Raw genomic sequence first — 72,089 nt, forward strand, 5'->3', positions numbered from 1 at the left:
AAAGCTTAGCAAATAATTGGTTATACCAACTTATTAAAGTGGAAATATTTATTATTCTGCAAGGATAATGTTGATTAATGTTTGTTAATGTGATGTTTTACCATCCTTAAAATTAAAAAGAATCAAATTTACAAGCAAATATAGAAAATACAAATGCATGCTTTTCTTATTAAACCCAGATTGGAGAATTGAACCAAGCAAGAAAATACCATTTATAATATCAAGATATATGCTTAATTAGATTGATTTTTGTTTTATGTAATTTATACATTGATTTTAAATGAAAATTGAATAAGAGCCAGGATTTTAAGAATAAGTTATGTTAGTGGGTATGTAATTTAAATCATTTTTAAAAATCTGTCAACCTGGGTGCATATAGATTTTATTTTCCATTTAAATGGTATCTTGATATTATTAAAGTTTGAGATATTATATGGCACATTGCAAAAATGTCCATAAAGTTATCCTACACTTCTATGCATACCCTCTGAAATATGACTTAGATCTTATTTCTTGACAGTAAGAATATCAATTTCCACACTTAGCTTACCTTAAGATTTGATTTGACCAACAGAATACCACAGAGGGTTGATATTGTATGACTTCTGAGAATAGTCCTCAAGAAGTCTTGCTTCTTTGACTCTCACCCACTTTGACTCTATTTTCATAGTCCTGAGAGGACTATGAAAATAAGTCCTGTGTAACCTCTATGAGGACAAGACCACATGCAGAGAGAGGCTTAGTGTACATATACGTGACTATTTTTCAGTCATGAGCAAGAAGAAAATCCTGCCAATAGTGACATGAATGGACCTTGAAACCATCATGCTAAATGAAATAAGTCAGAAAGAGGAAGACAAATGCTGTACGATCTCACTTATATGTGAAATATATGTGAAATATAAAAAGCCAAACTCATAGAAACAGAGTAAAATGGTTGTTAATAGGGATTGGGGAGTGGGGCATATCAGGAGATGTTGGTCAAAGACTACAAACTTCCAGTTAGAAGATGAATACTTGTTTTCAGTTTTGGTGTGGTGAGATACACAGCAATAGATAACTCACACACTCTGTTTTAGAAGTGAGATTTTTGTTGAAATTATTCTTTTAAAACAGTTATTTTGCAATAAACAGAAATAATGAAAGGTATAAAGGATACAAGATACAAAGTTTCTTAGTTTAGTCAGACAAAGTTTTATAATGCTGTTTGTAAATTATTATGATTAACAAACAACTACATATGCATTTGGTATATTCATTTAAATTGATACTCTATTTTTATCTCTTACCTTCACCTGTTTAATATACTATTATAAAGTACTTAAGTTGATTTTCCTTTCATCCATCATTCTTTCATTTATATGTAATTATCAGCATATTTTCAACTATAAAGTGGAATATAAGTTTATTGAGTAATGACTGGCATAGCTTAAAATAAAACATGGGGATAAAAAAGAATGACAGTTTTAAATAGTAGGAAATAAGTGTGCAAATTAATTCCACAGCCTGATGAACTTGATTAATGTGTAGTTCCCTTTCAGTAGGTTTGCAAAAGGAAAGCTTATTGATGGGGTGGAAAAGTTGTAAGCAAATGTCTAAGATCCATTTGGCTTTAAGAATTAATTTGTGGTTAAAAATATTGTCTGGCTAATGAAAGTGATAGTTTTTAAGTTCTCAGCAAATCATACTATTTTTAAAAGGCATGGTCAGAGCCACAAATGTTGGTACTGAATAGAAAAAAATTGGCTGATAATGCAGGGACTATTTGGTACACTGAGACTCAATGTATTCTTTTAATGTTCCCACGAAGGTAAAAAATAGATTCTTTTCTTAATATAAGCAAATAATTACACATCTTAAACAATATTTCTCAAACCATGGGTCAGGAAATCATTTTAATGTTACAACCAGACGTTAAATAAATAAAATGGAATGGAGCAGAATAAAATGTATCTCAAACTATGCATATTTTCATCAAACTCTTCTTCTACATTTACTGTATATGCCTTAGTGTGTGTGTGCACATGCTTGTGTCATTTTAATATAAGATATTGTGGATTGCAATCAAAAGTAAAACACATTGAGGCACATGTTTTCTCATTTCCATTAAAACAACACAAAAACAATTTTTATATTTGACTACACAGAAAATCACAATGAACTCCATAGAGTAGGACTTGCACAGCCATATTTTCTGAACATGAAGGTAGAAAGTAGCAACAAAATATAATCCCAATCTTATATTTATTCACATACAAATGTTTTTATAAAATAATCCAACGATTTCTAAATTTGAAAAAAAACTCTTAAAAGTGATCAGAGAAAAATAAATAACCATAAATTTACAACATTGAAATTTCAATCTATTAAAAAATTAGGATATCACTAAAGCCTAAATCAGATGAAATAAATAGCATAAAGTGTTTCATTGTCATCAAATATAAATTAAAATTTAATACAATTAATAAATTTATTAAAATTTAATAAATTAAAATGTAATAAAGCTTCATTAAAATTTAATAAATTTAACTCAAGTGGTGACAAAATGAAATACCAACTGGAGGAAAATGTATGAAGTAGTTAATGAAGCTAAAAACAGATCTTTTAAATCTAGAAAGACAATGGAAGAACTGATGTATTATATAGATTAAAAAAAAAAAACTGTAAATATCTCCTAGAATCAGTTGACCAGTGAGTATGTCAGGACCTCACTATGCCTCCCAAATGTTACTTCTGATCATTTAAAATGAGGATAATGAAAATAATGATTCCTTATATTTGTACAAGAATTGCACTGACTTCACTCACAGTGCCATTTTAGGAAGGCAAATCAAGAATTGTCATTCCCAGTTTACAGTGAGGAAAACAGAAGGTGGGCTTCAGCGATATTAGTGCTATCAAGAACCTCTACAAAGCTGCTTATAATCACTAGCAACATAAAATATTTAGTTTTAAGTATATTCATTCTAAAATTTCCATACAAAGAGGTTAATCATCATGATGATAATAATCTGTATGCCACTTTTAATTCATAGCCCATCCTTTTTGTTTGTAGTAAAAGTGTTATTTGGAACAGCTTCAAGGTGTTATGTATATAAAACAAATACAAAATCAAGCAAGCAAGATGTTATCAGTCTTTTGGCTATAATTTTAGTGCATCATTTTCTATTGTACTTTAAAAGCATGTTCCATGAAGAAAAAAAATACCTATTAAAAATATCTTTGAAAGGACTTCATTTTTAAATGAGGAATGACTTTTTAGTCCATATAAATAATAACTTGTAGATAGAACCTTATAGGTTACGAAAAGCACTTGCCCATATTATCATTTTTATTTCTCGATATAAATTCTGTGAGAGTGATAATATATTTACTTTAAAATAGGTAATACTCAGTTTTCTACAAGGTCATGGAGCTACAAAACTTCAAGACTCAGAATTCGAATACAGAGCTTCTAAATCTTACCTCAAAATACAATAATAATAGGACATGAATTCTTTACCATATTAGCAAAAATAGGAATCTTGTTTTTTTAATAACTAATACTTTTGAAGTATTTAAAAATATATGAAAAGCAAATGAATTTGAACTGTGGAAAAACAATAAAAATTAGAATCTCATCTGACAAGATAGCCAACTGAAAAAAAATTGGGTCACATTTAAATATCAAGAAAAGAGTTGCTTTAGTTTTTACTTAAGTAATGAGTTATAATTATTAAAAGAACCTCTTTATATCTCTTTAAAAATTTAATTCAGGCAACAAAAAATCCAAACTCCAATTGCAATCATAGTTAAAATTGTAAAAATATATATATATATAGATTAACTTAATGATCCATTTAGTAAAAATTGACAATAAGAAAAATCTCACATCCATACACCTGTGCAAAATATACTAATTGTGACATGATAACATTTAAGTAATCGAGCCTGGAATTATTTAGAAATGTTAAAATTTTTTTGAACATCTTGGAATTTTTTTACTTACATATATGTAAATAGGAGTTGATAATGGTGTTTCATTTGTAGAGTTATGTTACTTGTTAGAGAAAATGCTTTAGTTCATATCCATTTAGGTTTAGTCTATAAATGAAATAATCAGTGATGGATAAATATCTTGTTTAAATTCAGTGTTACTAGATTAAAGAATAAAGCTTAATTTTCTAATTTACTTCACTGTTAACTTCCTATAATTAGGAAACTTAATTTCATTATTGTTATTCTCACAGTAAATTATCAAATAGTTATATTTTTATTTTATTATTCTACAGTGTTGTTTTGCAATTTTAATTGCATTCCTTATGTCTTAATAACAAAAATAATTGTGCATGCTGAGAAAATAAACTACAGTCTAAAATCTATTAAATATTTTCTTATGAAAATGAATGGCCTGTAATTTCTTCCTTTTGAGAACTTGTTATCTTTTACCTAAAATAGGTCAGTAATTTTCTGCCTTTCTAAAATAAAAAAAACTTTTATCATTAGTTCTTACCAGATAACTTAGAATAGAATATTGGTATGTATTATGAAAGATTTGATTTTCTATATTTTATTAAATACATATGTTTTTTACAAAATTAAATTTTAGAGCAGATCAATATTTGACATATAAAGGTAATAGAAATTTAGTCAAAAGCAAATTTATTTAACATTCTATTTAATGTGTAAAACATTAGGTAAGAGTATAATTTCTACAGAATTGTATGTTTCCCTCCTCCATTATAACTTTATAAGACAGAAATTCTCAACTTTCAAATTGAGGTAGCTCTGCAGTAGGACTGATATGAATTTTTAACAAAGTCCCAGTTCCAAGCAACAGTTTGAGTAGCAGGTTTTAAGTTTCAACTCTTGAACACCAAAAAAAAAAAAAATCCTGTTGTTACAGTTTCCTAAGTTCCCTAATAGCTGAAAAATTTTGGAATAAATGTTTAAGCATTGGAAACTTTTATACTAAAGGATATAATTCTACAATCATCTAAATTAAAAGCCTATGACAATACTGCAGAGATATTTCTCCTGCCACAGATCAGGTTCTTAATTGTCATTTAGAATTGACAAGTAAATGCAAAATATTCACACAAGAAATCTTAAAATTCTAACTATTTTAAGAAAAAATTCAAATGTAACATGAAATCTAAAACTGGAATCTCCAGATATTTTTTTTTTCCAGATAAAGATTTATTTCACTTTGAAGAGGATAGTGGTAAACCTTGTGAAATCTATTCCTCTTTATTGAAAAGTAATACTTTTCCTTGAATAAGTATTATTTAGAGTGCATATATAACAACACTGTTTTTGCCTTAGAGTTTTCAAAAATCAAGTATATTCTATACTTTATAGTTTTTATTTTCAGAGAAAAATTAACATATACATACCTATAGCCATGTTCTTCTGATTTGATTTTCTGAATTAACCAAGAAGTTTCAGTGTTGACTAAACATCCTGAAGAATCTCAATAATTGAGGAATAGTCGTACAATAATGCTATACAGACACTTTCATTGGAATTCTGGATTAATTTAATAATTAATTTAATCTAAATAGTACATTTTATCAAAAAATTTAAGGATTGTATTTCAGGTGCTCACCCAACTGAAAATATAAACCCTTTCTTAGATTAGGATGTCATAATTTCTCACTTACTCTCATATTCCAAAAACAGGGTTATCAAATTAGAGCTACTAAATACAGGGAATATTTACTACCTTAAAAGAAGATTAGTTACTTTGGTTTTGACTATAGTAGAAAATAACATGATTTGAGACCTGCTGGTAATATTTGTCTACATTAGGATTTCAAAAATTCTCTAATACATTAATATCAGAAGTATTAAACTGTAGGGAGGCAGTTTTCTTTTCTCAGGAGAAAAAATCCTCTCTTTTTTAAAAAAACTCACAAAATAATAAAATATGATGCATAAGTTTCCTGTCATAATTTAAAACACAAACTAGTAAATAACGAAAATTGCATTAGGGATATTTTGTCGTTAACCTAGACTTGGCACTTCATGTGAAGTGTATTTGTGAGATGCACAATGAGCATTCTACAAGCTAGGAATGGATTTCCAAACATTTGAAATTCATTTTAGTTTTTAATAACACTAAAGAATAATGGCTATGTATTCTATTTATTCATGAAGCTTATGGAATTGCGGTACTCCAAGTTATTACATACATAGAAATATGAAGTTTAGATTGTTTTTCTTCATAACAGATGCTTTTCATAATTCACAAAATATGTTGATCAGATTAGTTCTCAAACCATCTGTCCTTTATGGACTTTATTAATAAAGTCCAAAAGGCTTTGGAAATAAACTATTTTAATAATAGACATTTTACAATACACATATTCATTCAATATATATATTTTTATTGATTTACCACTGTTAGTGGTATGCTGGTAAACTACACAGTCTCTCACAAAAAGCTCTGATTTGTAATGTTTGTCGATTTACATGGTGTAAATAATCCCATCATAGTGGATTTCAAGTTATTATCGTGACATCACTGAAAGAGGAGTTGGGAAGAGATGCACAGAATCCTCCCTCTCTTGGCTTTTCTTGGGCTGTGTCCTGCACATGCTCATGCAATTGTCTGAGACACAGTGGGGAACAAAAAAATTCATCACAGCCTCTACCCCCAGAGCTGCTTGAAAAGCTCCTTTTTTTCTGAACAAGGCAGTGTGAGTAACTAGTCTCTAACATTTAAGTTCATTAATGATTCTTACAAAAGTTATCATGATTTGAGAGTATTTTCATGTAATCATTTACACAAATATTCTTGATATGGTCCATACTTCAGGACATGAATATTTTCATATAATCTATTTTTAATTGAAATATATTTCACATACAACATTGTATAAATTTAAGGTATGCAACATGTTAATGTGTTACATTTATATATTATTATTGCCATTGTCGCTATAATTAGCACTTCTATCACATTACATAATTGTAAATTTTTTTTAGTAGTTGAAATAATTAAGTTCTAGTCTCTTAGCAAGTTGGTTGTAATGCAATATTGTTGTCTATATTTACTGTGCTTTAGATTTCTAGGATTATTTACTATTCCTCTTAAGTTTGTACCCTTAAACAACATCCGTCCTATCCCCCACTCCTCATGCCCTGGTAATCACCATTTTACTCTGTTTTTAGGAGTCTGGATTTTTTTTAGATTCCACGTGCAAGTGATATGATACAGTTCTTGTCTTTCTCTGTCTGACATCTCACTTAGCATAACATGCTCAAGGTCCATCTGTGTTGTTGCAAATGCAGGATGTCCTCCTTTCTCATAGCTGCCATATTTTTTATTCATCTATTATTGGTCACTTAGATTGTTTCCATTTCTTAGCTATTTTGAATAATGCTGTAGTCAACATGGGAGTATGTATATCTCCTTGAAATCCTGTTCTCCTTTTATTTTATCTTTTTTAGGCATAAGTGGAATTGCTTGACCATGTGGTATATCTATCTTTAATTTTTTGAGGAAACTCCATAATGTTTTTCACAGTGGTTGAACAAATTTGCATTAATGGTTCTGGGAAAACTGGATAAACACAGAACAATGAAATTTGACCCCTATTAGACACCACTCACAATATTAACTTGAAATGAATCAAAGACTTAAACATAAAACCTCATACTCTAAAACTCCTAGAAGAAAACACAGGGAAGAATCTCCTTGACATTAGCCTTGGCAATGATTTTTTGGATATGACTTTGGATATGATGCTAAAAGCACAAAAAACAAAAGCAAAAGCAACAAATGTGGCTACATCAAACTTAAAAGCCTCTGCACAGAAAAAGAAACAATTACCAAAATGAAAAGGCAACCTACAGAATGGGAGAAAACTTTTGCAAACCATATACTGGACAAGGGTTTAATATCCAAAATAATTATCTTTGAAATGTGAGAGTGCCTAGGCATTTATAAAAGAAATAAATGACCAGATACAGTGGGAACTGTAATGTTGAGCAGAAAAAAACACTCTAATCCTCTTTACTGAAGTCAACCGAATTTTTGTTCACATTCTTCTTTCAGTTTTTAAAGGAATTTGGTTGAGGTTAGTCTAAATAATTTTCATGCTGGAAGATATTTATAATGATAATAGCATGAATGGAAGTCACAGTTATCTAAGAGTGAGTGAACAGCATAAACAAATCTGATAGTGCATGATGAAATTTTGGTATGCCAAAGTCATTTTCTCTGAGTATTGCTCTTTGAAGGGAATAACAACAGAAGACACGTTTTGGATCCAAAAAGGATTCCTGCTGTTTTTCATTAACAAAACAATCTAAGCATTTGATTAAGTTTTCCCATGAATAACTGAAGAGTAAATATATAGGATTCATATAAATGTTATAAACTAATAAACATAAATTCCAAATTTTTATATTGATATCTTCATTTGTTCTTCATTAGCATGTAGTTCCTTAGCTGAGGAATAGTAAGTTAAGTGGTTACCATGGGACTAAACATGCTCACACAGTTGAAGGAGCAGTTTACGATGATCAGTCACCAGTGCTTAGCGTTACACCTGAGTTTGGAAAATTTTTCATTAGGAGAATATTTTCAGGAATTTCAAGCTCTACATAACTCAAGTGAATGGACAGAAAAATCTCTATTAGAAGAGTATTGTTTCAGAATGGATTTTACATAAGTTCATTAAAACCCTTCCTGGCTCATTTCCATGATTCAGTTTGATTTGTGTGCTCAACACCAGACACTTGAAATGGAGAGCTAGAGTTCTATTTAATGAGTGTTGTGGCAGAAAGAAGCACAGCACACATCATACCTCAATCCCCAGTCTGCCACTAGAATTTCTAGTATAAGCTAGTCAATGATCAGTGCTTATTTTAGCACTATTAAAAAGTTAAAACATAACCTTTTTTTTTTTTTTAACTGGTTCTGGGGATAAAGCAATGGAAAAGGAGAAAGAATTCTCCCTTTAATGAGACACAGAAGTAATATAAATATATTAGGTAATAATGTGTTAAAAAAAAAAAAAAAAGCAAGATAGGGGACTAGAGTATATAGGGATGACTCTTATGCTGGAAGGCCAAAAGAGGACATGAATGAAAGAGTAAGCCACATAGATATTTTGAGATGGATATTCCAGAGACAACAGCAGATATAAGGCTTTGTGTTGATTGTTTACATGGTGTGTATGAGGGTTGGAATGAATCAGAGTGGGAGGGAGTAACAGAAGATTAGAATGGAGAAGTAGTCGGTAGCCGGAATTAATTTAATTGTATTTTAAGTGGGATAGCAACAGAACCATTGAAGGTTCAAATAGGGAAGTGTCAAAATAAGATTTATGTTTTTTTTAAAATATCAGTCTGATGCTGAATAAGAGCAGAATTGGGGATGGGAAGCATGTAGTTAGAAACAGGAAATAATTCCAGTGGAGTAGGCAAGGGAGGATGGCAGTGATGGACATTATGAGTATAATTTGAAAGCAGAGTCATCAGGACTTGCATACGTTTTGGGATATGAGAAAGTAGAGGAGCCATGGTTTTGCCAAGTTTTTTTGGCCTGGGTATCTATGTGAGTTAGGGTGCATTTTAATGAAATGGAGAGCACAGAGGGAGCTGTGTTTTAGTCATAGGGTGAATAGTTTTCTTAGGTAGGATTGGACCAAAGAGAAATAGGATTTTAATTGCCTCTTAGTTATAATATGACGGGGCAGGGTACCCTGAAAATTTCTGGGCAAAGATAATGAAAGGTAGTTTCTGGCCAGGCATTATGTATCAAATCACAGTAGCTTTATGCAATATTCATAATAGGAATATGCATGCACACAAAAATATCAAGTCGACCTCTCACTGGACCCTCTGTGAGGTATCTTTGGTCACTTACGCCTAACATCTATGTGGAGGAATGAAGGACTTAATCACTACAGCTATGTGTGATTTAACTCTTTAGAAAGAAACATATTACAATAAATTCCAATAATCAAAATATTTCTATGGTTATCTGCGATTGGCCAGCTTAGTGCTACCTCTGATTCACTCCATACTCTTAGAATACATAGATGCTCTTATGCGTTCTTAAAGAAAAGGACAGTTTGTTCTGTAAACATAGCAACTTGTAACCACTAAAGCTAGTTTTAAACCTGTCATAATTAATGACAACTTTCCAGGAGTAATTGTAATACAGAATATCGGTCAATCAGTAGCAACCCCACTCTTCTGAAAGGCTCCCAGCACTTGAGCTCTACACTTCATACAACGCTGATAGGACAAACAGTGTGCTTTGTTCAGATAGACATTGTATTACAGAACAGATCTTCCTTCTTTGACTAACAATAAACTCAGGTTTTTGTTCTGATACCAAACGGTAGCCTCTTTCTTTGATAATTGAAGCTTCCATCAATATTATTTTAAAGACTATCATTTGGAAGCATTCCATACGAACTTTGGACAGGAAGACATTATGACTAGGCATCTTGGCCCAACTTCAGTTTTGTTTTTTTTGGTTTTTTTTCACTGCCAAGTAAATGTTTCTATATCCATCTCAGCTCTGAATTATTTAATTAAATAATTGTTGAACTTATTTTGTTACTTTAGGGTTTTTTAAATAGTCCTTCGCGTTGAGAGAGGGAAACCAATAAAGAAGAGTCAATGACCTACATAGATTGTTTCCGGAGTCTTTTCCTTGAGGATAGATTGGAAAAGCTTCAGAATTGTGGTGGAAGAAGATTAAAGGAAACTTCAAAAAATAGAATCCAGGGATATTTCAAACAATGTTCTAGGATAGATCCAATATTCAAAGTAAGAGAACATTGTTTTCTTTTTGTAAATGGGCTTAGATCTGAAAAGGAGACTTGGTTGAAAAATTAAGTTAGAATGGGTAATTTCTAAGTGAGAAGATGTTCATCAGGTAGCTAAATATTTTTAATAAGAGCTAAAAGGTAAAAAAGTATGAAAATCAAAACAGACTTATGACACTTCAAATAAATTCTGTCTCCTAAAAGAAAACAAGACTGATTTACCTGTTGTCCTCCAAGAACTGGAAATCTTCGGGTATGGATACCTGTAGAGATTACAAGCATAAAGGTCATTGAAAACAAACAAACAAAAAAAACTAATGTTCTCTCTTGATTAAGAATCAGGAGGACAGATGTTAAAAATGTATAAAATAATGTCACTCTGTGGGGGATTTTAGCCCCTAGCAGTGTTGTATCCTTCCTTTAAATTCTCAAAGGAAATTTTTAATACATATAGATGCACAAAATACAGCTTGCTTATTGACATGGGTGATATATCTAACCAACACTCTATAAATATCAGATCCCCTGAAGTGCTAAAATCACTAGTGAAATAGGAATGGTTGCCAGTACTAAGTTCTTTCACATGTCCCTAACTATAATCAATTGAGACCAGTATTAGAAAAATACTCCTTTATTCTCTGTGATACAACCTCTGTAAGTTTAATAGTAAACTAATTTACAAATGGAGCTACCAGATCAAATATCCTGTAGGAAGTCTATTAATAGAAGTTCAGATTTTTTGTCCTCACCACCAAATTCGTATTGATTTTGACATCCTGACATTAGTATACATACATTGAATGTCTCAAGAAATAACCCAATAATTAAATATGACTGTAGAATTCCCATTGGCAAAAGACTCTGCCCAATTATAAGCATAACATTTGGAGCAGAGCTTATCATATTTCAGATTTTCTCCCCCAATTACATATATCTATATTTTATGTGTATGAACATTTAGGTCATGCTTTACAGAGATTAACTCAACAACATAGCCCACCTCAAAAATCATCGCTTATCCTAGCCTATCTCTTGATCCAAGAGCCAAAACATATTCTTTTTGGATCAGAACAATTGCTTACTGGAATAAGTTAAGGAAATCATCTTCATATCTTATAGAATCATTTGTATATTTAATGGTAAACATCAAATCTTAATAAATAAAACCATCTGACATTTTGTGCCTTGAGCAGGTGAAAAATCTGCTGATCATCATGTTGAAGAGGCTGCTTTTACAAAAGTTCTTATGAAAGGACTTGTTAAAAAACCAGCAAAACAAATTCATAGATAAATTCAAATGTCTCAACATAGATGCCTGGAATCTTTCCCCAATTCTAAAAGATAGCACTGGAAATGATCATGTTGTAAAATCCACGGGGATACCTCCACAGGAAGCCTAGTGGCATCAGATAATTTCATGGATGTTTTCTAAAATTATCATGAGATAAACTTTAACAATAGGAGTAGATATAATACGATATTAAGAAATGTCACTAGGGAAATTTTTTTCTAAGTTAACAGATGATATGGCCAGTTCATGCATCAATTATATCCAATATAATTCTGAAATTGATGATAAGGTAGAAATGGAAGCTGCCCAAAGGAACACTTTCAGCATGTCCAAATGGATTTTATACATCTGCTTCCTCTGTTTGTTATGAATATGTAATACTGATAGTTTTTTATTTTATGGATTTGTTGAAGCAGTCTCAGCTATGTAAATCTAAATATAGTTCTTATGCTTTTTTTTTTGGTAAACATTATCTAAGAGTTGGTAAAGGCTTTCGGCAAATATTTTTCTCCATCAATATAAATTAACATGAATGTATACAAAAAATTACTGAGAAAGGTTATCAACTTTTGCTTTTTAGTAAATGAATGGGCAAATAACCAGTGTATATCAAGCAGGTAAAAAATAATTGGAAGATCACAGTTTAGGCCAGGAGAAATCTTTGTATGTCTTTCTGTGTCCTCCCTTTTGAATCTGAATTTCCCAGGTACAAAGAGCAGTTCTTCCCTGAATTATCCACCTAATTACAGAAGTCGAAGATAGAAAAAATGAGAAAGAAGGTGACCAAACTTGAATTAATTCCCAAGCTATTTATCTTAACACTTGGATTTAACACCCAACACTGTATTTTGCATACCACATTATCACAGGGTTAATCCCAGAACCAAACTTGATTCACTGGAACTTAGCTGTTCCATGGAAAGCAGAAGTCTTGGCTATTCCATTATTGCTCACAAACTTTTGAAATGGCAAGAAAAAATATACAGAATATGTATTTTTAAAATATTTAATAACTGTAGGAAATGCTCATCATATATATATTATGTGACACATGATATTATAGAAAATGCACGAATAGTATATATTAAATGTTAAGAGTGCATGTGTATGTGTGTAAGCCAGGAAAATAACCAATAACAAACATCAAAACTTCAATATTCAATATCCCTGGAAGATAGTAATATAGTTGACTTTTATTATATATTTCTGTGGTTTACAGTTCCTCCATGCCAAGCATATATTGTCTTTATAAGTAGGAAATATAAAATAAAGGTATTTAAATGTAAGTATAAAATTTGTCATAATGATTCTGATGTATTTTGGGTTTATAAATTAATACATTTCTTATTTTAACATTAATAAACTTATAAAATATTTAATACTTTACAGCACAAGCAATTCTCTGTTATAGCAAGTGCTTGTTTTATAGTGGAAAATAAAATAGAGAAAGATTTAGGCAGTTTTGTAGCCACTTAAATACTAAAAGAGCATGATGGAATATATTATCAGTTCCTAGTCAGCCAATATTTAAGCATACTGTTTAAAAGTTTCATTTACTTAATTTTGTTGTTGAACAGAAATATATATAAATATATATGTGTGTGTGTGTATATACATCTATATATATAGATAGATATATAGATATAGATATAGATTTTTTTTTTTTGGTGAGGGGTGTTTAAATGATAAATTGAAGAAATCTCACCAGAGTAAACATTGTCTTGTTAAAAAGAAAAAACAAACAAACAAAAACCTTAAGTTTAAAGTTCAGTTAATATTTTCTAATAAAAAATGATTGTTACCTTTTCATTAAAAATGATTATATGTGAACATTTTAATACTATTGGAATCTACAATTACATATAAAAATAAAACTTTAAAAATTGATCTGTATTTATGAATGGCATGGCATACAATTTAATAATTTCAAGTGTTATCAAATTAATGTAAGTTTATAGACTGCATAATAATCTGAAAGAGTTAACTCCAAACATTTTTCTAAAATATAAACATTTTTAGTTTTGTGAGAGGAGATTAAAAGTGATGTGAGTTTGGAGGTGTGAGTTTGGATGTCTATTTTAAGTTGTGTGGATGTAAGAGTGAGAGGGAGAAAGACAATGGGTGGGGACAGAGGGAGGGAGAGAGTGAGAAAGAGAAGGAAGTGGGGCAATACTCTGTGTGAATGTGTGTGTGTGTGTGTGTGTGTGTGTATGTGTGTATGTGTATATGTATGGGGAGCAGTAGTGATTCATGTCCAATAAGCATGAATGTGTCTAAGGGTGAATGAACATGAGGATGTGTGGGTGCACATGTGAGTGAGAGGATAGCTGTGGTTATGCATGTGTTATTCACTATACCATTCTGTAAAAATTAAATCTGTGGCTAAGTATGGAAAACACTTCCTCTTAAAGGTCCACAATGTATGTATATATGAGAGGGTCTTTTTAAATAAATGTATTTTTAAAGGTTTTATCCAAACTTACTTGAACAAGTGATATTTGTATTCATGCAAAGCATGTTGTCGGCCTACGGAACTGGAAAGAAACATACTTTGGTAAATAGGTGTATAGGTGTAGGACATTACATGCTGAGAATCCATGTGGGCCCTGTCTACCCTGCAGTGTGACTCCACAATAGGGCAGAAGTAGTGGAGGCTGGGGGGAGTGATTGGCTGTGAAGAACAAAGTGATTGGCTGTGAAGGCTGCATCTGAGCAGAGCAAGGGAAACAATTGTGGGTTCCTGCACAGGCAGTGCATTGGAAACAGCTGAGACCTCTGTCTGCAGCCAACATGAGCCAAGAGCCCTCATGGTCCCCCTTACTTCAGCATTCTCCGTCTCTGGGGCAAGGGTCCTGATGCTGGGAGAGGAGAAACCACATGCTTAAAGGGAACAGAGTCAGCTCAGGCATGAACCTCAGGACTTCTGCTCCAGCAACTTGGGATCAGACCCTGCCCTGATAGGGTAGTGATAGGCCCTGAACAGAGGGGAAGTCCCACCTCACACCCAGCTACAGCTCTAGCCCCTCCATCTCTAGCCCCACACCTACTAAGGTGATAGCTTCCAGCACACCCTGAGAAATGATGTGACTTGTGTCCACATCAAATCCAGGTCTCCAACCAAAGGTATTGGGAAAATGCAGTCTTTATAAGAATGCTTCCATATAAGAACACCCCTTCAAGACTGCAATAGGTAACTGTTTCAACTAAATTTATAGAGGCAGAGAAGCTAAGCAAAATGAAAAGGCAGAAACTCCTTTTCATTCAAGAGAAAGCCCCTGAAAAAATAATGAAACAAATAAATAACTTACCAGATAAAGAATTCAAAGCATTGGTATTAAAAATGTTAACTGAATTAGGGAGAAAAGAATAGATGAACACGGTGAGAATTTTAACATGGAGCTAGAAAATGTAAAAAAGACCCAATCAGAAGTGAAGAATTCAATAACTGAAAAAAAAATAATACCAGAAGGAATAAATAGCAGACTAAGTGATTAAGAAGAATGCATAAGTGATCTGCAATTCAGAATGATAGAAATCACCCAATCAGAACAGCAAAACAAACAAACAAAAACAACAACAAATCAAAGCTTAAGTGATCTCTGGGTTAACATTAAGCTTAGCAACATTCATATTATAGGGATCCAAGAAGAAGAGGGGGGTATAGAAAGTGTATTTGAGGAAATTATTGCTGAAATCTTTCCAAACCTGAAGAAGGAAACAAATATCTGTGTACAGGAAGCACAGAGGATCCCAAACAAGATGAACCAAACAGACCCACACCAAGACATAATTAAAATGACAAAAGTTAAAGAGAGAATCTAAAGGCAGTAAGAGAAAAACAGTCATATACAAAGGAACCCCTGTAAGGCTATCAGCTGATTTCACTGCAGAAACTTTGCAGGCCAGAGAGGAGTGGCATGATATATTCAAAGTGCAGAAGTGAAAAACCTACAACCTAGGATACACTACCCAGCAAGATTATCATTTAGAATTGAAGGAAAGATAAAGAACTGAGATAAGCAAAAACTAACAGAGTTCATGAATACTAAACCTATTTTAAAAGAAATGGTAAACAGTCTTCTCAAGTGGAAAAGAAATAAGAATCTATAGAAAAGGAATTGTCCCATTGGGACTTAGGAAAGGCAAATATGTAGTAAGGACTGAGGATCAACCACTTAAATGTGCCATTTCAAAGATTAAAAGACAAGAAATCATAAAAGCAACTATAACTACTAAAAACAGTTAAGGAATAAACATGAAGATGTAAAATATGACATCAAAAAACCCAAAATGTTGGGTAGGGGAGTAAAACAAGTAGGTCTTTTAGAGTGTTTTTGAACTTAAATGACTACCAGTTTCAAACAAGCAGATATAGGTCAATATATGAACCGTATGTTAAGCATAAATCAAAAACCTGCAATAGATACACAGAAACTAAAAAGAAAGGAACACAAACATCCTACTAAAGAAAATCATGGAACCACAAGGGAAGAAACAGAAGAAATGAACAGAAAAACTACAAAAATAACCAGAAAACATAATAAAATGACAAAAAGTATATAGCTATCAATAATTTATTTAAATGTCAATGGAATAAGTGTTCCAGTTATAAGACAAAGGGTGTCTAATTGGGGAAAACAAAACAAAAAAACGAAACAGGAACCTTCTATATGTTGCCTACAAAAAGTCACTTCAGAGCTAAAGACACAGATTGAAACTGAGGGCGTGGAAAACAATATTTCATGCAAACAGAAATGCCAAGAAAGCAGAGGTAGCAAAATTCATATCAGACAAAATAGACTTTAAAACAAAGGCTATAACAAAAAACAGAAAAGGCCATTATATAATGATAAAGGGATCAAAACAAAAAGAGGATATTACACTCAACATATATATACCCAACATAGGAGAACTGAAATATATAAAGAAAATAACAGACATAAAGGGAGAAAGGGACAACAGTACAATAATAGTAGGGGACTTAAACACCACACTTTTATCAATGGACAGATCATGCAGACAGAAAATCAGTAAGACAGCAGTGATCTTAAATGTCACAATAGACTAGTTGCACTTATTAGATATCTACAGGACATTATATCCAAAAACAGATTACACATTATTTTCAAGTACACATGGAGATTTCTCCAGGATAGATCACAGGCTAGGCCACAAAACAACTGTCAACAAATTTAAGAGGACTGAAATTATATCAAGAATTTCCTCTGATCACAACAGTGTAAAAGTAAAAATAAATTACATAAAGAAAAATGGGAAAAGAAAAAACACGTGGAGACTAACCAACATGCTACTAAAAAACCAAGAGGTCAATGAAGTAATCAAAGAGGAAGCCAGAAAATACCTTAAGACAAACAAAAATAGAAACACAACTTTCCAAAATCCGTGAGATGCAGCAAAACAGCTCTAAGAGGAAAGTTTACAATGATTCACACCTTCCTTAACAAACAAAAAAAATCTCAAACAACCTAACTTACCACCTAAAAGAATTATAAAAAGAAGAAACCAGGCCCAAAGTCAGCAGAAGGAAGGAAATGCTGAAGATCAGAGAGGAAATAAATAGAGAACAACAACAACAAAAACAATATAAAATATTAATGAAATCAAAACCTGGTTTTTGGAAAAAAAACATTTAGCTATGTTCCCCAAGAAGAAAAAGAGAGGGGACTGAAATAAAAGAAGAAATGAAAGAGGAGAAATAACAACTGATACCACAGAGATACAAAAAAAAATCATTAAAAAATACTATGAAAAATTTTACGTCAACAAATTGGACAGGGCTTCCCTGGTGGCACAGTGGTTGAGAGTCCGCCTGCCGATGCAGGGGACACGGGTTCGTGCCCCAGTCCGCGAAGATCCCACATGCCGCAGAGCGGCTGGGCCCGTGAGCCACGGCCGCTGAGCCTGCGCATCCGGAGCCTGTGCTCCGCAACGGGAGAGGCCACAGCAGTGAGAGGCCCGCGCACCGCAAAAAAAAAAAAAAAAAAAAAAAAAAAACAAATTGGACAACGTAAAAGAAATGGACAAATTTCTAGAAACATAAACCTGACAAGACTGAGTCAAGAAGAAATGGATGTGAACAGATTAATCACTAGTAGTAAAATTGAATTAATAATTTAAAAAAACTCCCAGAAAACAAAAAGTCCAAACCAGATGGCTCCACAGAGGAACTCTACTAAAAATATTAAGAAAAACTAATACTTATCCTTCTCAAGCTATTCCAAAAAACTGAAGGGACAGAACACTCCCAAATTCATTCTACAAGGCCACCATGACCCTGATGCCAAAGCCAGACAAAGACACTATCAAAAAAAGTTACAGGCCAATGTCTTTGATGAATATAGATGCAAAAGTCCTCAACAAAATATTAGAAAGCGAAATTGAACAATATGTAAAAAGGTTCATACTCCATGGTCAGTTTGGATTTATTCCAGGGTCATAAGGATGGTTTCAATATTTGCAAATAAGTCAGCATAAAACATCACATTAACAAAAGGATGGGTAAAAATCACATGATCATCTCAATAGAAGCAAAAAAGCATTTGACAAAATTCAACATACATTCAACGTAAAAACTTTCATCAAAGTGGGTATAGAAGGCACATATCTCAACATAAAAAAGGCCATTTATGACAAACCCACAGCTAACGTCAACTCAATGGTGAAAAGCTAAAAACCTTCCCACTAGATTCAGGAGCAAGACAAAGATGTCCACTCTTGCCACTTCTATTTAACATACTTCTATTTAACATATGGAAGTCCTAGCCATAGCAATCACAAAAAAGAAATAAAATGCATCCAAATTCAAGGGAAGAAGTAAAACTGTCACAATTTGCAGATGATATCATACTTCATATAGAAAACCCTAAAGTATCAACCAAAACACTATTAGTACTAATAAATGAATTCAGCAAAGTTGCAAGATACAAGATTATATATACAAAAATCTGTTGCTTTTCTATACACGAATAATAAACTGTCAGAAAAAGAAAGTTTAAAAAATCCTATTTAAAATTACACCAAAGAGAATAAAACAACAAGGAATAAACTTAACCAAGGAGGTGAAAATACTATACTCTGAAAACTATAAAGCATTAATGAAGGAAATTGAAGATGATACAAAGAAATGGAAAGATATCACATGCTCTTGGACTGGAAGAATTAATATTGTTGAAATGTACTTCTCAAAATAATCTACAGATTGAATGCAATCCCTATCAAAATACCCATGACATTTTCACAGAACTAGAATAATCCAAAAATTTATATGGAGCCACAACAGACCCCAAACTGACAAAGCAATCTTGAGAAAAAAAAGAACAAAGCTGGAGGTGTCACCCTCCCTCACTTCAGACTATTTTACAAAGCTACAGTAATCAAAACAGCACAGTAATGGCACAAAAACAGACATATAGAGCAATATATCAGAATAGAGAATTCAAAAATAAACCCTCATACCTATGGCTGATTAATCTTCAACAAAGGAGGCAAGAATATACAATGAAGCAAAGACTGTGCACTGGGAAAAGTGGACAGTTACATGTAAAACGATGAGATTTAGAACATTTCCTTACACGACATACAAAACTAAACTAAAATGGTTTAAAGGCCTGCATATAAGACCTGAAACCATAAAGCTCCTAGAAGAGACAATTGGCAGAACACTCTTTGACATAAATCTTAACATTTTTTTTGATCTGTCTTCCAATACAAAAGAAATAAAAGCAAAAATAAACAAATGGGACCTGATTAAACTTAAAAGCTTTTGCATAGCAAAGGAAACCATCAACAGAACAAAAGGACAACCTATGGAATCAGAGAACTTATTTGCAAATGATATAACTGATAAGGGGTTAATATCAAAAAATATATAAACAACTAATAAAACTCAATATCAGTAAAACAACCCAGTCAAAAAATGGTCAGAAGACCTAAATGAAGACATTTTTCCAAAGAAGACATACAGATGGCTAACAGGCACATGAAAAGATGCTCAACATTGCTAATTATTAGAGCAGTGCAAATCAAAACAAGGAGATATTAAATCACACATGTCAGAATGACTGTCATCAAAATGTCTAGAAAAGCAAATGTTGGAGAGGACGTGGAGAAAAGGGAACCCTCATACACTGTTGTTGGAAATGTAAATTGGTACAGCTACTATTAAAAAAAATGCAGAATTTCCTCAAAAAACTATAAATAGATCTACCACATGATCCAGCAATTCCACTCCTGGGTATATATCTGGAAAAAACAAAAACACTGTTAGTAGCAGCACTATTTACAATAGCCAAGATATGAAAGTAACCCAAGTGTCCATCAAAGGACGAATGGATAAAGGTATATATATATATGTATATATATATATATACGTATATGTATATAATGTATCCATGCACACACACAAAATGGAATATTGCTCAGCCATAAAAGAATGAAATTCTGCCATTTGCAACAACATGGATGGACCTAGAGAATATTATGCTTAGTGAAATAAGTCAGAGAAAGACAAATACTGTATTATATCACTTATATTTGGAATGTAAAAAATAATTGATTGTATATAGCAAAACAAAAACAGACTCACAGATGTAGAAAAGGAACTGTTAAAAGGAGGGACATTATATCCATTAGCTGCAAAATATTACCTTGAAGCACTCTGTTCTTAACAATTTTGTTGAATCAAGGTAAAGAAGTATGTGTGGTTCTCAGAATATATGACTCCCTTTCAGAGTGTAGTATGTATATATTGCATGCATCAACTGGAATTTCTGTACTTCTCTGAGAGGTACATTGATATATTTCCTGCAAGTCTCACATCTACTTTATAGAACATCTAATATCTCTGATATCTGTAGGCATTCTTGTATATCACCTCTCCTGTGATCCCACAGTGTCCAGTATAATTTGCTATTATATTTTCTAATATATACTGGCATTATTTAGTTATAAAATTCCACACACATTTATATAATTGTATAGGTATTAGAAATTAATTTCATCAAAGCAGGAACTCTCTCTCATCATCTTTGTATTCCCAGTCATTGAGCCTACTACCCGGCAAACAGAAAGCATTCAAAAATGTTTTTTGAGTGAATGATGAATGTCTGAACTTCCACAAAACTACTCCCATGGAAAAAGACTAGTAGACATTTCATTTTTCACTAAAGTTTCCAAAAAATGAAACTCTGAGTGTTAATAATTTCAAAACCAAAAAGCGACTAGTTATCACAATCTATAAATCAAGTGTCAACATTCAATCATAAACTTGGGATAGTAGGTATAATCTGAGATAGAATCAAACAAGGAAGACAAACAATGATTTTTAAGATGTCTGGTGGATTGTATTCCTTTTAACCAAAGACCATGCAGTCATAGAAAGGGCAGTTAATTTTTTTAAAAAAAGACTTGAGTTCTATTAATGAATTATTAACTTATTTGCTCTAAATTCTGGACAAATCTTTCTCTCTCACACCTTCATTTTTCTCATCTTTTAAAAAAGTAAAATATTAATGTCTACTAAGTTTAATTTGTATAAAATGTATTAAGAAATATGTATTTTATTTTTTATAGTTGTGTTGAATATTAACCTCATTTCTTGTATGATTTTAATTGTGTTTTATTTTATGCCTATTATGTACACCAAACTGTGTGGGTCAATATGAAAATTACAGAAATATTCAAGATATATTCTGTTTTCACAAGCTTAAAATCTAGGATATATAAATGGATTTTTCAGAAAGGAAAATAAAGTTCAGATTGTTTTAAATTAAAACATTGAGGTCAATGGTACATCTTCTATAAACAATATTAGGTTTTTAAAACTATTTATTGTGTCAAAAATTTCCTGGCAGGAAGTTTTTAAAGGAAGTAAACTTACATGGCCCTAATTATTATTAGAAGAAATTATATCAAATTCTCTTGGCAGTGCATCATTTTTCAACATAAATTCTAAGAACAGAAAAACATTGTTGGGTGTTTTTATAAAGGATTGAATGGATGATATTTAGACAGTGTCCTCAGTATCTTGGTTTGAGTATAAAGGCAGATGTAAATCTCATACTGTTTAGATTTGTGATGATTTAGTAGAAACTTTCCAGAATATCTGTAGATAGAACATTGAAATTCAACCCAGTGAAAATTTGTGCTACACATACATAAAGAAATGGTACGGTTGTGTAGCCTTATAGTGAACCAAATTTATTCCCCAAATGGAAGTTGAAGTACCATATGTCTAAAGTCAGCTTACTTAAGTATCACTTGTGGTTGGTATTTTGTAAAGTTTTGCCTGTAACAAAGAAGCGCTGAAAGATTGAATGATTTATATATGACATAAAGACAGTAGTAGGTTATATACAATTATATTTTTGAATGGTTAAAATGATAATACTTATTTTTTAATTGAAAATAGGGGAAAATGTATGTATGCAACTTGACGATAACTAAACATGTGGTAATATTTCCATATCTTTTTTAAAAAATTTTTTTATTGAAGTATTGTTGATTTACAGTGTTGTGTTAGCTTCAGGTGTACAGAAAAGTGATTCAGTTATACAAACATATACATAATATAATATATATATTCTTTATCAGGTTCTTTTCCCTTGTAGGTTATTACAAAATATTGAGTCTAGTTCCCTGTGTTATACAGCAGGGCCTTGTTGGTTATCTATTTTATATGCAGTAGTGTGTATATGTTAATCTTAAACTCCTAATTTATCCCTCTCTCTGCTTTCCCCTTTGGTGGACTGTATTCCTTTTAACCAAAGACCGTAAGTTTGTTTTCTATGTCTGTGGATCCATTCCTGTTTTGTATATAAACTCAATTGTATCATTTATTTAGATTCCACATATAAGTGATATCCTATGATAAAATTTGTCTTCATCTGTCTTACTTCACTTAGTATGATAATTTCTAGGTCCATCCATGTTTCTGCAAATGGAATTATTTCTTTTTGTTTTTGTGGCTGAGTAATATTCCCTTGTATACATATATCACATTTTCTTTATCCATTCATCTGTCAATGGACATTTAGGTTGCTTTGATGTCTTGGCTATTGTAAATAGTGCTTCTATGAACATTGAGGTGCACATATCTTTTTTTACCATGTCCTGGTAAAATTTAGAAACTTCTTTAAGCTGTCAGAAAAAAATACATTTGAGAGTCTTTCCACTTATCCATCTTAAATACATGATATAAGAAGAAAGTTTTGAAACATTCAGAATAGAATGTAAATAATAATAAAATTTATCACCTAGAGTGAGAACAGAAATTTTCTTTGCACTAGAAATGAAGCAAAAAATTTAAATCACCAGGCAAATATGAGAGACAGCCCTGAGTGAATATATTCCCTGAGTGAAGCCAGATGACTTGACTTTAGGCTCTTGAACATGCTAACAAATTTTTACCACACTGCATGGGTAATTGGGGGAAACTAGTCCTCCAGTTAACCAGGAAAGAGACTGTCATATTTTGATCCAGACATGAAAATTGTAAAGTATACATAGGCCAAGCTCTCAGAACAATTAATATGTGTTTAAGTAGTAATCTATAAACTCTGAGTCAACTGATGGGTTGAGTTACTGCAAAGCTATCCATCAGTGAGTATCCAGCCTATTAAGAGAGTAAGAAAAACAATAAATTCACTCATTCACAATGAGCAATCAAACAAAAATTTGCAAAACTATGAAAGTCCTAGAAACTTAAGGGAAAACCTATATTACCTTCAGAATGGTGATTACTTTTTAGGGACAACACCAGAAAAAATGATCCATGAAAGAAATAAGTGACAAGTTTGATTTCATGAAAATTGAAAATGTTTATACTGTGAAAGGTTATGTCAGGAAAATTGGAAGACAAATCACAGACTTGGAGAAAATATTTGCAAAAGATACATCTAAAAAAGACTATATCTAAAATATGCAAAGAATTCTTAAAACTCAACGATAAGAAACACCTAGATTAAAAATGGGCTAGCGACCTCAACATACATTTCACCAAAGAAGATATACAGATGGCAAAAAAAAAGCATATGACAAAATGCTGCAACTCATAAGTTACCAAGGAAAAATGAATTAAAAAAGCAATGAGATACCACTGTACACCTAGAATGACCAAATCTGGAACACTGACAACACCAAATATAAAGCAACAGGAACTCTCATTTATTGTTGTTGGGAGTACAAAATGGTACAGCTACTTTGCAAAACAGTTTGGTAATTTCTTATAAAACTAAACATAGGATCCAACAATTGTACGCCTTGGTATTTACCCAATAACAACTTATGTCCACATAAAAACCTACATACAAATATTTATAGAAGCCTCATAATTGCCAAAACTGGGAAGCACTAGATGAATGGATAAACAAACTGGTATACCCAGATGATAGTATACTATTCAGCACTAAAAGGAGATGAGCTATCAAGCCATGAAAAGATATTGAGAAAGCTTGAATGCATACTACTAAGTGAAATAATCCAGTATGAACAAAGCTATATACTTTATGATTCCAACTATTTGATATTCTGCATGAGGGAAAACTATGGAGACAGTATAAATTTCAGTTGTTGCCAGTGTTGGGTTGTGGGAATGAGGATTGTTGAATAGGGTAAGAACAGAGGATTTTTAGGGTATTAAGAATTTCTGTATGATACCATAAGATGGATACATGTCATCATACATTTGTTCAAACCCATAAAATGTACAACATCAAGAGTGAATAGTAACATAAACTATGGTCTTTGAGTATATTGTGTCATTTTAGTTTCATTAATTCTAACAAATGTACTATGATGTTCAATGATTTGATGATGGAGAAGTCTATGGAGAAAGGGATATATAGAAAATCTCTGAACTTCCCCTCAATTTTACTATGAACCTGCTCTAAAAAATAATATCACAAATATACGGTGGTGTTTTTCAATTTCCAGATATGATTTATAGGCTCAATGATATAGGACCAACTGTATTGGTGACCATTGTATCTTTACAGTCTCTAAACACCAATTAATACTTAGCATCATTAAAAGTGTGAGGGTAGAAAACAAAACTTCTCCTTTACCACTGTGTGCCAATTTAGCTTTGAGTAAGAACATATTTATAAAAGCAAATTCATGAAAACTCTGAAGTTTGGAGACATTTTTGGAAACATAAATTCATTTTACTCTAATTCCAGTTTTGGTATTTATCACAGATAATCTCAATAATCCAAGAGTAGTAAAAAGGAGTTACTAATATTTACCTCACAGTGATAATTTAGGCCCAAAATAAAAAATTATTTTGTGAAACTTCTTTGTAAGGTATATAGTGCTATATTTACAGATTTGTTAATGCCAATTACAAAAGGTGTGGGATAGTTATATGAAGTCTGACTAAAAATAAGGATTTTCCTATCTGAGAGGAAAAAAAGTGTGTGTTTGGAATCTATACAAACATACACTATATACACATATTCTAGAATATTAGATGCAACTATAATAGCGTGTTATATAACACTCTATATGGAAACCTTATGACTATGACTGTATGATTCAAGGAGACATAATGAGTTAAACTATAAGTTTATATAGTTTGGCCATATGAAGATTTTGCTGATCCGTATTGCATTATTCAGATATTCAGACAAAGCAGTATGTTTTGCTCTTTGCTCCTAGCTTTAGGTATTGAAATCTTGAATATAAAGCACACCCTTAGCCTTCTAATCTGATTATCCTATTACTTTTGTTTTTGTAACAAAGCATAAACTCACTAAGAAAATATATGTAGCTCAGTCTTGTGTAAACCAAAGCATTATGTCATATTCATCCAAGTTACCTGGAAATTAACAGAAACAAATTCTTCTTGAGCATTTCCAAAAATACTGCTTCCCATTTGTTTAGCATAAATTCCTCATGGTGTACAGTTGACTCTTGAACAACAGGAGTTTGAACTACAAGGGTTCACGTATATGCAGATTTTTTTTTTTCAGTAAATATACAGTTGGCCTACCATGTTTGTGGTTCTACATCCATGGATTAAACCAATAGTGGTTGTTGTACTATGTCTATGATCCTCAGTTGGTTGAATCCGAGGATGCAGAATCCACATATTCAGATGGTCAACTATGGGACATTAGCATCCATGGATTTTGATATGTACAGTGGGTCCTGGAAACAATCCCCCATGGATACCAAGAAACAACGGTAGTACGCTATTCTACTCATTTTGAAATGATTCCACTAGCCTGATGACATCAAGAGCCTCATGGTGTTGCCACTTTACCGATAACAAACAGGACAGACTGGACTGCAGAAGGATGACACTCTGTGCTACTTTGCTACAGTTGGGTTTTAAATCCTTCCTAAATTCTCCTTTGTTCAACTGAGACTAAGTTATTAAATTTAGTAGCAATTTAAACAAAGGTTTTGGGAAAATTAAAAGAAATAAATCCCTGGTTGTATCTGTTTCTTGTTTCCTTTAGTTTGAATATACTTTTCAAAATGGTTATGATGAAAGACTTCTAATTGCAATGATGAAAAATCAAAACTAAAATCAGTAAATCCTTTTATGTAAAACATTTTCCTTATGGATTTGCTACATATACCTAATTAAATTATTGATTCTTCAAAAACTTAACTAAAATGTTTGAACATTATTCTGCACATGTCCTGCAGAAACTAGTTTTTTTTCTTTTCATTTCCTATAAAAAAGTCAAAGCATCTGTATTTTGGACTCTCTGCAACACCTCCTCCACACGCACACACATGCATTCACAAACACAGCATACACAGCTCGGAAAACACTTGGGATGGAGGGATAGTGTGGTACAGCTGGAAGTTAGTTTGTTGAAGCTGTGTATTGAGGCCAAAGGAACCTCTTTTTGCTTGAAAGAGTGCATTGGTTATGCAAAAGGAAATTAGAACTACGAAATATATTTGATGACAAGTTTCAACTTAGAATTTCTGCCTCTTGCAATTTCTGTCAGAGACAGAATTCTCATCAAAACAGGAAGCTTATTACAGAATGTACAGGACAACTAGATTGAATCAGGGCTTTAGCTCTGGCTTTTTAAGTAAATGTTATTATACCAACACTTTTCAGATATAGACATTGATATGGATATGTATTGCTATAGTGATCTTGGAAGTGTAGGTATTGCCAGGGATATCTTGGTTTCAGATTCATAGGAGCAAAAATGTGTTACATGGAGAATGATTAAGAGGTAGATATAAAATCTTCAGCATTAAACTCCAGTGTTTATCCTTAAACCACTAATTAATGAGTGAATAAGACATATTCTTTCATTTTGGCACTCTATTCTTGGGAGTCTTCTCTCTTGATAGGTAAAAGACTTGTGATTGTGCATTAAAACTAGTATGGGACTCATTTCCTTGTAGAGGGCTATCAATTTTACCTTCTCTTTCTCATCCTCTTTGCTCTTTGAGAGTGGTTAGAAGTGAAAAGGGATTGTGCTAAATCAGGTCAAACCTACAGCTGAGAAAATCGCTGATTTGTTATTTTCCTAACCAGATCTCTGTCTCAGGCCATGCCAGTGCTCTTCTCTGTATTAATATTTCTGACCATGAATGCAAAACCTCTCACCTATCAGAAGCTCAGTGTCATATTTACTTGACAAATTCTCTTATCCTAAGCATGCCATAAAGTTGGTACTACAGTACTCATGCTCAAATAGTCCACCCAGATTGCTGCAATGCTGTATTACCTGAAAACCCAACAAACTGTAATGACTGAGCTGCTTTAATCAAAGCAGCAGGGTCAAGAGTTGCTTTTTTTTGGTCCTTGGATATAAGACAATTTTGCATAAGCTCAGTATGATATAGTCACCAAGATCAAATATCTTTCATCCTTGGAAGAATGGACTTCATAAAATATCTAGTTTCTGATTAGTCATCACTTCAGAGATGATAATGCCCTCAACATGTTCATATCTCCAGTGGTTTATCTAGACTCGTGCAGCCACTCATTATGCTCCTCCCATTATACATCCTCCCTCCTCAGGATATGATTTAGTTATTTTAATAACTCACCTCTAAAATGCCCAATGATGATGCCTTTTGAAAAAAGCAAACAAGCAAGCTTCTCTAAAAATTACATTTGAGTTAAATCTGAGAAGAAATCTTAATAAAAGCATATCAAGGAACTTATACAGTTGGGTAAAATTTGAGTTATTCCTTGATTATAGGAGTAGACTTATTGTTAACCATAACAAATAAAGAGAGTTGAAGTATTTTTTTTTTTGTTAAGTGGAAGATAGGCATGCTTAAAAGTATAACAAAAATGAAAGTACTTCGTGTTAATATTTAAGGTTAATATTCATTTTTTTCTTTTTCTAACCATTTTTTTAAAATTGAAGTATAGTTAATTTACAATGTTGTGTTAGTTTCAGGTGTACAGCAAAGTTATTCAGCCATGTATATATATATATATATATATATATAACTTTTTAGATTCTTTTCCATTATAGGTTATTACAAGATATTAAATACAGTTCCCTGTGCTATATAGTAGGTCCTTATTGTTTATTTTATATATAGTAGTGTGCATATATTAATCCCAAACTCCTAATTAAAAAGAATTCTGAATCAAGGTAATAGTAAAAATTGTTTTTACTGATTTTATAATTGTTTTACAGTGTGTAAATACTCATATAACTAAAAATAATAATCAGTTTTCTATTATTTGATCCCCAGGGCAGTAAGAAACAAATACTGTAAGGAAAGTGTCAACAATGTTAACTCTTCCATAAATCTAGGTCATCCAAGATTTAAAGTACTGTAGGGAAAAGCCACTACAAAATAAATTTAAAGGCTCAAGGGGAACAAATCCCAAGGGTTAATTCCCACCAGGAAGAATAAAAATTTGCGATGGGTTCTGGGAAGTCCAATTATAGGAACAGACAACAAGAGATTTTCAGCCAATTTGAAACTAATTCAGTATGTTCTGGAGGGAAAAGGCAGTTGCACAGATAACATCAGCTTGAAGCTGAAAGTTGTAACCTTAGGAGAGACACTAACAAATGGGCTTATAGTTTGAGCTCCAAGGAAAGAAAGAGGATAGTGATAAAGAGAGAAACAAAGAAAGGGACAAAATTATATTCTGTCATGCTCACACTCTACAGCTAATACAATAAGTTGGAAATACTTGGATAATTCAAGGAACACATGATATCTTTTGATTAAGAGGCAGTAAAAAATAAGGGCATAGAAAAGAATTGTAGGAATATGGCAAAAGCATAAAATCAGTAAAGTAAGATGGTATATATCCCAAAAGAATAAAACAAACGTCTGCTAGTCAGTGTTACAGCAGTCCATTGTTCATTTTTGTCTTTGTTCAAATGCCCTGTTTTGTGTTTCTCTTCTATATATCCTTTTACTAAAATTGATCCGGATATGTGATTGTAGACATACACGTTCCAAACTAATATGTGATAACATACATAACAATATTTTATAATATGTTTAAAAAGAAATAAGAAAAGTTACACCAGAGCATATATTTCCCCAAAAGTGGGACATGTAGAAAAATACTGAGATTTTTACATTTACAGTATAATATTGTCAGGTTCAGACAACTTCAACTATTCCAAACATGCTTTAAATAATATCAATATTATGACAGAAAATAACACTATTTTTATTCTTTTATTGAAGAACATTTTACTTTTTCAACCTGCAAAAAAGAAAGTTTCATAAGGTTTATCCTGATACACTTTTCTGCTATTCTAGTCTATGAGTAAGTACATACCAAAGTTTCCAATCTTTTATTCCTGATCTATTGTTTCACTGTTTTTTTAAAAAGTATAAATTTACTAGTATTCATGGAAAGCTCTAATACCTAGAAAAATCTTTAAAATTTTGTAAGATACACATATGTAAATTAATATTTTCCTTGATCTAAAAATATATTGTTATTGGAAATGTTCACCTGCTTGAAAAACTTAAAAGTTTCTGCATTTTCAAAGAAGTTATGACATGTTATATTTTCTGAGGAGTCACAGTATTCATAATCTGTTATTATTATAATAAAATGGTTTTATAATTATTAATAATATTTTTCACATTCAATATATATTTTAAATGTCCTGGCTCCCATGCCAACAAGGCTATATCATTTATTAAAAGTGGATTTTTATGAATTGTAACATAAAATAAATAAAATAATATTTATTAACAGGAGCAGAGAAAAATCACAGTTCAGTTTTCATGCCCCTGTCATGTAGAAAGTCCAGGGCAAGGTAACCTTCCTTACCATGTTACCCTTCTGAATGTATTACACTAGACAGTGATTAGAGAGTCTCATGTTGTTAGCTACTTTAAAGCAGAAACTTCTTAGAGTTAACCTCTGCTGCCTAGTATAGGAAGTTGTATTAGTTATTGGTAATTGTTTGTTGAGATAATAAAATAATGGGAATTTCCAGTGTCTGATGCAATAATTAGCTTGGATTTTCACCTTTATATGATGAAATATCAAAAATCTGTGCTTCAAGGAAGTTACATTCCCACATAGGATGTAGAAAACCATTGGGAATTATTGCTTCTTTATTAAATGAGAAAATCCAGATAATGTGCAATATCATAAATTAAACTGAACCTCAGCAATCTGAAGTCACAAGGAAAAAACTGAATTCCAAAATGACAGGTGCCTCAGAGGAGAGATGAAACATCTGGACTGCTTCATCTTTGGTAGAGCATTGGTGGGGGGGGGGGGAGCAAAATCAGTTAAGGAGAAACCAGCTAAAATTTTAATAAAGCCCTAAAGGTAAAGTATAATCACCTTAGGGCGGTGGTTCTCAATCTAGGGGAATTGTGCCCTTCGGGGACATTTGGCAATGTCTGTACACATTTTTGTTTGTCACAACTGTTGTAGGTGTTGTGGACACACCCTAAGGTCATTCCCAATGATCTACACCCTCATGTTATCACCTCCCACTTGCCCTTGGTGTGGGTGCAACTTTTGTCTCCTTTTTAACCAACAGTATGGCAAAGGTGAAGGGGTATCACTCCAGTGGCTGTGTTTCATCACATAAGACTACATCTTGGCCATGGAGTGAGGGTCTCTCTCTCTCTCTCCCCCCCTCCCTCGCTCTCTCACTGGCACTAAAGAAGCAAGTTGCTATGATGTGAACAACATATAGAGAGGGCCACATGGCAGGAAACTATAGGTTGTGTCTAAAAACTGAGGGTCTCAGTCTTACAACTGCAAGAAGCTGAATCTGTCAAATATCCATGTGAGCTTGGAAGAGAAGCCAAGCACCAGATGAAAACACAGCCCAGCCACATCTTGATTGCAGCCTTGTGAAACTCTGAGCAGAGGACCCAGCTAAGCCAGGTCTAGACTTTGGACCCAAAGAAACTGTGAGGTAGTAAATGTGCATGTTATTTTAAGCCTCTGCATTTGTGATGATTTGTTATGCAGTAATAGAAAAGTAATACAGAGTACTACTGGCATCTAGTGGGTAGAGATAAGGGACTTTGTCAGACATCCTAAAATGCACAGGAAGGCCCCCTACAACAAAGAACTGTTTGGCTCACTTGACAGTAATATGCAGATTTAGAAAATGTGGGCCAAGATAGGGGACCAAAGATAATCCCTGTCCCACAGCACCAACTCTGCCTTGGAGATGTACCCATAGTGGGAGGTGATGGCCTGTGACTATGGAAACAACTTCCCCTGTACCATTCTCTTACGTGAGTCAAAAATCTTCAGTTGATGGGAAAGGAGCAGCAAAAACCCCCTCCCCTATGTAGCCATGAAAAATCCTTTGTTTCAGGGGGAGGGGCAGAAACAAAATATATCTGCTGCTGTAAGAGATGTAGGAAATAATCCTCCCCCCAGGATCCAGGCACTGCTTTGGGAATAGCTTATAGTGAGAGAGAGAGGCACAAAACCCTTGGGCTCAAAATTCTGTGCCAATTCAAAGGAGAAGTCTTATAACACTGGGAAGGGACAGAAAACTCTTTCCTTCCCAAAACCCACCACACAAAGCAGGCAGAGTTTGGCTGCTGACAGGGAGATACAGGAATGGTAAGAAGGAAACATCCACAGGCCAAGGTTCTTAGAACCTGCCTAAGATTGAAGTTTGTGGTAGGGGAAATAACAGGCCCCCAGTGGTATCCACATCGTAATTCCAGGAACCAGTGAATATGTTACCTTACTGGCAAAAGGAACCTTGCACATGTAATTAAGGATCTTTTGATGGGAAGAGTATCACTGTGAGCTTAATGTAATGGTAAGTCTTTTTACAAGGGAGGTAGGAAGGTTGAAGCAGAGAAGGCAGTGTGATGATGGAAGCTGAGTCAGTGAAGAGCCTCCGAGTCAGTGAAGAGCCTCTGAGGCAGGAATGCAGATGGCCTCTAGATGCTGACAAAAGCAGTCTTTAGTCTTTCCTAAAGACTCCAGAAAGAACTAGCCCTGATGACACACCATGCCATTAGTTCAGTAATATGAAGTTTAAACTCGGACACACCAGGATTGTAATAAAAATGTGTGTTGTTTTAAGGCACTAAGTTTGTGATAATGTGTTACATTAGCAACAGGAAATTAATATAAGTTTGGACCAGAAGAACGAAGAAAACCCACCCCCTCATTGTGACACAAGTTCTGCTCATCAGCCTTAGAAGGCTACTAAAGCAGAGGGATGAGGGCAAGAATAGGAGAAAGATCTTTTCTATGACAAAAGTGCTTCAAACAGTGATGAGAGCTGAGGCTGTAGAAGGAACAATTAGTAAAACACTCTGGCACCCCAAGTACTACACTAAGCCTAAGGTAACAACAGGAAGTTAATGAGTATTAAGATTCCTACATCCTTGCATATCTAAACATCTTTTTCTGCATCCCTTGACTGAGGGTATGATAGTTAGGTTGTGGTTCTTTTAATCTAGTAACCCACAGATATTATTTGGGAGGTTCTAAATCTCTGTTTTATAGATAATAATTCTACATTTTAGTGACATATTCCTTCTCTTTTCAGGCCTGTAAGGCTTGATATGGACCCAATTCTAATCAAATTTACCCAGACTTCTCTACTGGTCTACAAAGGCTGAAAAGGTGGCAGAACTCAATATCTTTGGAATCCATAGATCTTCATAATCCTTATTCTGTTCCCAGGTTTGTAACTTGCCACAAGAGAAAAACAGAATCAAGAATGTCTTTCTTCTTCAAGATTCCAAAAGAGCCCAGGGCTCCCTCATTTCCTCCTAATCATACTTATTGCTTTGTCCAGAATAGATGTAGTTGTTCTTTGAATCTGGAAAATTAGAATGGTGGGGATAAAATCCAGCCCCTATCTTCCCAGAAGCTGCTCTTCATAAAAACACTAATTTATTTTGTTTTACTTATATGACTAATACACAAATATATCATAGAAGTTTTTATTTTAAGAAGAAAAGTAAGTCTGTAAGGATTGTGTATGCATTTATCTCTCCCTTCCTTCACTAAAGAGCTAATTAAAATGTCAGTAAAATAACTAAATGTTCTCCACAGAAATTTAAGAAGACAGCAGTAGATAAAAGGGTTCAACAAATCTTCAGAAGATAGTAAGCAATTGTACCTGAATTAACAGAGAGGAAGTGGCAGCATAAACCCTCCAGAAGGAAATGCTAATAGAAACAAGTCACAGGCAAATCAAAACCAAAACAGTAGCAAGCCATGAGTGAGTGACCATCAAACCCCCTTGGGAGTTTCAGGTTTTTGAGATTATCTACGGCAGAGTGCTAAAAACAGGGACATTGATTCAAATTTATTTTAGAAAATGATCATCACTGCAGTCATCATCACATGATTCTCTTCTCTCCCTAACACTTATACCCCAAAACATAATATAATATATAGAATTTTTATACTCCTTTTTGTTTATGTGTGGTTTTTTTTTATGGGAGATATTATGACTTTGTTGAAGCAGAGCAAAGGATGAGGATGAGTCAATCGATATAAAACATTGATAACATGAGGAGGATAACATGAGGGTTGGCTTTCTGATCTGTCTGAAGAGTCGTTGACTCTTCCCTAGCCCAAATCTCAGATCCATGCAAAATGCAAATAGATGCTGGTTTCTCCTTTTGCACAAAGGAAGTATCTGTGAAAAAAACAACTTAATTATATTAATAGATACATATGCAGACAGTTATATTGTTGGAAACTTTCTCCTCAAAAAGTTTTCACCATACTGTTTTGCTAAATTGTGCTAGTTAATAATCCCCCAACATACATGCACATCTACAATCACACAACCAGATTTCAATCAGAAACTTAATGCTTCACTGTTAAATATTTGTGTACTGGACAATAAAGTTTCCATTTGAAGAAATTTCTGACATGAAAGCCAAAATAAAAATGAATAAAGTAACAGAAGAAACAAATATGCCAATAAAAATAAATAGGTGAATAAACAAACAAAAAAGAATATGTATTTTTTGGTAGACTGTAGAATTAATTGCTTCCACAAAGCAAGAAAAGCATGTTTTTGAAAGAAACAGCAAGTAATAAAGAATGTCCCTAGAAACTAAATATATCAAAGTAGAAAAGGAAGGTTGAAATAAATTGGGTAATTTTCTAGAACAGTGGTCTGTAAATTCTGGTTTTTCTCTAAAGAGGCAACTAGTAAATATTTTAGGCTTTGCAGACCATACAATATCTGTGACCACTACCCAACTCTGCAATTTTAGAGGGAAAGCACCCATGGAAAATATTTAAACAAATGAGTAGGAGGCTGTGCTCCAGTAAAATTTTATAAAAACAGGCAGCAGACTGGAATTGGAATTGGTATTACTGACCCTGTCATAGAGAGGAGAATTTTTAAAAAGAAAATGACGGAAAAAGAAAGCCAAAATTGGAGCTCAAACCCTGATATCTTATATGTAACTAAAAAAAATTCGAGAAAGAAAATAGCAAAAGCCAAGAGGAGATTACCAAAAAAAAATAACAGAATTCACTAGAATTAAAACTCACATCTCAAGATTAGAAAGAAAATTCAAAGTGGACTCGTGGAATATTAAGCAGAAGTAAAAACAAAAAAGCATTAATTCTACATGCCAAAATGTAATGTTTGAAATATGTTCAAACTAAATAAAAAATAACATCTACAAAATATTATGTACTTTATAGTACTGCATATATAATATATATATATGTATGTACATTCAATACTTACTCCTTGAATTAAAAAAAAATTCCACTCACATATTTTCATATTCAGTTCTATTTTATCCTGTATTAATACTTTTTTTGATAATTTGTCTCCCATAATTTTACTCACGTATTTTTAAACATCCTGTGTTTATTTTGTTTTTATATATCCCTTTCAATATTATAAAGACAACATTTTTCAAGTTAGAAATATATGTGGAATTTCTCTTTCCTGTTAATGAGAAAGAAATGTTTTCACATATGCTGTAACTTATTGATATCTAATACTGATACATAATTACTACTTATTTTATGCTTCTGATTCATCTGTCTTTGGAAACTTTTATATTGTTTGATATTACATATTTCTGTTTTTAATGGATTATTTTAAAGTATTTAACCAACATATTTTAGGACAAGAAGTGTTTAGTAAACAAAATCTCTTTCTTTTCATTATTGAGTTAAAATATTTTTTAATGTTGAAATTAATCTTTCCACATCAATATTCATATTGAAATAATCTTGTATTTATTTTCAAATTTTAATGTGATATAATACTCTACCATAAGTATTGAGAATACCTATAAATTCTACGAAGTAATCAGATATTAGTAAGGTAAAAATAGGACTATTTTGAGAGACAAAATTATCCTTCTGAAGTGAGTGGAAAGCAAAAACATTTAAATATTTACTTTTTTCCTGTGAATTTTATAAACATCTTTATATTATATAAATTTTAAATTAATATTTCCCTTTAATACTGAATGTTTCATATATTTTGAAAAGAAATTCTTTTTTCATGTATTCATTTTTCTAGACTCAATGTAAAATTTCTTTAAAGTTTTAAAGACACTAAATCATCTGGCAAAAAGAAATCTCTCTGGGAAATTGATCTTTGAATTTATTGTTATATATTAGCTTATCTTGCCATTTTTCTTCATTTGTTTTGTTGATTTTCTTGTTAATTTGTAAGTAAAACAGCTTTCATTTTGCAGTTTTCACTATTGATATAATTTAGTGCAACTTTTTGTGCAGAAAATGAAAACTAGAGACTAAAGTAATAAAATGGGTTAACTTTTATCACACACCTGATCAGTATATGAATCTACATTTCTTGGCACACCGTCAACTTTTTCCGTAGCATCATGTTGCCTCTTTCAGATGTTATTTATTTATTTATTTTTAAATTTTTATTGGAGTATAGTTGCTTTACAGTGTTGTGTTAGTTTCTGCTGTACAGCAAAGTGAATCAGCTACAAGTATACATATATCCCCTATTTTTTGGATTTCCTTCTCATTTCAGTCACCAAAGAGCACTGAGTAGAGTTCCCTGTGCTATTCAGTAGGTTCTCATTAGTTATCAATTTTATACATAGTGTCAGTAGTGTATATATGTCAACCCCAATCTCCCAGTTCATCCCACGCCACCCCCCCCACTTTCCCCCACCACTACCCCCTTATCCCTTGGTATCCATACGTCTGTTCTCTACATCTGTGTCTCTATTTCTAAATTAGGTCATTTGTAGAGATGTGTATGGACCTAGAGACTGTCATACAGAGTGAAGTAAGTCAGAAAGAGAAAAACAAATATCGTATATTAATGCATATATGTGGAATCTGAAAAAATTGGTATAGATCTTATTTACAAAGCAGATGTAATTTAGAATTTTATTTTTTTAATTATAATGAAATCATTTTAGAAGTTAAAATTTCTTTTACCTAACATATTTTTAGGTTCTCTAATCCGTAATGAAGTACCTATTTAATGGTTATTCTATCTCTAGTTAACCGGATATTCTTTGGATTTATAGAAAATACACATGATCCGTAAACTTCAATGTTGTATCAATAGATGGAGAAAGTGAGCTTTAATTGAGAAGAAAATGTGTAGCAGAATGGTATGGAAAGGTAGAATGGGCCGCTTGTGATTTTATAAAACAGGAAATCATTCTATAAGTACATTTTCCCAGAAACACTTTTTAAAAAAACAATTTGGTTATTTATAGTGAGTGTTTAACAGAATCATTCTGTGAGAACATGAACTGTTGATATTATTTATAGTCATTCTGGCTATTCATGCTGTCTTATAATTAGCTTCTACATGGGTTTAAAATTGTTGCAATAGTTGAACTGGAAGTAGGAGTTCACTGAGTCCTTTATGATAATCAGAAAGCCTAATACATAATCCAAATTATAGGATGATGACATCATTGAGATAATGAAAAATTAATCACTATTAAAGATACATAATGATAATTCTGATTAGAAAACAAACGTGCCCACTAAAATTTTTGAGATGCTGCTTTATCTCCATTAAAGTATACTTGCATTTGAGTGGGAGTGTTTTTGTTTATGGGGGAATTTAAATGATGAAATAGTCACTTGGGTTTGTGTTGTTTACAGTGTGAATAACTGTTAATAATTCAAGCAATTTAATCTCAATATCTATAATTTTTTAATTTTAAATTATAGATATTTTAAATACATTATCACTTAATCAAATCTGATTCTATGTATTGTAACAATTAAAATTTAAATGCTATTAATTTCTTTAATGCAATTGCTATTTTCAGAGGTCTCTTTTTAATACTGAAATAAAGCATCACTTGGAGTTTGTATATGGGGAGAGTTTTGAATTCTATTTTGAGAAAAATAAGTCAAGTGAGATTGTATAATAGGTTGTGGTGATATTTTGACTAAGGAAATGCATTCGTTTTTTTGGCTCAAATTATCTGGAAAAGGAAGGCTCTTTGAATCTTACATATGTTTGTATATTTAGAGAACTGAGAGGCATTCTGCTCTTACTTATCAAGCCTATTCACCTTTCTCCATAGGAGTAAAAACAAACAGCTCACGAATCCATAAATACATGTTAGCTCAAGCGCAAAAAAATAGCATTAAAATAGTGATTACTATGCATGCATATTCGTATTTTCTAATGGATAAAAGCTGTACCAATTTATGTAGGTGAAGTCAAAATGGTTAAGAGTGGAAGCAAAATTAGATTAAAGTTATCACAGAAATGTCCTAAAGATGAATTAGTAATATAAAAAATATAATGAGTCAATGAATTTATTTCGGATTACATAGGTAAATGTGATAGAGAAAAAAATTCCATTTGGTTAACCTCTTCTTTCTCTAATTATGTATCACAATGGTATGTTTAAATTTAGAGGACATATATATGTAAATGTAAATTATATAACATGTAATATTCTGTAGGTAATATAGTATCCATGTATATTATAAATATAATTTTAATACACTTTGACATTCAGTAGGACTGATACAGGAGGCTTAGAAATGCAATCAGCAGAGTAGCCCTTCTTAATCTTGAGCAGCAAAGGAGAGTGTAAAGAATGGAACTGATCTCCAACAGTCCCAGGACTAGTATATCAGGTGTTGCCTTCATCCTTATTGTCCAACATGACGGACAGATCCAACCATTAGAGCCTCATTCCAGGAAACAGGATAGATTGAAGGAGTGGGCTGGGGATTTCCATTACTTCCACCTACTTTGATTAAGGTAAATGAACAGACAAACACACACATACACACACACAGAGTTTCTCAGTCTTAAGCATAATAATATTTTGGTTCAGGTAATTCCTTTTTCATGAATAGATATAGACATAGATATATTACATATGTTGCATATATTTTTATTAAAAATGGAAAGATGAGTAAAATTTTAATATCAATAATCTTGGGTAGTAGAGAATTACATTTTTTTCTTTAAAGCTTCTATTTGTTCTCATTTGTAATTAATACTGAATATGTATTACTTTTATAATTAGATAGTTTAATAACTTATGGATGGATTTTTATGGTTATATATACTTATTCATAATGCTTGAATGTTTTTCTGTATTACTATCAGAATGGTATAAGATGAGAACTTTAATTTTACTATTGTTTTATTATGGTGGTACAAAATCAAATTTTCCACTAATAAAGGCAAATTTAAAAAATCATACTGGTGAAGAATATTTCCACATCAGTGTTAACATTTTTATTGAAGCATATACACACACAACAAGAAATGAGTTACATTGAATAAAAGATGCCCACACGTGTATTGCAACATTCAAAATTAAACTACGAATATTTAATATTACTAAGAAAATATAGATTATTTCTATGCATAGATAACTTTTTGTATTATCTTGCATTGCCTGTATTACTTTCAATCCAAATTGATTGTATTAAATAATATATCTTTTAGATGAATATTGCAAAGCAGTGTTTATTTTCCTAACTTCAACACCAGGACCATTTACTTCGCTGTGTTATTGGAAAGACTAAAATTCAATATGAATAGTCAAAAATTAAATTAAAAATTAGAAATATTTTACTACCCAAAAGAGTAATTTATAAATATCTTCAATTCAACTTAGATTATGAAACAATATTCAGCATCCAATGTCAGTGAAAAATAAGTACATTCACTGCAATTTCTTTTTATTGGGAAGATCTATCCAACACTTGAAGAGTGTTTACTCTATGCCCTAGGCACTGTTCTTAGTGTTTTCATTTATTAACTCCTTTAGTTCAAAACCACTCTAAGAAGTAGGACTATTCTTATCTCCATTTTACAATGGGGAAACCTATGGCATAAGAAGTAAATTAGTAAATGAAGCAGGCGGGACTTGAGAACACGTGGTATTTTTCTAGACTTGGAATTTTCAACAACTGCACTTGGATTTTATGGTATGTTAATATTTAAAAAGTGTTTCCAATGTAGCTCCAGTTTTTTTTTTCTTTCTTTAATTGGAGTATAATTGCTTTACAATGGTGTGTTAGTTTCTGCTTTATAACAAAGTGAATCAGTTATACATATACATATGTTCCCATATATCTTCCCTCTTGCATCTCCCTCCTTCCCACCCTCCCTATCCCACCCTTCTAGGTGAGCACAAAGCACCAAGCTGATCTCCCTGTGCTATGCGGCTGCTTCTCACTAGCTATCTATTTTACATTTGGTAGTGTACATTTTTTTTTCTTAGATTCCATATATATGTCTTAGCATACGGTATTTGTCTTTCTTTTTCTGACTTACTTCACTCAGTGTGACAGACTCTAGGTCCATCCACCTCACTACAGATAACTCAATTTCGTTTCTTTTTATGGCTAAGTAATATTCCATTGTATATATGTGCCACATCTTCTTTATCCATTCATCCGATGATGGACACTTAGGTTGCTTCCATGTCCTGGCTATTGTAAATAGAGCTGCAATGAACATTTTGGTACATGACTCTTTTTGAATTATGGTTTTCTCAGGGTATAGGCCCAATAGTGGAATTGCTGGGTCATATGGTAGTTCTATTTGTAGTTTTTTAAGGAAGATCCATACTGTTCTCCATAGTGGCTGTATCAATTTACATTCCCACCAGCAGTGCAAGAGGGTTCCCTTTTCTCCACACCCTCTCCAGCATTTATTGTTTCTAGATTTTTTGATGATGGCCATTCTGGCTGGTGTGAGATGATATCTCATTGTACTTTTGACTTGCATTTCTCTAATGATTAATGATGTTGAGCATTCTTTCATGTGTTTGTTGGCAATCCATTTATCTTCTTTGGATAAATGTCTATTTAGGTCTTCTGCCTATTTTTGGATTGGGTTGTTTGTTTTTTTGTTATTGAGCTGCATGAGCTGCTTGTAAATTTTAGAGATTAATCCTTTGTCAGTTGCTTCATTTGCAAATATTTTCTCCCATTCTGAGGGTTGTCTTTTGGTCTTATTTATGGTTTCCTTTGCTGTGCAAAAGCTTTGAAGTTTCATTAGGTCCCATTTGTTTATTTTTGTTTTTATTTCCATTTCTCTAGGAGGTGGGTCAAAAAGGATCTTGCTGGGGCTTCCCTGGTGGTGCAGTGGTTGAGAGTCCGCCTGCCGATGCAGGGGACACGGGTTCGTGCCCCGGTCCGGGAGAATCCCACATGCTGTGGAGTGGCTGGGCCCGTGAGCCATGGCCGCTGGGCCTACGCGTCCAGAGCCTGTGCTCCACAACGGGAGAGGCTGTGGCAATGAGAGGCCCGCGTACCGCAAAAAAAAAAAAAAAAAAAAAAACAGATTCTTGCTGTGATTTATGTCATAGAGTGTTCTGCCTATGTTTTCCTCTAAGAGTTTGCCAGTTTCTGGCCTTACATTTAGGTCTTTAATCCATTTTGAGCTTATTTTTGTGTATGGTATTAGGGAGTGTTATAATCTCATACTTTTACATGTACCTGTCCAGTTTTCCCAGCTCCACTTATTGAAGAGGCTGTCCTTTCTCTACTGTACATTCCTGCCTCCTTTATCAAAGATAAGGTGACCATATGTGCGTGGGTTTATTTCTGGACTTTCTATCCGGTTCCATTGATCTATATTTCTGTTTTATTGCCAGTACCGTACTGTCTTGATTACTGTAGCTTTGTAGTATAGTCTGAAGTCAGGGAGCCGTATTCCTCCAACTCATTATGCTTTCTCAAGATTGCTTTGGCTATTCGGGGTCTTTTGTGTTTCCATACAAATTGTGAAATTTTTTGTTCTAGCTCTGTGAAAAATGCCATTGGTTGTTTGACAGGGATTGCATTGAATCTGTAGATTGCTTTGGGTAGTAGAGTCATTTTCACAATGTTCATTCTTCCAATCCAAGGACATGGTATATCTCTCCATCTATTTGTATCATCTTTACTTTCTTTCATCAGTGTCTTATAATTTTCTGCATACAGGTCTTTTGTCTGTTAGGTAGGTTTATTCCTAGATATTTTGTTCTTTTTGTTGCAGTAGTAAATGGGAGAGTTTTCTTAATTTCACTTTCAGATTTTTTATCATTAGTGTATAGGAATGCCAGAGATTTCTGTGCATTAATTTTGTATCCAGCTACTTTACCAAATTCATTGAATAGCTCTAGTAGTGTTCTGGTGGCATCTTTAGGATTCTCTATGTATAGTATCATGTCATCTGCAAACAGTGACAGCTTTACTTCTACTTTTCCAATTTGGATTCCTTTTATTTCCTTTTCTTCTCTGATTTCTGTGGCTAAAACTTCCAAAACTATGATGAATAATAGTGGTTAGAGTGGGCAACCTGTCTTGTTCCTGCTTTTAGTGGAAATGGTTTCAGTTTTTCACCATTGAGGACGATGTTGGCTATGGGTTTGTCATATACGGCCTTTATTATGCTGAGGTTCTTAAGGTAGGATTGTATTGCTATAAACTTCCCTCTTAGAACTGCTTTTGCTGCATCCCATAGGTTTTGGGTCGTCATGTCTCCATTGTCATTTGTTTCTAGGTATTTTTTGATTTCCTCTTTGATTTCTTCAGTGATCACTTCGTTATTAAATAGTGTATTGTTTAGCCTCCATGTGTTTGTATTTTTTACAGATCTTTTCCTGTAATTGGTATATAGTCTCATAGCATTGTGATTGGAAAAGATACTTGATACAATTCCAATTTTCTTAAATTTACCAAGGCTTGATTTGTGATATGATCTATCCTGGAGAATGTTCCATGAGCACTTGAGAAAAATGTATATTCTGTTGTTTTTGGATGGAATGTCCAATAAATATCAATTAAGTCTATCTTGTTTAATATATCATTTAAAGCTTGTGTTTCCTTATTTATTTTCATTTTGGATGATCTGTCCATTGGTGAAAGTGGGGTGTTAAAGTCCCCTATTATGAATGTGTTACTGTCAATTTCCCCTTTTATGGCTGTTAGTATTTCCCTTATGTATTGAGGTGCTCCTGTGTTAGGTGCATTAATATTTACAATTGTTATATCTTCTTCTTGGATCGATCCCTTGATCATTACGTAGTGTCCTTCTTTGTCTCTTGTAATAGTCTTTGTTTTAAAGTCTGTTTTGTCTGATATGAGAATTGCTACTCCAGCTTTCTTTTGATTTCGTTTTGCATGGAATATCTTTTCCATCCCCTCACTTTCTGTCTGTATGTGTCCCTAGGTCTGAAGTGGGTCTCTTGTAGACAGCATATATATGGGTCTTGTTTTTGTATCCATTCAGCCAGTCTGTGTCTTTTGGTGGGAGCATTTAATCCATTTACATTTAAGGTAATTATCGATATGTATATTCCTATTCCCATATTCTTAATTGTTTTGGGTTTGTATTGTAGGTCTTTTCCTTCTCTTGTGTTTCCTGTGTAGAGAAGTTCCCTTAGCATTTGTTGTAAAGCTGGTTTGGTGGTGCTGAACGCTCTCAGCTTTTCCTTGTCTGTAAAGGTTTTAATTTCTCCATCAAATCTGAATGATATCCTTGCAGGGTAGAGTAATCTTGGTTGTAGGTTTTTCTCCTTCATCACTTTAAATATGTCCTGCCACTCCCTTCTGGCTTGCAGAGTTTCTGCTGACAGATCAGCTGTTAACCTTATGGGGATTCCCTTGTGTGTTATTTGTTGTTTTTCCCTTGCTGCTTTTAATATGTTTTCTTTCTATTTAATTTTTGATAGTTTGATTAATATGTGTCTTGGCTTGTTTCTCCTTGGATTTATGCTGTATGGGACTCTCTGTGCTTCCTGGACTTGATTAACTATTTCCTTTCCCATATTAGGGAAGTTTTCAACTATAATCTCTTCAAATATGTTCTCAGTCCCTTTCTTTTTCCCTTCTTCTGGGGCCCCTATAATTCGAATGTTGGTGCATTTAATGTTGTCCCAGAGGTCTCTGAGACTGTCCTCAGTTCTTTTCATTCTTTTTTCTTTATTCTGCTCTGCAGTAGTTATTTCCACTATTTTATCTACCAGGTCACTTATCCATTCTTCTTCCTCAGTTTTTCTGCTATTGATCCCTTCTAGAGTATTTTTAATTTCATCTATTTTGTTGTTCATCGTTGCTTGTTTCCTCTTTAGTTCTTCTAGGTCCTTGTTAAATGTTTCTCGCATTTTCTCTATTCTGTTTCCAAGATTTTGAATCCTCTTTACTATCATTATTCTGAATTCTTTTTCAGGTAGACTGCCTATTTCCTCTTCATTTGTTAGGACTGGTGAGTTTTTTTCTTGCTCCTTCATCTGCTGTGTGTTTTTCTGTCTTCTCATTTTGCTTATCTTACTGTGTTTGCAGTCTCCTTTTTGCAGGTTGCACGTTCGTAGTTCCCGTTGTTTTTGGTGTCTGTCCCCAGTGGCTAAAGTTGGTTCAGTGGGTTGTGTAGGCTTCCTGGTGGAGGGGACTAGTGCCTGTGTTCTGGTGGATGAGGCTGGCTCTTGTTTTTCTGGTGGGTAGGTCCACATCTGGTGGTGTGTTTTGGGGTGTCTGTGGCCTTATTATGATTTTAGGCAGCCTCTTTGCTAATGGGTGGTGTTGTGTTCCTGTCTTACTAGTTGTTTGGCATATTGTGTCCAGCACTGTAGCTTGCTGGTCGTTCAGTGAAGTCTGGTGTTGGTGTTGAGATGCAGATCTCTTGGAGATTTTCGCCATTTGATATTACGTGGAGCTGGGAGGTCTCTTGTGGATCAGTGTCCTGAAGTTGGCTCTCCATGTCAGAGGCACAGCACTGACTCCTGGCTGCAGCACCAAGAGCCTTTCATCCACACGGGGCTCAGAATAAAAGGGAGAAAAAGTAGAAAGAAAGAAAGAGGATAAAATAAAATAAAATAAAGAAAAAATAAAATAAAGTTATTAAAATAAAAAATATTAAGAAAAAAAAATTTTTTAAGTAAAAAACAAACAACCAAAAAAATGGACGGACAGAGCCGTAGGACAAATGGTGAAAGCAAAGCTATACAGACAAAGTCTCACACAGAAGCATACACATACACACAAAAAGAGGAAAAAGGTAAAAAATAATATATCTTGCTCTCAAAGTCTACTTCCTCAATTTGGGATGATCCGTTGTCTATTCAGGTATTCCACAGATGCAAGGTACATCAAGTTGATTGTGGAGATTTAATCTGCTGCTCCTGAGGCTGCTGGGAGAGATTTCCCTTTCTCTTCTTTGTTCACACAGCTCCCGGGGTTCAGCTTTGGATTTGGCCCCGCCTCTGCGTGTAGGTCGCCGCAGGGCATCTGTTCTTCCCTCAGACAGGACGGGGTTAAAGGAGCTGCTGATTCTGGGGCTCTGGCTCACTCAGGCCGGGGGGAGGGCGGGGCACGGAGTGCGGAGTGAACCTGCGGCGGCAGACGCCGGCGTGATGTTGCACCAGCCTGAGGCGCGCTGTGCGTTCTCCTGGAGAAGTTGTCCCTGGATCACGGGACCCTGGCAGTGGCAGGCTGCACAGACTCCTGGGAGGGGAGGTGTGGTGTGGATAGTGACTTGTGCTCGCACACAGGCTTCTTGGTGGTGGCAGCAGCAGCCTTAGCGTCTCATGCCTGTCTCTGGGGTCCGCGCTTTTAGCCACGGCTTGCGCCTGTTTCTGGAGCTCCTTTAAGCAGTGCTCTTAATCCCCTCTCCTCATGCACCAGGAAACAAAGAGGGAAGAAAAAGTCTCTTGCCTCTTCGGCAGCTCCAGACTTTTCCCGGACCCCCTCCCGGCTAGCCGTGGTGCACTAAGCCCCTGCAGGCTGTGTTCACGCCGACAACCCCAGTCCTCTCCTGGCGCTCCGACCGAACCCCGAGCCTCAGCTCCCAGCCCCCACCCTCCCCAGCGGGCGAGCAGACAAGCCTCTCGGGCTGGTGAGTGCTGGTCTGCCCCGATCCTCTGTGCGGGAATCTCCCCGCTTTGCCCTCCGCACCCCTGTTGCTGTGCTCTCCTCCGCAGTTCCGAAGCTTTCCGCCTGCACCACCCGTAGTCTCCGCCCGCGAAGGGGCTTCCTAGTGTGTGGAAACCTTTCCTCCTTCACGGCTCCCTCCCACTGGTGCAGGTGCCGTCCCTATTCTTTTGTCTCTGTTTTTTCTCTTTTCTTTTGCCCTACCCACGTACGTGGGGAGTTTCTTGCCTTTTGGGTGGTCTGAGGTCTTATGTCAGCATTCAGTAGGTGTTCTGTAGGCGTTGTTCCATGTGTAGATGTATTTCTGATGTATCTGTGGGGAGGAAGGTGACCTCAGCGTCTTACTCTTCCGCCATCTTACCCCCCTCCCATGTAGCTCCAGTTTTAAAAATAATAAATTCAAAGAACTTTTAGATACTCATAATGTTGTATTTATTTAATCTGATACTAAGGTATTCAGTATGTCATTATTCTTTTGCCTTTGGCAAAATATCGAAGTATAAGAATCTATCTTTGAAAATTAGCTTTATAAATAATTAAAGAAATTTTGGACCTTTCATATTTAACATCAGCTTTTGATCCAAGTTCTATGTTCTTACACTTGCCTCTGTCTGTCTTCCCACATAGCCTGTACCTTGCTTCCTGTACCTTTCCTGATTACTTAGTTCTCATGTCATGTGTTGCCTACACATGTGTTTGAAATCCCAGAATCTAGCCATATCGTCCCCCAGTGTTTTATGTTTTAATTGATCCGTTTTTCTGGGCTAACTCATAGAGCTAACAGATTCTAGTGGTGTTCTTGGTTAAGCTTGACTCTTAGAGCCTCAGTGACCTGAATATTTGACTGTTTTGGAAGATACTGGGCCTAATGATATGCACCATGCCTATTCATATGAGTTGTAACTCGGAGTTTACATGTGTAGTACTTTGACATAAATGAATTGCTACTCAATTTAAACTATTACTTTTTTTTTTTTTTAAAGTGAACTTTAAAGATCAGATTTATTTGGAGAAAACAAAAAACCCCACAACCTAAAGGATGGGATTTTGCATCTCAAGACATCTCCCAGGTATTAAGTCTACAGATTACAAATCATTTTCATAGAAGATATTTTTGTACAAATTTTACATGTATTGAGGAGCGGGTCATAAATCCCTGTTTGTTTTAACAGGGTGGCAGGGTAGAGGAATGGGGGAAAAAACAGCTTTTTTGGACACATCTATTTGGAACCAGACATGAAGAGGGCAAACCCTACTTTTTCATCATCTATAGCAAATGGTTAAAAAAAAATACCCTCTCAACCTTGGGTATCTCTAAAAGCCACTTCCTAGCTACTACCCACTCCAAGCCAATTATTTAAAGTTACTTCACTTGGTATGTCTTTTATGTCCACTGGGTAAATGATTCATTATGCTCACTGCTGCAGCACTCATAAACCAACACCCCTGCACGGCTGTAAAGGGTCTAACCTAGGACTGATGCGAGAAGAGACCAAGGTGTCTTTTCTCTGCAGGTACCAATATTGCCTGTAAGGACACCATCTGTTGAGCTGACAGTACCAAGGTGCACATAAAAGCAGGCAAGTAAAGCTAGTGTGTTGCAAGAGAAGCCAGGACCTTGTGAAATTGTTCTTCTCCATTATCATTTATTCTCTCAAGGGGATGCTAAAAAAACAGAACCAAAAAAAAACACACATTGGTCTAGGCCACATTATAAATCCAAACATTGGTGTGGGATTTCACTTGGAGAGAAGGAAACTTTTGTTTTTTAAAAAGCCCCTCAAACCCCAATCAAGGTTGTAAGAAAGGCTCCCAATTTAACCACCCTCGCTCACCACCTAAGACTGGTAATTCTTTTCTGAGGTGTAAAAGGGGTCAAAGCAGCAGGAGCACGAATGGCTGGAGGGAAGGAGTGTCAAAACATGAAGGAGGCAAGATTTGCTTGAGAAAAAGCAGTGATGATTCCTCATTGGACAGCTCCCAGGGGCTCTTAGAGAATGCTTAGGAGGTCAAGTATGTGACTTAAGCAGAAGCTGCCTGTAGGAAGGTTAACAGGAAAGATGAACATAAGATGATGACAAGAGTCTAAATTTTTAAAGCTCCAAGATTTCAACAGAATGTGGATATATTTGAACTTTCAGAAGGGATAGGGTTTAAGAAAGGGTGAAACCAGGACACATAAAAGACCTGGGAATTCCCACAACCCCTAAGTGCTTCCTGCTCCAGGAGGTAAACGATTATGTGTTTACTGGAGGTCATACCATTTTCCCTGTTACTGGTGCAAAATAATTCATCAAATCCCCAAGCTTCTTTTCAAATCACGATTTCCCCATTTACTTTGGTCACCAAACAGTCCTATTCTTCAGTGGCCTGTAGACTCACTCCCACCTACCCACCTGGGGGGCACAAATGAAGGAACTCCCCCTTAGGCTGGCCCCAGTAACTCAGAATTAAATAAGAGGTGGGGCTGGCAGCCTCCTGGAGACTAAAACAACATCAGAGACTAAACCTACCTTGCCAAGAATGGAGAGTTTATTCAGATACTGTTTGCTAATTCATGTATGCCACAACGGGATAAGAATTAAAGGTAGAAACCTCACACTCTTCCTTATACCTGCCTACTGCCCAACTAGATTCCAGACACTGCATCACTATCACTGCCATCTTGCTAAACGGAGGCCCCTAGGCACTAATCACACAGGCAACTGCACGTGTCATAAAAATGCACCACAACTTTAAACTTACAGCATTAAAAGCTGTACGTCTCTCTCTGGCTACATTGGTGATTCTCCAGTTAGTTCAATATTTTAAAGGCTGCAGCAGCATGCAAAAGAATTTCATTTTGTTTCTTTTTTTTAAAAAAAAAAAGTTAAGAAAGGTATCCAGGAGATGGTGGGTTTTATTTTATCTTGTCTGGATAGAGGTTTGATTTGCTCTCGAAATGTTCCCGGGTGGTGAGAGACTAGGAGAAAGCACAGAATGCAGAGGTCTATTCGGTGTAATCTTCTCCCTCATTTTCATCTTCACCATCAACGGCAAGAGCAGCATACTTGCTTGCAGAACTGAACTTAGAGGCTGGATCTTCAGCTTTCTTTGGCTCAGGTGCAGATCTGGAGTCTTGATCCTTTTTGCCATCTTTCCTATCTGACTCCTTCCAGAGGTCTTTGTTCCCTCCATCTCCTGGACCACGGCTGGAATTTCCACTTTGGCCTTTTGGGGCACTCACCCCATCTACTTTATTTTCATCTGCTTTCCTTACTGGTCCTTCCTCAGATGGTTGAGCTGGAACTACTTTCCCTCCACCACTTGTAGGGGACTGCTGCTCTGTGTCTGAGCTCTGAGATCGAGCAGGAGGGTTAGAACTTCGCTTCACCCAAGCATTCTCCTTTGGTGGAGGGGCTGGCATTACCTTTAGAGGCTGTTCAGGTTTGGGAGGCTTAGAAGTTGGAGACTGACAGTCTTCCTCTTCATTGGGTGTTTCATTTTCTAGAGACTTCTCACTCTCTCTCCTTCGTGCATTTCTGCCAGATGTGGATGAGGTCCCCGTTTGTGATGACTCACTTCCTGTCCTCGATCGTTCCTGAGTTTCTTCACTTCGCCAGCTTGGGTGTCTCTCCCGAGGCCGTCGTTCTAGTTTTGGCTCATCCAGCTGACGCTGCAGTTTCTCCTGTTCCTGTAGCCGCTCTTCTACTTCTCGTTCTCTAGCAGCTGTGTCAACAGGCTTTGCCCCTCCAAAGATAGAGGCTGCTCGACTGGACTGGGATGTGCTAGCAGAGGAATCATCTTCCTTAGGAGTACTCCGAGGCTTTAGGTTCAGTTTGGGTCTTTGGGGGGGACCTCTATCATCTCGCCTATAATCATCCCGAGAGTAATCGTCTCTGGAGCTCCGTGACCGGTCATCTCGTCTTTCGTATCTGTCTTCATAGCGGTCCCCGCCTCCTCTGTAGTCATCATCCCTACGGTACCCACTACCAAATGCTCTTCTGCCACTGCCTATCCTGGAATCGTAGCCTCTATCATAGTCTCTGCTGCCTCGGTCATCATAGCGATCTCGGCCCCCGTATCGATCCATGTCCCGGCATGGGCCATCACGGTAACTGTCCCGATACCCATCACGATATCGGTCTGAATCGTAACGATCTCGATACTTGTCTCCAAAGCTATCATCACCTCTTCTAGGTGGGTAGTCATCAAAGCTGTCTGTAGCAGGACGGGCCCTCCAGTCTGTATCTGTTTTGTCAGAATCCCGATTTCTATCGCGGCCAAAAGAACGATCATCCCTGTCTTTATCCTGTGCTTGATCAGCAACGTCCACTCGAATTCTCCTGTTACCTAGAGACTCTTCATTGAGGCTCAGGGCAGTGAACAAGGAATCCAGGTCCTCAAACTCAGCATAACCAAAACCTTTCAACCTCTCAGGATTGCTGGGTTCACGTGGTAAACGCACTGCACTGATATTTAATCCTCTAAAGAATTCCTTAATGGAGTCTTCTGTCACATCATAGGGCAGGTTCCCTAGAAAAGCAGTGTAGGGTGGTGATTTGGGAAGACGGCTCCGGTCGATGTTGGGTTCCCGAGCAGCCCGTGGAGCAGTGGGCAGGATGGAACGGTCAATTGGAGGTGCCCTATACACGTCATCATCATTACTATGCCAAGTGGTTGAAACATCTCCTTCTAGGTCATCTGTTTCATCAGCCCAGCTGACTGGTTTGGGGACATAGGTGCTTCCTCCACCAGTCCCTCCATCCTCAGCCAGGAAGTCTGTTAGGGAGATAGTCTTCCCCTTCTTATTCTTCTTTTTTGCTGAGGCCGCCATGTTGGGAGAGGGAGAGAGAACGCAAAAGCTAAACTATTACTTTTAACTAACTCAATTTTTAATCCCTTGTCAATGTGAAAAACAAGTAACTTTCTCCTATGGCCTAGCTTCTAGTCATAGACCCTCTTAACTGTAACTTTCTTTATGATACTGCAACCTATTATTGCCATAAGTATTATTATCAAGTTAAAGAATCCCCTTGTATTTCTAGCTGGCTCAAAAAACTTATAAATATGTTTTGATTTTTTGTCAGTTACTTTTTGTGCATTGCTCAAGACAATGATCATGTGATTTATCTCCTGTCCTCTGTTATTATGGTGAATTTTAGTTGATTAATCAACATGAGCTCCTGAAATGAATGCATCTAGATAGTGGTGTATTATCTTTGGCTATACTGCTGATTCACTTTATTAATATTTTGTAATTGGCCTGTAACATTCATGTCAAGATGACCTTATAATTAGAGGTAAAGAATATTTCCTCATTTTCTAATTTCAAGGGGTTTAGTAAGGTAAATACCATTATTTTTTCCTTACACGTTTAATAGAATTTACTGGTGAAACTATTATGCTGTCAGTTTTCTTTGTGGGAAAGCTTTCAGTACTAACTTAATAGATATAAAACACTTTACATTTTCTTATTTGAGATCTGTCTTAATAATTTCTATTTTTCCAGAATATGTTCCATTCCAGCTAAAATTTTCAAATATATTTCCCAAAGTTTGTCCAATGAAGTATCATTTTATTTTTGATGTTGAGGATCTATAGACCTGTTCTTTCTCTTAATTTATGACAGTAATCCTGAATTCCTCCTATAATTTTTTCCATTAAATTTTAATCTGTTTAATCAATGATATGTTTTTAATTATTTGAAGAAAATCCTTTCTTATTTTCTATTTTTCCAGATAAATATTTGCTTTTTCAATATAACGCATTTTTCTAATATTTGTTGTCTTTGAACCATGTGTTATTTAAAGGAGATGTTTTAATTTTGGAATATACTTTAATTTTCTGCCTATATTGTTGTTTTAATTTCAAATATAATCCTCTTGTGGTCAGAAAGCATATTTACTAGGACTGTGTCCCTTTGAAAACTATTGAGACTTGCTTTATGCCCTGCTTGTGGTCAATTTAATTATTGTTCCAACTGAATGGGTATTGTTCAGTTGATGACTTTAATATCTCAGTATGTTATGTATGTTGGCCAAATCATCAGTATTCTTTTTGTCTGCTTGTTCCACTAGTTTCTAAAAGAGGTGTGTTAAAACTTTATTATGATTATGGATTTCTACTGATATAACTGTACCCAATTTTATTAGAGTTTACATGATAATTTTTCTCATCATTTTAATCTCAGCCTTTTCATATTCTCATATATAAAATATTTCAAACTATATGTATACAGGCTTTTTTTAAATCAGCCTGACAATCTTTGTCCATATTTTGGACAGTTTATCCCTCAATGTTTATTATCTGTGGTTTAAATATAATATCTTACTAGTCATTGTTGTTTTTATTTGATCCAGTTAAATGATCCCATATTTCTCTATCTGTGCATGAATTTTAGTTGATTATATTTTATTATTCCACTTTGAATTGTTAGGTTGGGAACAAGAAAGACCACAAAACTGATCTCTCTATCCCACCTTATTACCAGCATTACGTTTATTTTGTGACTGTGTGTGTGTGTGTTTGTGTGTGTGTATGAATATGTATATTTTAGAAAAAATGGGTGGGGTAGTATTTGAATGACAGAGTCTCAATGCATTTCAGAGAATTAAAGGGATGATTTATGATTTCCTCTGGAGTTCTGGAAAATTGAATGCCCTCCATATATTTCTAATACCATTAGATTATTGGGGACTTAGATTGAGAATCCTAGAAGAGGGTCCTAACAGTGATGAACTTGAAGAATTACTGGTGAATATCAGCATGCTTTATATGCCTAAATAGAAGGTTGGGAAACTATATCTTCCTGCAGGTCTAAAGTTTTGTGCATCTGATTTAAACCAGTGGTTTTCAAAGTGTGGTTCCCTCACATCATGTCTGATCTTTTAGAAATTCAAATTATCACTCCCTCCTCCCAACCAACTGAGGCAGAAAGGTTATGGTAGATACCAGCAATCTATGTGTTAGTAAGCTCACCAGATGATTCTAATACCCACTAACTTTTGAGAGTAACTCTCTTAAATATTTGGCTGCAGTGGGAGACCCATTTTAAAAAAAGATATATCAGCAGTGTCAGTGTGGATGAGATACAATTTTATGACACACTGAAAGCCAGGGTAGAAGAGATTAAGAAGTAGACAACTTTCGCCCAGCTTTTTGTTCTTCATAAAGTTCCCACCTTAGAATAATTCCAGGAGAAGACTCAACTAAGAAGATCATTTGGCTCATTTTAAATCATAAATGAGCAGAAATTATTTAGAGTTGCATAGAGTAGTTGACTAGACCTTTGAATGAGGAGGTTACCAGAAGATGACACCATTCAGTAAGGATGTTTGAGGTTGTCCTGTCTTTCTCTACTAACAAGCAATATCTACAAATTCAGTGTTACTGAGCTGCTAAACATCGAGATTTCCTTTTCCTTGAAAACCGGGGCCATGGTTTATTTGCATTTTTAACCAGTGAATTGAACAATACTGACATAAAGAAAATACATAAAAAACATACTGGTCCCAGTATCTTTATTAGGTACTGTCCCAGGAAACAAATAAAGCCAAAACTGGGTGAAAACATTTATGGTTCCTTCCTTCACAAAATATTTATAACTAATGAGGTACCCTTCAACAATCAGCTGCACATTTTACAAAGCTCACAGTGCTGAAATGTGGGAAATGGAAGATAGACCAACATTTGAATGAAAATAGAAAGGTAAGGAAGGAATTGCATTATTCCTGCTTCAAGATTATGGTTTGGATATAGAAATCTTGGTGAAAACTGTCAAAAATTGATGGAATAAGGAAACTAAAATTGACAGAATATGCAGAATATAGTGACAGGTGGGTAATGCTAGTTGAAGTAAGCAAAAGTATTAATAGTAACTCCTATGTGTGTAACATGGAAACTCGATGGATGTTTGGTTGTTACCGATTTTGAGGTAGAAAACACAGAAGAGGGAGGAAATTTGGAGTTGGAAGGCTTATAGAAATAATAAATCATTTTTGATAAATTGAGTCTGAGATTTATTGAGTTATCAAGTGGAAATGTTAAATTAATGGTTGATTATATGTATTCAGAGTTCAGAGGTCTAGGTTGGATATTAGAATCTTGGCGCCACCAGGAAGTGAATGGCTTTGCCTAGAAATAGTAACTTGTTGAGAAGAGACTTCAGAGTTGAGCCTTAATAAAATCCAACATTCAGAGGCCACACAGAATGATCTCAAAAAGAAGTGTCAGTATAGATAGGGCAAATTTCCACTGAGTGTGAGGACTAATATAGACAGAAGTCAGATTTAAAGGCAAATATTTGAAGACTGAAAGGTTGGGAGAAGTAGAGACCAAGTACAGACCACTCTTGCTTGAATTGTTTGAAGGTTGCTTGTAAAAGAGACAAAAGAAATAAAATGACAACAGGAGAGGTTAATGGTGATTGAGGAGGTTTTATCTGAAATAGAAAATATCTGAGAAATCTCAAATCCCAATTAGGAAAAAACAAAAACAAAAACCACCACAATGGGAACATTTAGAGATATAAGAAACAGAAAAGATCACTGGTGATTAAATAAATTATTTAAGCATCTAAATCACACAGTTTAAACAGTGAGTAAAATGATGAACTAGGGCTTCCCTGGTGGCGCAGTGGTTGAGAGTCCGCCTGCCGATGCAGGGGACACGGGTTTGTGCCCCGGTCCAGGAAGATCCCACATGCCGCGGAGCGGCTGGGCCCGTGAGCCATGGCCTCTGAGCCTGCGCGTCCGGAGCCTGTTGCTCCACAACGGGAGAGGCCACAACAGTGAGAGGCCTGCGTACCACAAAAAAAAAAAAAAAAAAGATGAAATAATAAAAAAAAATCAGTTAATATTACTTGAAAAATAAAAATAAGGGAGATCATAACTGCTTTAAAACTTCAAAACCTTTTTACAAAAATAAAATAAAATATTCAAAACCAAATGGGAAAGAAAGAGTGGGTACAAACACCAAAAATTAGAAGTGAAAAGGCACTTATACTCCCTGAAAGAGGAAATTAAAAGTACCATAAAAACACTTTATAAAATATTATGCAAGTGAGTTTTAATATCTCATTGAAAGAGGTGATTTCCTAGGAAAATATAAATTACAAAAATGTATCTCAAGAGGGATCCAAAACCTTAGCAGATCCTAACAGTGGAAGAGTTGGGGACAGTCATCAGAGTACTATTCTCCAGGCTCTAGCCCAAAGGGATATATTTAGTTATATTCATGGATGAATTATTTCAATCTTCCAGGGAAAAGACACTTCTGATATTATATAAATCATACCAAAGAATGGTCTCCCTGTTTCTCCCTGTCTTGCAAACAGAGGTACTTTTTTTTTGTAACCTTTTGTGTAAGACTAACTTCTCAAGATTTTATAGTGAACGGCCTTAGGAGTGTTCACTCACAGTTCACTGCAATGTCTGCCTCCAGAACAGAGGGCACTTCTGTTTGCTGTCCAGTATAATAAATATAATCTCTCTCTCTCTTTGAGGCAAAGGTTGGGCAGATGGTTTGTACCCCCTCATAAGAATAAAGTTTCATAAGCTTAGCTTCCTCAGCCTTCATGCAAACCCATTGTGTGAGCAGCATCCTTGGGGCCCATTCTAGGCACCTCACCCCCACACACGCCTGGACTTCAGGCGGTAAGGTGAAAGAACATGAACAAGGAGCTCACGTTGTTGGCTGTTCTGTAATAATGTCCTTTTTTCCTGATCCAGGAATTGTGTGCCTCCCCTTTTTTTCCAGCATTTATGATATCGCTGTAGGCTAACTTGTTAGCATGCAGATGGATAAAATCCCAGACCCTTCAGAAGACTTCCCACATCTTATATGTGTTTTCCTCCATCTGGAATCTTTTCTTTCCTTGTCTCCAACTTTGACACCCTGGTCCAGTAGTACCCTCTCTGCCTGATATTGACCCTTCTAACCTCATCTGATCCCTTATGCATGGACTAAATCCCCATTTGCATGCTCATATAGTAGCTTGAATATTTTATATTGTAGTGTGTAGCAATAGATTGTTAGCTGTATTATAGTTTCATTAGTGTCAAGTTGGAAATTATGTCTATTTTGTTTAGTTTCATGTTTAACACCTAACATAATGTCTATTATCAGCACTTAGTAAAATTTGAAGAAATGATCTAAGTATCCAGAACTATGTCTGATACACTGGGTGTTTAATAAACTCTACCTATTATTATCAATAGTAGGAAACATACTTTTGTTTTATTTTCTGTGTTTATTTTCCTTAGAGAAGGCTTATTAGTTCTTTTTTTTTTTTTTTCTGATTGTCTAGGCTTCTTTTCCCTTTATTGGAAAAGATTTTTTTAAGAGTATGTATTTGTGATGGACAGTGTGTCAGGACCTCCTGAAGGTTGAAGGTTTATCTTCTTGTTTCCTTTGTACCACCATTTTATAATATGTCAGAAAATCACTAATTATAAGAATAAGCCAAAAATTTTTAACATTTTCTAGGAGTTAGTTTAAAATGGTGGTTTGAAAAATGAATTGTTAAAGAATATTGATAGTCAAAACATGAAAACTTTATGGCAGCATTGGCATATATACATTACTAAATGTAAAATGGATGGCTAGTGGGAAGCTGCTGCATAGCACAGGGAGATCACCTCTGTGCTTTGTGACGACCTAGAGGGGTGGGATAGGGAGGGTGGGACGGAGGCTCAAGAGGGAGGGGATATGGGGGTATATGTATACATATAGCTGATTCACTTTGTTGTACAATAGAAACTAACGCAATATTGTAAAACAATTATACTCCAACAAAGATATGAAAAAAAACTTTATGGTAATTTTTTTTTTTTTTTGCTGTACACGGTCCTCTCACTGTTGTGGCCTCTCCCATTGCGGAGCACAGGCTCCAGACTCGCAGGCTCAGTGGCCATGGCTCACGGGCCCAGCCGCTCTGCAGCATGTGGGATCTTCCCGGACCGGGGCACGAACCCATGTCCCCTGCATCGGCAGGTGGACTCTCAACCACTGCGCCACCAGGGAAGCCCCAATGGTAATATTTTAATTATGAAGTTGTCTTAAATATCCAAACATATTTTCATATATTACACTAAACAATATACATAGTGTCTATAGAAAAATATAAATAAAAAGACAGATACAGAAGGCTTCACTTAGGAAATTTTTGTTAATACTTTATATTTCCTACGGCTCCTTTACTTGACTTTGTTTTTACTCTTTTCATGATCTTTAGTGGAAATATACTGAAAACTAAGTTTAGTACTTTAAATAATGGCATAAGCAGAATTTAAAGGACAAGACTCTTGAATAGCTTATGTAACTAAAATAAATGAAAGCTTGAAAATATCAGTAATAACAAAATATCTGTTTGATGTTACCTAGAGAAAATTCTTTTTTGCTTGGAAATATTATTTTAAAGTCCACAGAAACAGTGCAGAGTTTTGGGGGGGTTTTGTTTTGTTTTGTTTTGCTTTTTCTGTACGCGGGCCTCTCACTGTTGTGGCCTCTTCCGTTGCGGAGCACAGGCTCCGGACGCGCAGGCTCAGCGGCCATGGCTCATGGGCCCAGCCGCTTCGCGGCATGTGGGATCTTCCCGGACTGGGGCATGAACCCGCGTCCCCTGCATCGGCAGATGGACTCTCAACCACTGCGCCACCAGGGAAGTCCTGCAGAGTTTATTTTAAAATCACAGTTGTGGTCTTGATAATCTCAGAGTTCTATAAGAAAATTAGAGAATTACAAGAATATGATAGTAAAATCCCAGAGCTCCAGTTTGAAGTAATTCATAGGAAAAAGAATATCATTGAAGAGATAGATAGAAATAAAGCAAAATAAAATGAAATAAAATATATAAGCACAGATTTCTGTGATGTTAACGGACTCATATGATATTACCAAAATGGTTTTCAGTTTAACATCCCCAGAAGGATTTTGTGTGAGAGATCTATATATAGTCATTGAATGATAATGAATAAAGTAATTTTACAGTTCACATCAGGAAGAATACTTTCCTAGAATTCCAAAAGGACACTTTTACATTTGCATTGCTTTAATGATTGTAAAACATTATGTACTCCTGCACCATACAGAGAAAGTGCTGGCTACAGGATAAGATTGAGAGCTTTAGCTCTTTTTGAACAAAAGCTTTGTCTCTTTTGTGTGCTCTCAGAAGCCTTTTCTCACAGGCTCCAAATTATGGGTCTCAGTAGTATTGGAATTTTTATCTCTCCAATTTCTTCTCAGTTTTCTTGATTGTTAAACAATGGTACCTGCACCTTGCGACCAGGGTTTATAGCTTTCGGTTTATTTCTATGTAGAGGCAGATAACTATCACTCTTCCTCATTTAAGTTTTAAGGAAAATCAACAGTAAAAATACAACTGTATATATGAAACATATAAGAAATATTTTTACATCATAGTTGAAAGATTATGTTCTAAAAGTAAGCAGTATTTAAAATTTGAGTTTTTTCATGTATTTAAAAGGTTAATATACTCTTTAATATTTCTGTTTGTAGGACATTTGTCCTTCCACTGCAAAATCCACTTATGCATAAGATATTGAAGAATCTAAATATATTTATTTCTTCAACTCCAAAATATCCTAATGTTCATTGTATAATTACCTGATTAAAGCAAGAATTTTAAAAAGTGGTAACATTTTCAGAGTATGAGTGAGGCAAGTCTGACTCACTTTAGTCTTTTCCTCCCAAAATAACAACAATTTGTTCAAAAATGCACTAAGGTATACCCTAAGGAACCCCACTTCACACAATATGTATGTAGCTTACCCAATGGAAAATCAAGGTAAACACATCAACTCTGACAGGCTGTTATCAACATTTTACAGAGCCTAAAATCAACCTGAAAGATAACCTTTTGAAACTCAGAAAATACACATTTTAAAATTTCTCAGTCATTCTCTCTCAGTGGAGACAAAGGTAGAGAACATGTCTTTAAAACCATATAGTCTCCTGTGAATCATTTCAAAAATGGGTTTCCTATTGGAAGTAACTTTTATCAGAATGAGACAAAGCTTTGGATTACATTGTTTGACAAAATATGACACACTCACATATTTTGTTGTAAGGGTTATCTAACTGCAGATACTCAGTCTTTACTAACATCACTCCTGACTCTGATGTAAAGGGACCTACTACCCAGAGAAGTAGGAAGCATTCAAAGTTTGTCTATTTTAATTTAATCTGTTTTTTTAAAAATAGTTAAATGTCTTCTCTGTTCCAAGCACTTTAGATAATTTACTTCATAATAATTACATTCAAGCAAGTTAGGCATTATTAGCCTCATTTTAGAACTGAGGAAACTAGGGTTTAAAGAATATAACTTTTTTCAAGTTCACATAGGTAATAAGTGTTGGATAGCATTCTACTACACAAAGGTTATTTTTGAAAGTCTGTGCTAATGTCTTGACATTCTTGTGGTTTTGAAGAAGTGCTGTATCATGGAGCATACACTTCTAGGGGTGATTAGGTATTGTTGGTTTAGAACAGATACATGGAAGAGTACAAAAAACGTGCCTTAAGCATTAGTTCTTTTAGGTTATTGTAAAAATATGTATTACTATAGTTCTGAGTATTTTTCTTATCACGACTAATGCTTAAGCAAATAATTTATCAGTGTGTATGTGTTTTTTTAAATCTTTATTAATGTTTCACAGAAATCATATGGAACAGCTATTGAGTTCTCTGTAATGCCCTGCATTTGAAAATAGAGAAGCAAACAGATTTCCTTGGGTGGGAGGAGCACAAGAGAATTAAAATTTTCTATACGAATTAAGCACATAGATGTCTCTGTTCTCATCCTGAAAACCTGTGGGTTGTTTTCTACAAAAAGAAATTAATGACATGTAGGTAGAGGCAACATGATATTCTGAAAAAGCATAACTTCAGGGTCAGTCAGCCTAACCTGTAGGGTTGTCAGCTTTTAATAGGAGCTTTACTAGAACAAAGAAAATATTTAGTTATAGGAAGTTATTACTGTTTGCGTGCACATATGTGTATATGTGCCATATCCACAGTGTTTACATGAAGAATTTAAAAGACATAGGAAACATTGCCACTTCATATTTTTTCATCAAACATATTGAGGTAAAAAAGAGAAAAGAACTAGTCCACATTTAATATATAAACAATGAGAAAAACTTTTACTCTCTTTATCAGAAAGTTTCTGTGACAGTAGATGTACCAGAAAAAATAATTAAGACAGAAATTCAAGAATGTCTTATTGAGTCATGAAACAAATATACACTGTTTGTTATGCTATTCACTGGGAACACAATTATACGAATGAGTGAGTCTCACCTTCAAAGAGCTCACAACTTCAGTTGTTCTAGCAAGGAAGATGGCATTTGAAATGAGCTTTGAAAATTCAATAGCATTTCCTTAAATGGCAAAATTGAGGAAGGTCATTACAAGTGAAATGAATAAACAAAAGCACAATGTATGACAAGTGGTCATGTATTTTGTAACACACGTTACGACACTTCCCTTTTGCTCTAAGGGCATTTCTATGTATCCTCTGCAAACAGAATAATTAGGAATTTTGCACACTATGTTCCTCCAGATCATCATCTGTAGGTAGCTACTTTTCACCATATGTTGGTCCATATGACGAATAATAAAGGTAACTGTCAGTTGGCTACAGACATCTGACAAACTTCCATATACTTGTCACCACCCCATTTGAACCAAAAATATGCTAGAATCCACTACACATTTAAGAAGTAAATGAATTAATGAATGTATTTTAAAGGAATTGGTCCCAAATTAGTATAGTAAACACTGATGGATGCTAGGGGTAGGAAAAATTTCATGTCTGTTATACTCAGTATAGATACCTCATTTCCTTATACCACCAGACCTTCAGACAGTGGTGCCTAGGCCTTCAGAAAGTGACCTCTGTGGATGTGCTCTAGGCTTTAAGAGGTCGTTCGGAAAAGAACAGCTGTTTTTCTCCTCCTCTCTTCCTGATCATGACAATTACTGAAATCCTCTCTTTTCACTTCTTCCCTTTCCCCAGCCCTCAGCACAACACACAGTGCACCCTCAAGGAATCACCTTTCCCATGAACTAAGTCCAGATAAACTTCTCTTTGTCTTATAAAATATAGAGTACCAGATATTGGTAGTTTACAATTTATTTTTCTTTATTTGTTTACTCACATTTTGAGAATAATTTAGAGAAGAGAATAATTTAGAGAATAATTTAGAGAAGAGATAGTAAAAAAAATAAGTCAGAAAAAGGTTACAGTTGGAAATAAAGATGATGATTTCTGTTTTGGGCGTTAGACTTTTCACTAAAGAATCTGAATTCTTTTTAAATTCAATGACTGATGACTTGACAAGCATCTCTTTTCTTGTATACATGGACTCTTTGTATCCTATATTTATTCTTTTGCCAATGCTCTAATCCTGTTTTTATAAAATAAAAATTTTGCCTTCTTATCACTAAGGCAGGATTAATAGTCTCTGCACATTATTGCATGTTTCTAAGCCCAAGATCACTCTCATGACCATGGAAGTGGAAAAATAATTTTATACAAGACATCATAAATGTACTGATGTACTGAAAAGTGATCTAAAATTGGAGAGTGCTTTCACAGAATGGAGAGCCTTCATGTAAAATAAAAATAGTTTTCTTCTTTATACATACATATATTTGAACATTTTTGTTCAAATCTGAAGGCCCACGATTTCTGATTTATATAATCGGGGTTTCTTATAGGTAAAGGTTACAGAATGTTTCGCTGCAAAATTTTATCCTTTCTCTTTACAGTCATATTACCAAAGAATTTTTCTTACCTACTTGACATAACAAATAACCAGTATTGCACATCCGTAAAAGTATTTAATTTCAACAAAACAAATAAAAGTGTTTTTGTAACAGGGATGTTATAAATTAGAATGTTTTACATTTAGATGAGTTCAGAAGACAATGCAGTGAAATAATGGCTGCTTAGAATAAAGGAGGGACCTGTTTGTAGTCATGGTTAAATGGACAACGGCAGTCCTAAATGAAAAGCAAACATGTAGAAGGGGGGACCTTCAAGATGACAAAGGAGCAAGACGTGGAAATCACTTTCCTCCCCCTCAGATACATAAAAAATACGTCTCATGTGGAACAACTCCTACGGAACACCTACTGAACGCTGGTGAAAGACCTCAGACTTCCCAAAAGGCAAGAAACTCCCCACATAACTGGATAGGGCAAAAGGAAAAACAGAGACAAAAAAATAGGGACAGGACCTGCACTTCTGGGAGGGAGATGTGAAGGAGGAACAGTTTCCACACACTAGGAAGTCCCTTCACTGGCGGAGACAGGGGATGGGTTGGGGGAAACTTCGGAACCATGGAGGAGAGCGCAGCAACAGGGGTGCAGAGGGCAAAGCAGAGAGATTCCCTCACAGAAGTTCAGTGCCAACCAGCACTCACCAGCCTGAGAGGCTTGTCTGCTCACCCGCCGGGGTGGGTGGGGGCTGGGAGCTGAGGCTCGGGCTTCAGAGGTCAGATCCCAGGGCTTCGGAGGTCAGATCCCAGGGAGAGGACTGGGCTTGGCTGTGTGAATACAGCCTGACAGGGGCTAGTGCACCACAGCTAGCATGGAGGGAGTCCAGGAAAAAGTCTGGACCTGCCTAAGAGGCAAGAGACCATTGTTTCGGGTGTGCAAGGAGAGGGCATTCCTTCCCTGTCTGCCCACAGAAGGCAGAGCACCACCTAAAGGAGCTCCAAAGATGGGCGCAAGCTGTGTCTGTCAGCGCAGGCATGAGACCAGCTTGATACGCTAAGGCTGCTACTGCAGTCACCAAGAAGTCTGTGTGCAAGCACAGGTCACTATACACACCTCCCCTCCCAGGAGCCTGTGCAGCCCGCGACTGCCAGGGTCCCATGATCCAGGGACAGCTTCCCAGGAGAACATATGGTGCCTCAGATTGTTGCAATGCCTTATTGGCCTCTGCTGCCGCAGGCTTGCCCAGCATTCTGTATCCCTCCCTCCCCCAAGCCTGAGTGAGCCAAAGTCCACTAATCAACTGCTACTTTAACCTCGTACTGGCTGGGCCGGGAACAAACTCCCTCAGGCGACCTACACACAGAAGCGGGGCCAAATCCAAAGCTGAAACCCAGAAGCTGTGCAAACAAAGAAGAGAAAGGGAAATGTCTCCCAGCAGCCTGAGGAGCAGTGGATTAAATCTCCACAATTAACTTGATGTACCCTGCATCTGTGGAATTCCTGAATAGACAACAAATCATCCCAAAATTGAGGCGGTGGACTTTGGGAGCAACTGTAGACTTGAAGTTTGCTTTCTGCATCTAATTTGTTTCTGGTTTTATGTTTATCTTAGTTTAGTATTTAGAGCTTATTACCATTGGTAGATTTGTTTATTGATTTGGTTGCTCTCTTCCTTTTTATTTATATATATATATTTATCCTTTTTCTCTTTTTGTGAGTGTGTATGTGTATGCTTCTTTGTGTGATTTTGTCTCTGTATCTTTGCTTTTACCATTTGTCCTAGGGTTCTGACTGTCCTTTTTTGTTGTTGTTGTTGTTGTTTTAGTATAGTTTTTAGTGCTTGTTATCATTGGTAGATTTGTTTTTTGCTTTGGTTGCTCTATTCTTTTGATTACTTTTTTATTTTTAATAATATATTTTTATTTTAATAACTTTATTTTATTTTTTCTTTCTATCTTTCTTTTTTTTATCTCCCTCTTGTTCTGAGCCATGTAACTGACAAGGTCTGGGTGCTCTGGGTGGGTATCAGGCCTGAGCCTTTGAGGTGGGAGAGCCAAGTTAAGGATATTGGTCCACCAGTGACTTCCTGACCACACATGGTATCAAATGGTGAAAGTTCTCCCAGAGATCTCCATCTCAATGCTAAGACCCAGCTCTACTTAACAACCAGCAAGCTACAGTGCTGGACACCCTATGACAAACAACTAGCAAGACAGGAACACAACACGACCCATTAGCAGAGAGGCTTCCTAAAATCATAATAAGTTCACAGACACCCCAAAACACACTACTGGACACACTCCTGCCTACCAGAAAGAGAAGATCCAGCCTCATCCTCCAGAATACAGGCACCAGTGCCCACCATTGGGAAGCCTACATAACCCACTGAACCAACCTTAGCCACCGGGGGCAGACACCAAAAACAATGGAAATTGTGAACCTGCAGCCTGCGAAAAGAAGACCCCAAACACAGGCAAAATGAGAAGACAGAGCTATACACAGCAGAAGAAGGAGCAAGGTAAAAACCCACAGACCAAACAAATAAAGAGGAAATAGGCAGTCTACATGAAAAAGAATTTAGAGTAATGATAGTAAAGATGACCCAAAATCTTGGAAGTAGAATGGAGACATTACAAGAAGCATTTAGCAAGGACCTAGAAGAACTAAAGAGCAAACAATGTTGAACAACACAGTAAATGAAATTAAAAATTCTCTAGAAGGATCAATAGCAGAATAACTGAGGCAGAAGGATGGATAAATGACCTGGAAGATAAAATAGTGGAAATAACTACCACAGAGCAGAATAAAGAAAAAAGAATGAAGAGAATTGAGGACAGTCTCAGAGACCTCTGGGACAACATTAAATGCACGAACATTCGAATTATAGGGGTCCCAGAAGAAGAAGAGAAAAAAAGGGACTGAGAAAATATTTGAAGAGATTATAGTTGAAACCTTCCCTAATATGGGAAAGGAAGTAGTCAATCAGATCCAGAAAGCACAGAGAGTCCCATACAGGATAAATCCAAGGAGAAACACAACAAGACACATATTAATCAAACTATCAAAAATTAAATTCAAAGAAAAAATATGAAAAGCAGCAAGGGAAAAGTGACAAATAACATACAAAGGAATCCCCATAATGTTAACAGCTGATCTTTCAGCAGAAACTCTGCAAGTCAAAAGGGAGTAGTAAGACATATTTAAAGTGATGAAAGGGAACGACCTACAACCAAGATTACTCTACCCAGAAAGGATCACATTCAGATTCGACGGAGAATTTAAAACCTTTACAGACAAGCAAAAGTTAAGAGAATTCAGCACCACCAAACCAGGTTTACAACAAATGCTAAAGGAACTTCTCTAGGCAAGAAACACAAGAGAAGGAAAAGACCTACAGAAAGAAACCCAGAACAATTAAGAAAATGGTAATAGGAACATACATATCAATAATTACCTTAAATGTAAATGGATTAAATGCTCCAACCAAAAGACATAGACTGGCTGAATGGATACAAAAACAAGACCTGTATATGTGCTGTCTCCAAGAGACCCACTTCAGACCTAGGGACACATACAGACTGAAAGTGAGGGGATGGAAAAAGATATTCCATGCAAATGGAAAACAAAAGAGAGCTGGAGTAGAAATTATCATGTCAGATAAAATAAACTTTAAAATAAAGACTATTACAAGAGACAAAGAAGGATACTACATAATGATCAAGGGATCAATCCAAGAAGAAGGTATAACAATTGTAAATATTTATGCACCCAACATAGGAGGACCTCAATACATAAGGTAAATGCTAACAGCCATAAAAGGGAAAATCGACAGTAACGCAATAATTGTAGGGGACTTTAACACTGCACTTTCACCAAAGGACAGATCATCCAAAATGAAAATAAATAAGGAAACACAAGTTTTAAATGATACATTAAACAAGATGGACTTAATTGATATTTATTGGACATTCCATCCAAAAACAACAGAATACACTTTCTTCTCAAGTGCTCATGGAACATTCTCCAGTTTAGATCATATCTTGGGTCACATATCAAGCCTTGCTAAATTTAAGAAAATTGAAATCATATCAAGTATCTTTTCCGATCACAGTGCTATGAGACTAGATATCAATTACAGGAAAAAAAACTGTAAAAAAGACAAACACATGGAGGCTAGACAATATACTACTAAATAACCAAGAGATCACTGAAGAAATCAAAGAGGAAATCAAATAATACCTAGAAACAAATGACAATGAAAACACGATGACTCAAAACCTATGGATGCAGCCAAAGCAGTTCTAAGAGGGAACTTTTATAGCAACACAGTCCTTAAAAAACTAAAAATAGATCTACCATATGACTGAACACTCCCATTACTTGGCATATACCCTGAGAAAACCATAATTCAAAAAGAGTCATGTACCAAAATGTTTATTGCAGCTCTATTTACAATAGCCAGGATATGGAAGCAACTTAAGTGTCCATCGAAAGATGAATGGATAAAGAAGATGTGGCACATATATACAATGGAATATTACTCAGCCATAAAAAGAAATGAAAGTGAGTTATTTGTAATGAGGTGGATAGATCTAGAGTCTGTCACACAGAGTGAAGTAAGTCAGAAAGAGAAAGACAAATGCCATATGCTAACACATATATATGGAACCTAAAAAAAAAGTTCTGAAGAACCTAGGGGCAGGACAGGAATAATGATGCAGATGTAGACAATGGAGATGAGGACATGCGGAGGGGAAAGAATAAGCTGGGCTGAAGTGAGAAAGTGGCGTGGACATATATATACTATCAAATGAAAAATAGGTAGCTAGTGGGAAGCAGATGCATGGCACAGGGAGATAGCTTCGTGCTTTGTGTCCACTTAGAGGGGTGGTGTAAGGAGCGGGGGAGGGAGACACAAGAGGGAGGAGATATGGGGATACATGAATATGTATAGCTGATTTAACTTGGTTTTACAGCAGAAACTAACACACCATTGTAAAACAATTATATTCCAATAAATACGTTAAGAAAAGGAAACGTATTAAAAAATAAAATAAACCATGATAAATGTCAAACAAAATGCAGTTATTTCATTCATCAATTATATACCAACACGTATTTGTTTCAGGCTCTTTTCAAGAGTGCTTGGGATGTGGCCTGTATCTCATTGTATCAACATGCTTTGAATAGACATAGAAGAAACCCATAAATCATCTTTTATGGAATTTGTGTAATAGTGACAGAGTGTAAACAATTAAACCTAATAAATAAATAAATAATATACAAATAGGTGATGCATGCTTTGGAAAAAAATAGCGAATGAGTATCAGGGATGGTTGGTGTGGGGGGGGATATGTTTTCAGCTGTATATAGAGTGCTCAGAGTTGGCTTTATTAGAAAATAATATTTGAGCCATAATTTGCCATAGGCAAGAGGGGTAGGCATGTGGATATCTTTGGAAAATAATTCAAGGGAGAGGAAGTAGTGACAATGCCTTAAGATAAACATTTGCCTGACTCATTCAATAAGCTATACGGGCACAGTGTGACTGGAGGAGAGTTTGCCAAGGGAGCAGTGATCCAATGTTCTGTTGAAACAGTAGTAGTGGACCAAATCTTAGAAGGGGCATTTGAACCAGCATGAAAAATTCGGTCAGAGATCCAGCCTGAAGAGAACTATTAGTCCCTTGAGGAAGGAAAATGTAATGCCACCGAAGTGTGTGTAAATATGTGTGTGTGTGTGTGTGTGTGTGTGTGTGTGCATACATAGTTATGCAATATGGGTATATATCTGTATCATTGAAACTAAAAATTACTAAGAAAAACACAATGTACTACAAAATGTGGGAAAAGTCAGCTCATCTTTTTTAATGGCCTCAAATTCAACAATCATGTAATATGCTGCAAGATCACTGTAATATAGAGAAAATCTCAAGCATTATATAGACTTAATTGACTTCTAATTGCTAAGTCAATAACACATAAGAAAAGTTTTTCTGCTATGACTTCTAACACTTGCAAAAGATTGCCCCATTATTTACGTTTTGACATTCATCAGTTCAGATTGGGATGTTTTGAAGTCTTAAGAAAGTATAGCACAGGGAACTCTACTCAATACTCTGTAATGCCCTACATATGAAAAGAATCTAAAAAAAAAAAAAAAGAGTGGATATATACATATGTATAACTGACTCACTTTGCTGTACATCTGAAACTAACACATCATTGTAAATCAACTATACTCCAATAAAAATTTTAAAAAACAACCAATAAATAAATAAATATGAATTTTTAAAAAAAATTTTAAATGAAATAACTGATTTCAAATACAATTTGATATTTAAAATAATGAGAAATAACTGTCATTGAGTGAACTGCCACCTTTCTTTAGAAACTGTGTTCTCTCTTACTGAGGTAATGCGTTACGACTGCCAAGTAACCATAATTTTTCTTGAAGCTAAATGTTGTAGCGCCATGTTTATGCAGTATAATTTGTAAATGGGTTGTCCGAGTTACTAAAATTACAGGTATTAAGTCATACCATCTAAGTACAAATAGTAACCTTTGTGTTCATTTGATCTAGACTTTTAACTTTTTGAATTAGGAAACTGAATTTCAGAGGTACTTACTGTCCTGCCTGCAGGTATAAGTGATATTTAACCCAGGTGTTATAGTTTTAACATTTAACATTAATGTTTAACATTATTCAGTGTTAATTTGTTTAAATATTTTAAATAATTTGTGGTAGCAGAGTTCTAAGATGGTCTCCAGGTTATATACTTGCCTCCTGAGTGGGGTTGAGAACAATAAATATGGTGGAATATCGTTCTGGTAATAAGGTTACTTCACGTGGCAAAAATGAAAGGATCTTGCAGATGTAATTAAGATTCCAAATCAGTTGACTTAATCAATAAGATGTTATCCTGGATGGAGTATAAAACCTTTAAAAGAGTGACTGGGTCCTCTTGATGGGTGAGAACTTCTCTTGCTGGCTTTTGCCACAACATGGATGGACCTAAAGATTGTCATACTGAGTGAAGTAAGTCAGACAGAGAAAGACATATTATATGATATTGCTTATATGTGGAACCTAAAAAAGTGGTACGAATGAAATTATTTACAAAATAAAAATAGAGTCACAGATGTAGAAAACAACCTATGGTTACCAAGGGGAAAAGGGTGGGATGGATAAATTGGGAGATTGGGATTGACATATACAAACTACTATATATAAAATAGATAACTAATAAGAACCTACTGTAGAGCACAGGGAACTCTACTCAATACTTTGCAATGACCTATGTGGGAAAAGAATGTGAAAAAGAGGGGATATATTTATATATATGTATAAATGATTCACTTTGCTGTACGGCAGAAACTAACCCAACATTGTAAATCAACTACACTGCAGTAAAAATTAATTTAAAAAAATTAAGCTGCCATATTGCATGAGGGCTTCAGTGGCAGTCTTGTGGCAAAGAACTCTTAGCCTCCAACAACCTGAGTGAGCTTGGAGGCACAATATTCCCTAAACAAGCCTACAGAGGAGATTACAGCCTAGCTGACTCCTTGGCCACAGTCTAGTGAGACCCTGAGAAGAAGACAGGGTTAAGTTATGTCCGATTGACTCCTAACCCATAATTTTGTGTTGTTTTAAGCTGCTACATTCCTTAAAATGTGTATATCTTATAAAGTTTGCTAAGCTAGAAGAAGAATTTTGCAGTTTTTTCAGTTACAAAATTATGCATAAATGATATGTTGATTTCACTTTTTAAATCTGTTTTTGTTGAATTAACTTGCATTTGACAGCTTTAGTTCACATGATTTAGTCAGAATCAACTGAAACAGGGAATCAATGCATCTCAGAGGTGAGCAATCTATTTTTTTAATGATTTTTCCCAAAAGTGTTCTCTATACTTCCCCCACCTGTTCTCCAGTTCAGTATTCAAGTTAGGAATTTAAAAGTCATACTTAAGTAGTTTCCTTCTGTTTAGAATTCTCATAAGGATTAACTGATAAATTTTTCAGGTGTTTTCAGTTGTATGTTTTTATAATCTCTTGGTTTTTTCCTTCAATAATTGATGTACTGTGTAAGCAAAGAAGAACAAAGGGCATTGCTCACCATTCAGTTCTATAAGGATTAAATCGTAAGACACTGCAGTCACTGATGGACAGTGCACTCTGAGAGGAAATTAAAATGATAACAGGATGCTCTGTGCTTTCGACAAGCAGGCCCCTTATACAGTTAGATATATGTAACTAAGGAAGAATCTTAATAAACCCAGATTCGTGCATCTTCTCATACATAGAAAAGAACTAAAATTATTAACTGGAGATAATCTGTTTTTTATGACTAACAGTAATTTTTTACCAAGATGTGTACTTGACTGCATGTATTCGCTAGCCAAACATCATATATACACTGGCTTCTCTCCTAGCTCTTTGGAGCAGTTCCCTCAGAGCTATTGAGAGGCTATCCCCCGGGCTATAGTTCCCAGTAAGTTCCCTGAATAAAACTCAAACTCACAACTATTATATTGTGCAATTTTCATTCATTCAACAGCTGAAGTATTTGATACACTTCCTAATGACATTTCTAATCCTTGGATTTCTAAAATAATTCTTATCACTTATTCTTTCAATATTTTTGGAATCATGCACTATTGTATTTAGATATTTGCTTCTGTAGTCACACATATAAGTGGACTGAAATCTGTGTGTTCATGCATGTACACAAGCATACACTATATTGGGTCTTGTTAGGTTGTGCTGTCTTTGTAAAATAAACTGGTGAGATTTCCAGTAGACTAGCATAGAAAAGATCTGTCCTTTGAAACGTAGTTCATCTGTTAAGCTTAATGTCTATTTTAAATAATCGATCCTTAATACCCATTAATTGTCTTACATATTGGTCCATTCAAGTTGTCTTTGATGAACAACCTTAAATGATGTTGGAAGGGCTCCCTCAGTTATTGGTCTTAGCAATGTTTGTAAGTATTTAGCCCAGGGAAAGAAACTAGATTAAGAATTCAAACCAGAGAAGAAAAATATTCTGTCGAAATAAAGGCTTTAATTTAATACATTAAATTAAACTTGAATTGCTTCACACTATCATATAAAAAGAGGTTGACTGACAGAAATCTAAATAAGAATCTGCTAGCACACTTCTGTGTGCCCCGAATTGAGTGTCCTCCAGAAAAGTATTATTAATGTAGATTTACCAACTGAACTGTGATTGCTTAAAAACAGCCAAGAAAAAGCATTGTATGAGTAAAGTGGTCAAAAATAAATTCTGTAAGTTAAGAAAAAATACTGAGTAAACTTGATCTACCTACCAGGTTAGGGGTTATAATTTCCCTTGAATGTTCTCACTTTTTTTGTTGTTGCGTTTGTGTGCACATGTGTGTGTGTGCCTGTGTGTTTAGAAGTAACATAAACACAGAACAATATAAAGGCTTTAACAGAGATTTGTAATTATTACAAGATAAGGTTATTGAGAAGGCTTGACTACTAATTGTCCCAGTGTTGAAATCAACATATGAACTCAACATTCTAGTAGGGGCATAATTTGAATTATAAGAGTCTTATTGGCAGAAAAAGGAACGGCAGAGGTCTAAGGGAGCAAGGTTAAAGTTTAGATTTGGAAAATCAGTTGTGAGTAGATTATGAAGCCCTTGCTAAAAAAGTGTTAATTCTAAGCAACATGTCTTGTATTATACAAGATGACATGACAAGGCTACTGAGATAACAACATCTGAGAAGAAGATGAGTAGATAAATGTTGGAGCTGGTGTATAGGGGAGAAATCTGATTGATAGGAAAGAGAAAGGAAAAAAAATAAATGGAATTTGGGCTGGGGAAAAAAATTGACCAGTGATATAGCTTGCAGGGAGTAACCAGCAATCTAAATTCCAGTGCAAACCAAGGCTTCTTTGGAGCCCTTTTTTTTCTATAAATGGAAGTATCATGCCATTTTCTACTTGGCTGAGGGTAGCGTAACTATAGCAAGTGTATTAGGAAGTTGTAAACCCTCAAATTAGGCACTTCTCTGCACTACAGTTCTATGATAGTCCATTTTTTAACGAGTCAAAAGCTAAGTCCAAAGCTGAGAGTAAAGATTTTGACCCTCTAAATCCTAGGGAAAACTCTGGCAAGGATTATTCCTAATACAATTTCTCCATTAATTTTCAATTTTAAAATAGAAACTAGTCATCAGGAAACTGAGACAAGAACCTGGGTAAATGTATACACAATTAACAGAGATCTTCTCAGGGATAGCACAGCAGGCTGTTATTTTATGAGTTTGAGCATATCTAGGCACACTTGATGCAAGGATAGGAAAAAGAAGACCTTATGATGTCTAAGTAGAAACCTACCTTAAATTTTAGCAATTTATAAATGGGGCTCTGATTGCTTTCTATCCAAGTTTATTGGAAACATTTAATAGTTGAGATGTTTAAAACCAAAACCCTAGAGTTTCTCAGGAATTACAGAGCCCCAATTTAGTGAACACGATAT

The 72,089-nt window shown here is 34.9% G+C and overlaps 1 pseudogene; it reads right to left on the reverse strand.

Annotated features, from left to right (window-relative positions):
- Positions 1-46,830: 46,830 nt before the first annotated feature.
- On the reverse strand, positions 46,831-50,686 carry LOC137221166 (eukaryotic translation initiation factor 4B pseudogene; annotated as a pseudogene).
- Positions 50,687-72,089: the final 21,403 nt, after the last annotated feature.

This window comes from Pseudorca crassidens, chromosome 3 (assembly GCF_039906515.1).
Source record: "Pseudorca crassidens isolate mPseCra1 chromosome 3, mPseCra1.hap1, whole genome shotgun sequence".
NCBI classification, from domain to species: Eukaryota; Metazoa; Chordata; class Mammalia; order Artiodactyla; family Delphinidae; genus Pseudorca; species Pseudorca crassidens.